This window comes from Salvelinus namaycush, chromosome 2, assembly GCF_016432855.1.
Source record: "Salvelinus namaycush isolate Seneca chromosome 2, SaNama_1.0, whole genome shotgun sequence".
In the NCBI taxonomy this organism is placed as follows: Eukaryota; Metazoa; Chordata; class Actinopteri; order Salmoniformes; family Salmonidae; genus Salvelinus; species Salvelinus namaycush.
The window spans coordinates 35925132-35997220 of record NC_052308.1 but is presented as its reverse complement, the minus strand read 5'-3'; the positions used below and the strand labels follow the sequence as shown (position 1 = coordinate 35997220).

The window sequence follows — 72089 nt, the reverse complement described above, 5'->3', positions numbered from 1 at the left end:
CGAACATGTTGTTCCACTGGCTCTGTTGGTTGTAGTTTGGTTCTTACATCACCAGAGGGGTCTGGATTTGATTTCCACATACAGTGCATTCGGAAAGTATTCAGACCCCGTGACTTTTTCCACATTTTGTTATGTTAGAGCCTTATTCTAAAATGGATTCAATTGTTTTGTTTCCTCATCAATCTACACACAATACCCCATAATGAACATTTTGTGGGGTATTTTGTGTAGATTGATGAGGAAAAAAAGAATTGAATCCATTTTAGAATAAGGCTTTAACGTAAGAAAATGTGGAAAAAGTTAAGGGGTCGGAGTACTTTCCGAATGCACTGTATACTGAATGAACTGTAAGTCACTCTGGATAACATTTACAGTATCTGTCCACAAAGGTCAACATTCCCTTTACCGCTAGATACCACCATGTGCACTCTGCCAAAATGACCAGATGCCAAGTGTATACTACATAAGTGTATATGACTGTATATTGTCATACGCTGTATTCCTAATGAAAGTAGAGATGGTGTACAGAATAGTCCCTAGGTTATATGTCCACTGGTCTCTGATGATGTCTAGCCTCTGTCGGCCCTGAATGGGGACTACACACATATGTCCATCCACTCACTGTACCCATCAGATTGTGGGCAGCATGACTGGACCTTTTAATTGTAATACATGTCTCTGTGTGAGCTTTTATATAGCCTCCCCTTCTTTTCTCCTCATGCCCCCATTTTCCACTCTGGCTGCCAACATTAAAATCCAGATGGCTGGAGTGTGGTCTGAGATCAGATGTCCAGGGGAGTATTGGCTGAACACGGTTTCCAATTTCCCTGGGCTGTGATTGGCAAAGGATAGACTGCCGATCATGGGTGCTGTGCCAATGTGAACACATTTTGCGCACCTCTCCCCTTGACAGCCCAATTTCAAAAAGCACCACAGTGGTAATAGCAAGTCTTGATAACAGCAACATATTGCTTGCTTTGATTTGTATTTATTCCTGGGGTCCAGGAAGAGTAGCTGTTATACATAACAATATATTCACAGATTTCACAACACTACTCTACCACATATCTACAGTACAAAATCCATGTGTACGTGTGTGTGTATAGTGCGCATGTTATCGTGTGTGTATGCATGTGTCTGTGCCTATGTTTGTGTTGCTTCACCGTCCCCTCTGTTCCATACGGTGTATTTTTATCTGTTTTTATATCAAATTTTACTGCTTGCATCAGTTACTTGATGTGAAATAGAGTTCCATGTAGTCATAGCTCTATGTAGTACTGTGCGCCTCCCATAGTCTGGACTTGGGGACTGTGAAGAGACATCTTGTGGCATGTCTTGTGGGGTATGCATGGGTGTCCGTGCTGTGCGTCAGCAGTTCAAGCAGACAGCTCGGTGCTCACATGATCACATCTTGCCCTACTGTATGTCTGATCTTGATTTATCTGCTTTGTAGCCTCTTTTATCCAGCCAGGGGGTTGATACACAGTGGTAGTGGATGGAGTGAGTAATCTCCATTGTCCATATATTGAAATATACACTGCTCCAAAAAATAAAGGGAACACTAAAATAACACATCCTAGATCTGAATGAAGGAAATATTCGTATTAAATACTTTTTTCTTTACATAGTTGAATGTGCTGACAACAAAATCACACAAAAATTATCAATGGAAATCAAATTTATCAACCCATGGAGGTCTGGATTTGGAGTCACACCCAAAATTAAAGTGGAAAACCACACTACAGGCTGATCCAACTTTGATGTAATGTCCTTAAAACAAGTCAAAATGAGGCTCAGTAGTGTGTGGGGCCTCCACGTGCCTGTATGACCTCCCTACAACGCCTGGGCATGCTCCTGAGGTGGCGGATGGTCTCCTGAGGGATCTCCTCCCAGACCTGGACTAAAGCATCCGCCAACTCCTGGACAGTCTGTGGTGCAACGTGGCGTTGGTGGATTGAGCGAGACATGATGTCCCAGATGTGCTCAATTGGATTCAGGTCTGGGGAACGGGCGGGCCAGTCCATAGCATCAATGCCTTCCTCTTGCAGGAACTGTTGACACACTCCAGCCACATGAGGTCTAGCATTGTCTTGCATTAGGAGGAACCCAGAGCCAACCGCACCAGCATATGGTCTCACAAGGGGTCTGAGGATCTCATCTCGGTACCTAATGGCAGTCAGGCTACCTCTGGCGAGCACATGGAGGGCTGTGCGGCCCCCCAAAGAAATGCCACCCCACACCATGACTGACCCACCGCCAAACCGGTCATGCTGGAGGATGTTGCAGGCAGCAGAACGTTCTACACAGCGTCTCCAGACTCTGTCACGTCTGTCACATGTGCTCAGTGTGAACCTGCTTTCATCTGTGAAGAGCACAGGGCGCCAGTGGCGAATTTGCCAATCTTGGTGTTCTCTGGCAAATGCCAAACGTCCTGCACGGTGTTGGGCTGTAAGCACAACCCCCACATGTGGACGTCGGGCCCTCATACCACCCTCATGGAGTCTGTTTCTGACCGTTTGAGCAGACACATGCACATTTGTGGCCTGCTGGAGGTCATTTTGCAGGGCTCTGGCAGTGCTCCTCCTGCTCCTCCTTGCACAAAGGCGGAGGTAGTGGTCCTGCTGCTGGGTTGTTGCCCTCCTACGGCTTCCTCCACGTCTCCTGATGTACTGGCCTGTCTCCTGGTACTGCCTCCATGCTCTGGACACTACGCTGACAGACACAGCAAACCTTCTTGCCACAGCTTGCATTGATGTGCCATCCTGGATGAGCTGCACTACCTGAGCCACTTGTGTGGGTTGTAGACTCCGTCTCATGCTACCACTAGAGTGAAAGCACCGCCAGCATTCAAAAGTGACCAAAACATCAGCCAGGAAGCATAGGAACTGAGAAGTGGTCTGTGGTCACCACCTGCAGAACCACTCCTTTATTGGGGGTGTCTTGCTAATTGGCTATAATTTCCACCTGTTGTCTATTCCATTTGCACAACAGCATGTGAAATGTATTGTCAATCAGTGTTGCTTCCTAAGTGGACAGTTTGATTTCACAGAAGTGTGATTGACTTGGAGTTACATTGTGTTTAAGTGTTCCCTTTATTTTTTTGAGCAGTGTATGTACAAAAATATATGGACATATAACAAAATTGCCTGTTTTCATATATTTCGACATATATGTTTATATATTTAAAAATATGCTGTGGGAATACATTTTGACAGCATGCTGTGATAGCTAGTAAAATATATTCCAAAATATATTTCATAAATATATGTTGCCATGTATTTTAATGAATGGAAAATGTATATTTTTACCTTACATACTGTAGCTAGGCTACATTAAAATCCAATGCATAAAACTACACATTTCAGCACTAAATCACAATAGCATAATGTGGTATACTTAAAAAAGTTATGAATGAATGACTCGTGACTGACAACTAAAAGAGTGCTTTCAATAATCTTTATTTCTTGCTCAAATAACCATTGGTGAATTGTGGCATGGGAGTCACTGTAAAGTCGCATCTGAAACACAAATATAATGTACAAATTATCTCTGTGCACTTAACATCTGTATGTGAAAATAATGTATTGTATTACAACCGATTCCTTCACCTCGTGCCCATTTTCAGACACACAAGTTGACAGTGACCCTTTGGATAAAGCAGAGACAGAGTCAGTGAAAATATTCCACAGAAGATGAAGAATAAATTAGGGGTTAATGTTCATGAACATCAAAGCAAAATGATACAAAATACTACTTAAATTGGCTGGGGTCTGTCCATTGGCAGCTGAGGATCCAGACTAGAAGGATCCACTGCAGGAGAGAAAAATATGATTAGTTTTTGCTAGAAATAATCTATCTAGCTAGACAGTTCTGAGACACCCAACCCTCACTAAAACTAGCTAAATTAGCTAGCTAGCAAGCAACGCATTGCTTGGTTAGCCTAGAAAATTAAACAATAGCTTTGGCAATTAAATGATATCTAATACAAACATGACATTAACTCTACTCAACTTTCATTTTCAAAACAATTCTTACCTTGGTCAGTCACACTGCACTTCTGTGGCAAGCTAAAGAAGGAGCTAGCTAGCCCGACAAACTCTTGCTTGCAGTTGAATAAATCACTTCTTCCTATGTCACCCACCAGGTTAAAAGTATTTTAATTCAATGTTAAGAATGTATAATCAAATAAAATGGCATTATCCAAGAGATATTTTTGGGGATGACAGCTGCTCGTCTCTTTCTGAAGAAAATTCTAAATTGCAATGGCTGCTCTGTCAGTTGAATGCAGGGCTCGGGAACATTACAACTTTTGACTGACAGCCCGGAAAAATATATGTTATAGATTCAAGTGTCTTTTCGAAATAAACACCTAATTTATTTGTACTGTTTCATAAGTGGCAGGTAGGCCATACCTCAATAACTGTAGAATGAATTTTTAACTACAACTCAATGATCCATCTTTTGCATGTAAAACACAAATTTCAGAACCTAATGTTAAGGTACCAGAGGTCAATAGAGACTCAACATTATCATCCGGGAAGGTTGTGAGGTGTGTGTGTGTATTGTATGCATATATTTTACAAATATAAGTACATGTATTTTTTTTCATATATATTTGATATAGAGATTTTCCCAATCTATTTAATTATATTATTTTCCCATATGGGATACTACAGAAAAGCTCTGCCATACTATGTACAGTAATACATTGTGTGGTTTATACAGCCCAATAACAAAGAAACTCAAAGGGGAACAACCAAAATTCATATTGTAAGGTGTTAGTATCAGCTACTTTGAGTATATCATATAATATGCCTAGACAACACTATGGAAAAGAAGACGCCCACACAGTTATGACGTCATGTGCCCCTGTGTGGCACAGAGCATGAAAGTTCCCTTTCTATCAATCTTATCTAGAAACTAAGCAAGTGGTTTTACTGAAAGGAAGGAACTGATCCCGGTAATGATGTCATGAAAATCAAACCAATGGTGTACAACTTCGGCTGCAGAACAGCCTCTAGACTAGAGAAAGAGTTTTATCCACAGGAGGCTGCTGAGGAGAGGACGGCTCATAATAATGGTTGAAATGTGTTTGATGTGTTCGTTACCATTCCATTTATTGCTGAGCCCGTCCTCAGCAATTAAGGTACCACCGGGCTGCCTGTGGTTTTAACATTATCTTAAGCAGTGAAACCACGTATTTCTTTGGAGATACCAGATAACTCATAATCTGGTGTTAATTTTTACTACACACATCATCATAAAAGTATGTCTGTGAAATAATATCATGACATTTAAGAAAAATGGCAACAAATGTTGTATTTTGAAATTGTATTTTAATATTAAACTTTTTCTTCCTCAATATATATATGTACCACATTACGAAAACTCACAAATATAAAGTATTTATGTTATAAGTATACACACGTGTCACAAACAAACATAGAAAAAGAAGCAGGAAACATTTTTATAAATCTATATACTGTGTTAGAACGCTGAAGTGCTCTTAGCTGCTCGTGGTTTTGTCACATTTCACCATGTAATGACTTAAGAAATCACTTGAAGTTCATTTCAAGAACAAAATAAAAACAACATATAATAAAACTGCACACACTCCTCCTGAAGGAGCGTGTGTAAGGCAACATTTGCAGTAGCAGAGGTTTATATATACACACAGTTAAGGATAGAAAGCTATGGGGTCACATGTTTGAGTGGATCCATGTTACAGCTAAACTGTGAAACTATACTATGCTATAATCGTTCACATTCATAAAAATAAATTTATTTATGATTTTTATCCCTGGACTATTCTTAGGCTATTCCAAATCATGGGGTTTCTAACCTCTGTTTTCAAGTATCTCTTGGTATGCACATTTTCATTTCAGCCAATCGTACTTCACCAAGTCTGTTTGAATGTTATAGATTTACAGACTTTATAGCAGTGAGATGGTTGGAATGAAAACCTAAATACACAGGAGTTCGTCACTATTTAATGATTTGAAACTTTTTTTAAAGGCACTTTTCAAACATTGTAATTCTGCTGGCATGTTTCTCTTTTTAAGGACTCATGGCTATAACATTAGAGTTAAGGAAAATAACTGTTTTGTTTCAGTAATATGATTTTCCTGCCATTAAAACCCACATGAAATGTTGGTGTGGTTTGAGTAAAAATGATGGCACCTTTTTAGAAACATTAAGGCTTTGGGGTTGATGAGCTGTAAATGTCACAACAATAGCCAGCTATCACCGCAGGCAGACAGATGGAAAGCTTCCCTTTGGTCCAATACCTTGTAAAGGTGTGGTATCAGGACTACAAATGGCTATTATAACAGTTTTAGTGAAAATATTCACTTTTGAAATGTAAGACCTAACAGTTGTCGTTAAGAAAGGCTTGTGAACTGGAGACCCCAGTGTTTGACTCTGTTTGTCTCTCGACGCGTCAACTTTGAACAGCTATTAAATTAAATCTATTGGGATGTGAAGACTCCATAGGATTTTTGAGAACTTGGGTTTAAGTGGGTGTTCAGGTGTGAACATATGCAGTTTATTTCCCTCAGAGCTGTACATACACACCAACTGTCTCCCAATATTTTGCAACCTACAAAGAAACAAACGTAAACATTTTGCATAGCGATAAAGCCACTCCACAAACTCACACTTACAAAAGAGACCAAAAACTTGAAATGTCCACTCGTGTCTGTGTCTTCTTCTCTCTTGTTGGATGATGTCCATGAGAATTCCACAGATTGGAAAATAGACATCCAATTCTGCCACCCACAGGTCTTTGTTTTTAAAACTAAATGTGAGAAAAATACAGGCAGAATCAGACACTTGTCATTAAGTCAGTGCACTGGAAAGGGGCAAGGCCACGCCACTTCAGTGGAGGGGGGGTGCCTCCTATCCATATTCATCACTCAGAAGTCCCAAATGTAATGGACTCGGACAACGGCCCCCTATTCACCTCCTCAGTTTATCGTATTTTTGTCCCCTCACATCATCACTTAATCACTCCTCTTCATCTTTTTATCTGTCCTTTCAGAAAGGTAAGGTATCCATGAAGATTTTGTCTACGATGGGCGGTGGGGGAACCAGGTCCTCCAGCTTCAGGTAGAAGATGCGCTGCAGGCCCTGGGTGCAGAGGGTGCGCAGCTCAGGGAGCTTCCCCAGTAGTCGGGACAGGAAGTTGGGCTGGGGCCTCCCCGCATCGGAGCCACTGCTGGTCACATGGTCCCTCAGACAGGTGATGAGGCAGTTCTGGAACTCCTCCACCCGTTTGGGCTCTTTAAGGCCATGGCGATCTGAGGAGAAACCAAAAGGAGAAACATCTTGATGAGAAACGTGAATGGGCATTTCACTGTACCATTTACAACTGCTGTATCCTGTGCACGTGAGCAATAAACTCTGATTCGTTTGATTTTGATTTGGCTATAGCCTATATCACATGCATATGTTATGCTTGTTTCAGTGTTAGAACTACAGTGCCTTCAGAAAAGATTAATAACCCTTGACTTAGTCCACATTTTGTTGTGTTACAGCCTGTATTCAAAATGTATGGAATGTATTTTATTTCTCCCCCATCTACACACAATACCCCATAATGACGAAGAGAAAACATCTTTATTGAAAATGAAATACAGAAATATCTCATTTACATATATATTCACACCCCTGAGTCAATACTTTGTAGAAGCACCTTTGGCAGAGATTACAGCTGTGAGTCTTTCTGGGTAAGTCTCTAAGAGCCTTCCACACCTGGAGTGCGCAACATTTGCTCATGTTCTTTTCAAAATTCTTCAAGGCTGGTTGCTGATCATTGCTAGACAACAATATTTAGGTCTTCCCATAGATTTTCAAGTAGATTTAAGACAAAACTGTAACTCTGCCGCTCAGGAACATTCACTGTCTTTTTGGTAAGCAACTCCAGTGTGAATTTGGCCTTGTGTTTTAGGTTATTGTCCTGCTGAAAGATGAATTCATCTCCCAGTGTCTGGTGGAAAGCAGACTGAACCAGGATTTTTGCCTGTGCTTAGCTCTATTCTATTTATTTTTTATCCTGAAATACTCCAGAGTCCTTAACGATTATAAGCATACACAACATGACACAGCCACCACGATGCTTGAAAATATGGAGAGTGGTACTCAGCAATGTGTTGTTTTGGAATTGTCCCAAACATAACACTTTGTATTCAGGACAAAAAGTTAATTGCTTTGCTACATTTGTTTTGCAGTATTACTTTAGTGCCTTGTTGCAATCAGGATGTATGTTTTGGAATATAATTGTATTTATGTACAGGCTTCCTTCTTTTCACTGTCAGTTAGGTTAGTATTGTGGAGTTACTACAATGTTGTTGATCCATTCTCAGTTTTCTCCTATCACAGCCATTAAACTGTAACGGTTTTAAAGTCACAATTGGCCTCATGGTGAAATCCCTGAGCGGTGGGCCTCCCAAGTGGCGCAGGGGTCTAAGGCACTGCATTGCAGTGCTAGAGGCGTCACTACAGACCCGGGTTCGATCCTGGGCTGTATCACAACCGGCCATGATCGGGAATTCCATAGGGCGGCACACAATTGGCCAAGCGTCGTCCAGGTTAGGGGAGGGTTTGGCTGGGGGGGATTTAATTGGCTCATTGCGCTCTAGCGACTCCTTGTGGCAGGCCGGGCGCCTGCAGGCTGAACTCCGGTCGTCAGTTGAACGGTGTTTCCTCCAACACATTGGTGCGATTGGCTTCCGGGTTAAGCGGGCGGCTGTTAAGAACAACGGTTTGGCGGGTCATGTTTCGGAGGACGCATGACTCGACTTTCGCCTCCCGAGACTGTTGGGGATTTTCAGAGAAATAGGGGGTAAAATACAAAAAAACTATATATATCCCTGAGCAGTTTCCTTCCTCTTCGGCAATTGAGTTAGGAAGGACACCTGTATGTTTGTAGTGACTGGGTGTATTGACACACCATCCAAAGTGTAATTAATAACTTCACCCTGCTCAAACGGATAATCAATGTCTGTATTATAATTTTTTGGACTCATTTATCCATTTTACCCAATAGGTGCCCTTCTTTGGAGGCATTGGAAAACCTCCCTGGTCTTTGCGGTTGAATCTGTGTTTGAAATTCACTGCTCGACTGAGGGACCTTACAGATAATTGTATGTGTGGAGTAGAGAGATGAGGTAGTAAAACATCATGTTAAACACTATTATTGCACACAGAGTGAATCCATGCAACTTATTATGTGACTTGTTACGCAAATGTTTACTCCTGAACTTATTTAGGTTTGCCATAACAAAGGGGTTGAATACTTATTGACTTAAAACTTCTTACGGATCAAATCCCGTTAACAGGATAGATTTGACAACATCTGGTGAAATTGCAGAGTGCCAAATTCAAACCACAGAAATATAAATATTCAACATTCACGAAAATACAAGTGTAATTCATCAAAATAAAGCTTAAAACTTCTTGTTAATCCAGCCGCTGTCAGATTTCAAAAGGGCTTTAAGGCGAAAGCACACCATGCGATTATCTGAGGACAGCGCCCCGCGTACAAAAACATGAAAACCATTTTTCAACCAGGCAGGTGCGACACAGAAGTAAGAAATAGCAATATAATAAATGCCTTACCTTTGAAGATCTTCATCTTTTTGCAATCCCAAATGTCTCAGTGACACAATGAATGGTCGTTTTGTTCGATAAATTCCTTCTTTATATCCCCAAAATGTCAATTTATTTGGCACGTTTGATTCAGAAATACACCGGTTCCAACTCGCACAACATGACTACAAAGTATCTAATAAGTTACCTGTAAACTTGGTCCAAACATTTCAAACAACGTTTCTAATCCAACATAAAATGTAAATAATCAATCAAATTTAAGACGGAATAAACTGTTTCCAATACCGGAGAAAAACAACGAGGAGCGCGCTCCTGTTCACACGCACCAAAAGACTAGAGTCCGCCTGAGTGACACATAGAAAGAATAAGACTACTTCTTCATTTTTCAAAAGAAAAACATGGAACAATTTCTAAAGACTGTTGACATCTAGTGGAAGCCATAGGAACTGCAATCTGGGCCCTAATAAATCAGGTTTCCCATAGAAAAGCATTGGAAAACACAATGACCTCAAAAAAATGTTTCCATGGATGGATTGTGCTCGGGGTTTCGCCTGCCAAATCAGTTCTGTTATACTCACAGACATTATTGTAACAGGTTTAGAAACTTTAGAGTGTTTTCTATCCAATACTATATATGCATATGCATATCCTATCCTTCTGGGCCTGAGTAACAGGCAGTTTACTTTGGGCATGCTTTTCATCCGGACGTGAAAATACTGCCCCCTAGCCCAAAGAGGTTATTAAGACATTTCAGCCTTTAATTTTTCATTAATTTGTAAAAACTTCTAAAAACATTATTCCACTTTGACCTTATGTGTAGGCCAGTGACACACAATCTAAATTCAATCTATTTTATGTCAAGGGGTGTGAATACTTTCTGAAGGCACTGTACACTTGGTTATTCCTTTCAGCTCCTAGTGCAGCAAATAAGTGGCTCACTAAAACTGTATAGTGAAAGTGTGTGTGTGTGTCTCACCTGTGATGATGACGAGTGCTGCAAGGCAGGCGAATGAGGACACGTCCAAGTTCATGCGGTGGAGGCTCTGGGAGAAGTCCATGATGGAGTCGATCCAGTCGCCAAAGCCTCGCACACACTGCATACGGTGAAGTACCACGCCGTTGCAGAAGACCAGCTTGTCTTTCTCAGGACTCGACCTAGACACAGAACAGTCTTAACATATATTGTAGAAACATTGGACACACATTTGTGTTTTTTACGGAGTAAATGTGTGCATCCCAAATGGCACTATTCCCTATTTACTGCAATACTTTTGACCAGGGCCCATAGGGAATAAGGTGCCATTTGGGATGCAGACAATAGTTACAGTGGTAATTATACCTGTATGCTAGCCGGAGGATAAAGAGTTCCACGAAAGCAGATTCCAGGAGCAGCTCCTGGTCTTCCGGGCAGAAGGCGGTGAATTCTGGGATGGTCTCGGCCCATTTCCGAATCACATCCATGGTGCCTGTCAGCAGGTCGTAGAACTGCTGGATGTCATTGGCATCCTCTTTCTCTGATAGGCTGGCCACTGTCTCCTGGTACTGAGGAGTGGATAGAGGAAAGAAAGGGATGACTCACTGCCTCTGATGTCCTCTTCACAACATGTAGTGTGAAATGGGATCGAGATCACTGCCATCAAAGAAGCTTAATTACATAACTATATTATAGCGAGAAGCTTAACTTTAACAACAGCAACTGGCTAAATTCTGAGAGAGATTCAGACAACCAATAATATGATGTTCCATGAGTCACGTCTGGAGGTCTTACCTTGGAGTAGTCCAGCTTTCCGATGGCGGGGTTGGAGTCTATGTGAGCCCTGACAAGAGAGGCGATGATGTTGACGGGTGGGGTGGTGGACACTGACTCTAGCACTGTCTTGGATTTAGAGGGCAGACGACCCCTGCGACCTTTCAGGTTGTCTGTGCGGACGACTGTAAGTGAGAGAAAAAAATAATTACTCTCACTGACTGTACCTGTCCGAGATTCTCATGTGACTGTCACCGCAAGCCTCCGTTTCACTGAATAACGGCTATATCCATTTCAGTTGATCTTTTTATATGACTGGGCACAGTAAACTTGCCTAGTTAAATAAAATAAAAAAGCTTCAGTTTCACATGGCTTTCATTCTTAGCTTGGGTTTCACATGATTGTCATTGCAACTTAGTTTTCACGTCACATATACTAGACACTGAAGGCTTTAAGGGAGTGTGACATGGCATTTACCTTCCTTCACCATTCCCACCCCCAGGCACTTCTGGAAACGGCAGAATTGGCAGCGGTTCCTTCGCCGCTTGTCTACTGGACAGTCTTTGTTGGCTAGGCACACATATTTAGCATTCTTCTGTACAGTTCGCTGCAAGAACAAAAAACAAAGAACAGTGTGATTATTTTCCTGCGCATTTGTCAAAGTTCCCCTTTCTCTTTTATAATCAGTTTCTTACTAGTGAACACTTCTACTGAAACTGGAGCCAAGTTAATATATGAATATTAAAGATGTTATTATGTGTAAATTAATCATAAAAATCATGAAATAATAATAATAATATAACTACTGTGAAGCGTCCTACCTTAAAGAAGCCCTTGCAGCCCTCACAGGTGCGGACCCCGTAGTGCTGACAGGAGGCGTTGTCCCCACACACCGCACAGCGACCCTCGTTGGCCCCGGGGCTGCCGGTCTTAGGGGACAACATGGGCCTCTCCATGAGCCCGGGGCTGTCCATGGACCCCTGGTCTAGGGACAAGGGGGCATAATGGAGCTGGGAGGCATGCCTCTGGGAGGGCTGAAAGAAAGGGTCCTCCTCACCCTGCTGGGGGCCCTGGTGCTGCCCCAGGGGGGAGTGCTGCTCTGTGGTGGGGATGAAGGTGAAGAAGGAGGGTTGCTGAGCCAGGCTTGACTTATCGGCCACCCAGCACCCAGGGTCTGGGGAGTAGGGGCTGAAGGGTGAGTCCCAGACTGGGCCAGGCTGGCTCTGGAAGCCCGGGTTGGGTGGGGAGGGGGCGGCTGATGCGGGGCTGCCATAGTAATCGGAGCCGCAGGAGGACAGCGTCTCGTCGAGGTAGCTGAGGGCGAAGGAGCCCGGGTAGCAGCTGTATACCTGGATGTCGTCCAGTTTAAAGGCTGAGTGCTGAGCCTGAGGGCTGGAGGCGCTGCCGGCTGAGTAGCCGGAGGGGGCGGTGGAGGCGGAGGTGGTGATCTGGCAGGAGTAGGTGTCAAACTCGCCCACATAGCCGCTGCCCACCAGGGTGTTGATGCTGGGGAGGGAGGAGGCGGTGAGCTGGTCCCGCTCGGCACCAATGTCCATGGTCAGCTTAGCACTGAGTTCAGGGTTCAGGAACTCAGAGCTGTAGTAGTTGTTGTCGTAGGGCACAGTTCCATACTGAGTTTGAACACAGGGCATCGCTAGAAAAAAAATTGAAAACAGTATTTAATAAAAATATTCCAAAGACATTCACTTAGGAAAATAATTGAAATGGTGCCAGTAATGTTGAGTAATGTAGGCCAACCTGCCGTACGCTCCAAGCTCACCATCACCCCAGTCAAACCAGGTGCAATAACCATAAACAAGTCAACAACACTGAAGAAACTTAACCGTTCTTAGGAATCCCTTTTTAACACCTCTCCAACAGTGCATCTTGACATCATCCCATCCCATACAGAAACACTTCCATCCCCCCTTCTCACACTGACACAGCTTTAGGCCTGTTGGTACCCCTTTGGTGATTCTGAGAAAGCCTGGAAAACCAGTTGTCCGGATGATGGGGAGATAGTCTTGCTGGAGGATATTGCGTTACTGGCTTTTAATGCTACGATTATGAACAGGGCAACCCTCCTCCCCAAGGACTGACAGTACTAAGGAGTCCAGGGGATTGGGTTTCAGGGTGGGCTAAATGCCAGCTGAAGAGGGGAAGGTGACAGGGCCGGCAGGGCTGGGGGGGCTGGGGGGGGGGTGCTAGGGTGTATTTAGCAGCTGGACATGTGTGTGTGTTTCATGTCTACCTCAGAACTGTCAATATCAGATCAATTTTGGATCTGGTGGACTTTTCTCCATGAGGTGTTATCTCACGGAATCTCTATAGCCCTATTCTGCCCCTAAGCAGTGACTGTTTTTATCTCTTAGCATGTGCTTTGGTGAGAACTATACACCTGTTGCACACAAACTAAAGTAAGAAACATCGTTGACCTGTGAAAAGGGTGCCAACATCAAAAGGTCACAAGTTAACTTCTGAACTCTGTGTGGAACATGCATGCAAAGGATATGTGTGCATCATCTGATAAGCTGAAGACAAGAGGATATAACAATGAGACATCTGATACTGCCACCGCCTCTTGAACACAGTAAAACGACTGGCCATATCTCCACCTGTCTGCCTTTCATAATAGTAGCCTAAATGTGTAGCAATGTGACGCATAAGCCTATTTATTTAAAATAATACAGATGGATTAAGTTTCAAATAACCGACCATGAAGAGCAAATCATACAAAACTAGAAATATCCAACCACTCACATGCTCAACTATTTCCTTTCAATATTTCAAGCCTCGAAATGATGTAATCATAAAGGCTACACAGCAAACAATACTTGGGCTATTTCAAGACCATCAATACACCCCTATTGGCCCCATAGAAAAGGACCTATAAAATAGCCCTATAACAGGGAGTGTGCGGCTGGTCACAACACTGACCAACACATACGCAAGTCACAAGTGTGACAGCGCTCAATGTTGAATGCAGTCAAGTCTACAACGATATACACGACATCTAGCATTTGGTCTGAAATGTTATTTACTTATTATTTGATTGACAGTTTCAGCAGCTGTAGCCTACTCGAATGGGAACGTAGCATCTATACATTGAATTGGCTGTATGCCATTAGAAAATTTTAATTACCAAGAAAACAAAAATAAGCAATTGCAAGTAGGCTAAAATGCAACAAATCATTACATTAAGCAAGCGTTTTAGTGGGATAAAGTTTTCAAAGAATAAAAAGGCATCCCTGCCAATCGGATCCATAAAAAACAGTGAAGCGCACTAAGCATGCATGCAAAATATAAGAAATAACGTTTACTAACCTGCTGTATAAATCCTCAATTCCTTAGCCAACGTCTCATTTATTCCGAGTGATGGATAAATATCAAGTGTGTTACAACCTCTGTTTACAATTCTGAAAGGGAATGAAATCTTCAGACTTGAGGTACAGCGCAATATATACAGTCACTTGTATTTTGCCGTTACGTCAGGTAGTCCCGGCTCTAGGCGTGTCTTTTCCCATAAAAGGCAAACGGGGCGGTGACTTTTCCGGGTCAGGAGCCAATGGCATCGTTCTCACACAGACGTCCTCATCACTCTGACGCACGCTCGGGATTCCATTGACGCAAGCGCCTGCGGAGTTGTCTGATCTAAATTTAGACCTTTTTACATACGTGGTGCTATTACCGCCTGGTATAGGCTAAAAATACACGTCTGATGATGACATTGTATTGCTAAAAAGGAATTTAAAATTGATAACTGACAAATGAGTGCCAGAAATAATAATAATTATAGGTTTGTCATCTCAAGGAAGTCCTTGTAAAGCCTAAATGCTGGGTCGTTTTGTTTAAGTCTATTTACACTATAGGCTATTCAAATTGTACACGATGTAGCCTATATATATATAGGCTAGTATGTCTAGTCTAACAAATAATTTGCAAACAGGAACATACATATAAGGAGTTTATAAACACAATTGCTCAGTTAGGCCTAACCCAATGGCTATAAGGTCTAGCAGTAGGCCTATCTTCTAAGTACAATGTAACAACAATGAGTAATTACAATACTTGTTAAACTGTACATACATGAATAATTACACAGTAATAATTGCACTGTAATGTAAAGGGTAACCCTAATTAATGACATAAGACATTAATGACGTTACATATTGTAATATTTAAAGCCTTTTTATGAATGATTTGGCCTATATAATTACCATAGCCTATAGCCTAACAGTCTACAAAGCCTGTGTCCCAAATCTCAACCCTTTTCCCCAACGTGCACTTGTGCACTCCCCTGCATAGATTTAAAAGCATAGGATTGGTGTAACAGTTCACACCAATGGGGAGTGCACAAGTGCATACTTCAGGGAAAAGGGTGCAGAGTAGGTGCAGCTTGAGAAACGGTAGTATGCGTGGGTGTGTTGGTGTGTGGAGGGTGTGTGTGCCAAGAAAAAAGCTGAGCCCTGCTTGAAGCGCAACAAGCGGAAAAAATCTGCTCGTGGCTACGTCAAGGTATTATGCCAACAAGATCAGACAGGTCTATCCCTATAGCCCTAAAAAAAAGTATGATGACAGTTAAAGGTGTTGGCATCTTCTCTAAAGGTAAATTCTCGGAATTCAGGAACTGAATACCCAGCTCAATTCCTGGAGGGCCGAGCACCTGCGGGTTTTTGCTCCTCCCTTGTACTTGATTGATCAATTAAGGCAATTGATTAGTGAGAAACTTCCCTGGTCTAGTTCTTAATTGACACAAATTGATAGAAAATAAGAGTACCACTTGGGAGGGGTAGGTACAGATCTAGGACCAGCTCCCCATTGGGACCAGCTCCCCCCCCAATTCTAACCCTAACCATTAGTGGGGGAAAAGCAGAAGTGTTCCCTGATCTTTCTCATGTGGGTTATATTGCTAAGTATTCTATCTTACTACACAGTAAAAAGTGGGATGATGCTGTTGTTCATCTGAAGTGCTTTTACTGATTGGAATGATTTGAAAATTACGTGTTGGTTCGTTCAATTAAAAAAAAAAAGGGTTGTATTTACAAGAAATATTAGATTGCATTTATATAAATATGTAGATTTACATGGAATTTATGTAATTGCTTGTAACCCAGTTTAAGTAATTTGGATAATTAGTTCCAAAGTGAAATATCAACTTGGAGCAAGATTTTTTTTTAATGTTGTACTTAAGGAAATATAATATTTTAATTCAACTTAATATTTAGATTTCAGGTACACTACATAACCAAACGTATGTGGACACCTTGTCGAACATCTCATTCCAAAGCCATGGGCATTAATATTGTGTTGGTCCCCCCTTTGCTACTATAACAGCCTCCACTATTCGGGGAAGGCTTTCCACTAGATGTTGGAACTTGCTTCCATTCAGCCAAAAGAGCATTAGTGAGGTTGGGCACTGATGTTGGGCGATTAAACCTGGCTCGCAGTCAGCTTTCCAATTCACCCAAAGATGTTTGATGGGGTTGAGGTCAGGGCTCTGTGCAGGCCAGTCAATTTCTTCCACACCGATCTCAATAAAACATTTCTGTATGGACCTTACACCGGAACTGGAATTCCTCAACTGAAGCTAGCTAGCTAGCTAACTACCAGCTATCAGTCAGCTAACCACTGCTAGCGGTAATCAGCTAACCTTTAGCTCGGAAAGCTCTCGCCAGTTCGTACAACGCGTTTCAAACCAGAGCATACCGGACCTATTTTTCTCCCCATATCCCAGGATTCCTACCGCAAACCCTGAACCTTTTCATCTGGATCATTGCGGCTAGCTAACCGCAACCCAGGTTGACTACTCCTGGCTAACGTTTCCGTCCCAGAGCAAGCACCAATTAGCCTAGAGCTAGCCCATGCTATGCCCATCTCCCGGCGAGGGCTCCTGGGCTACTCCTGAAGCCCACTCCTCGGCTACAATATCCGGACCCCTTCTACTGCCGGTACGGGGCACGGAACCCCGCCGATCCTTCACGACTGGAATACCGACATAATCTGCCCGAGGATTCCAACAGGCCCCTCAGGCGCGACGTCCCCTGAAGGCCCATTCTGCTAAACGCGGCCTGCTAGCTATCTAGAGCATATTGGACTGTTAGCTGATCCATCGGCCAGTTTCTTGGACCACTATACCCATTTTGCCAATTGGACTTGGACCCCTCTGCTACTTGGAACCCTACTAATTCCACGACTGGTCTATCGACGTCACCGCACGAGGAGGCAAAAACAGACTTTCCCCCATTGCAACGTCCCTCTAAGGCACTTCTGCTAGCTTGCTAGCCCCGGCCTGCTAACTGTCTGAATTGCCGTGTCCCCAGCCAACCCAACCACTCACTGGACCCATACAATTCACTTGGTTGCGCATGCCTCTCCCTAATATCTATATGCCTTGTCCATTACTGTCCGGGTTAGTGATTACTGTCTTGTTTCACTGTAGAGCCTCTAGCCCTGCTCAATATGCCTTAACCAGCCATGTTGTTCCACCTCCCACATATGCGATGACATCACCTGGTTTAAACGTATAAACGTATATCTCTCTCATCATTACTCAATGCCTAGGTTTACCTCCAATGTACTCTCTTCCTACCATACCTTTGTCTGTACATTATGCCTTGAATCTATGCTATCGTTCCCAGAAACCTGCTTCTTTAACTCTCTGTTCCGAACGTGCTAGATGGCCAGTTCTTATAGCCTTTAGCTGTACCCTTATCCTACTTCTCCTCTGTTCCTCTGGTGATGTAGAGGTTAATCCAGGACCTGCAGTGCCTAGCTCCACTCCTACTCCCCGGGTGCTCTCATTTGTTGACTTCTGTAACCGTAAAAGCCTTGGTTTCATGCATGTTAACATTAGAAGCCTACTCCCTAAGTTTGCTTTATTCACTGCTTTAGCACATTCTGCCAACCTGGATGTCTTAGCCGTGTCTGAATCCTGGCTTAGGAAAACCACCAAAAAGCCTGAAATTTCCATCCCTAACTATAACATTTTCCGCCAAGATAGAACTGCCAAAGGGGGTGGCGTTGCAATCTACTGCAGAGATAGCCTGCAGAGTTCTGTCTTACTATCCAGGTCTGTACTAAAACAATTCGAGCTTCTACTTCTAAAAATTCCCCTTTCCAGAAACAAGTCTCTCACCGTTGCCGCTTGCTATAGACCACCCTCTACCCCCAACTGTGCCCTGGGCACCATGTGTGAATTGATTGCCCCCCATCTATCTTCAGAGCTCGTGCTGGTAGGTGACCTAAACTGGGACATGCTTAACACCCCGGCCATCCTACAATCTAAGCTTGATGCCCTCAATCTCACACAAATTATCAATGAACCTACCCTCATAGATATCATCCTAACTAACTCGCCCTCCAAATACACCTCTGCTGCTTTCAACCAAGATCTCAGCGATCACTGCCTCATTGCCTGCATCCGTAATGGGTCTGCAGTCAAACGACCACCCCTCATCACTGTCAAACGCTCCCTAAAACACTTTAGCGAACAGACCTTTCTAATCGACCTGGCCGGGGTATCCTGGAATGACATTGACCTCATCCCGTCAGTAGAGGATGCCTGGTTATTCTTTAAAAGTGCCTTCCTCACCATCTTAAATAAGCATGCTCCATTCAAAAAATGTAGAACCAGGAATAGATATAGCCCTTGGTTCACTCCAGACCTGTCTGCCCTTGACCAGCACAAAAACATCCTGTGGTATTCTGCATTAGCATCAAATAGCCCCCGTGATATGCAACTTTTCAGGGAAGTTAGGAACCAATATACACAGGCAGTTAGGAAAGCTAAGGCTAGCTTTTTCAAACAGAAATTTGCATCCTGTAGTACAAACTCAAAAAAGTTCTGGGACACTGTAAAGTCCATGGAGAATAAGAGCACCTGCTGGGAGCTGCCCTCTGCACTGAGGCTAGGAAACACTGTCACTACCGATAAATCCACAATAATTTAGAATTTCAATAAGCATTTTTCTACCGCTGGCCATGCTTTCCACCTGGCTACCCCTACCCCGGTCAACAGCCCTGCGCTCCCCACAGCAACTCACCCTAACCTCCCCCACTTCTCCTTCACCCAAATCCAGATAGCTGATGTTCTGAAAGAGATGCAAAATCTGGACACCTACAAATCAGCCGGGCTAGACAATCTGGACCCTCGCTTTCTAAAATGATCTGCCGAAATTGTTGCAACCCCTATTACTAGCCTGTTCAACCTCTCTTTCGTATCATCTGAGATTCCCATAGATTGGAAAGCTGCTGCGGTCATCCCCTTCTTCAAAGGGGGAGACACTCTAGACCAAAACTGCTACAGACCTATATCTATTCTACCCTGCCTTTCTAAGGTCTTTGAAAGCCAAGTTAACAAACAGATTACCGTCCATTTCGAATCCCACCATACCTTCTCCGCTATGCAATCTGGTTTCACAGCTGGTCATGGGTGCAACTCAGCCACGCTCAAGGTCCTAAACGATATCATAACCGCCATCGATAAGAGACATTACTGTGCAGCCGTATTCATCGACCTGGCTAAGGCTTTCGACTCTGTCAATCACAACATTCTAATTGGCAGACTCAACAGCCTTGGTTTCTCAAATGATTGCCTCGCTTGGTTCACCAACTACTTCTCCGATAGAGTTTAGTGTGTCAAATCGGAGGGCCTGTTGTCCGGACCTCTGGCAGTCTCTATGGTGGTGCCACAGGGTTTAATTCTTGGGACGACTCTCCTCTCTGTATACATCAATGATGTTGCTCTCGCTGCTGGTGATTCTTTGATCCATCTCTACACAGACGACACCATTCTGTATACGTCTGGCCCTTCTTTGGACACTCTGTTAACCTCTCTGGTACAAGTGGGCCACCTCGACAACAACCAGTGAAATTGCAGGGCGCCAAATTCAAAACAACAGAAATCCCCAAATTAAAATTCCTCAAACATACAAATATTAACCAACATTTTAAAGATAAACTTCTTGTAAATCCAACCACAGTGTCCGATTTCAAAAAGGCTTTACTGCGAAAGCACACCATGCGATTATGTTAGGTCAGCACCTAGTCACAGAAAACCATACAGCCATTTTTCCTGCCAAAGAGAGGAGTCACAAAAAGCAGAAATAGAGATAAAATGAATCACTAACCTTTGATGATCTTCATCAGATGGCACTCATAGGACTTCATGTTACACAATACATGTATGTTTTGTTCGATAAAGATCATATTTATATCCAACAATCTCAGGTCAGAAATGCATTGTCTCAAACAAACATCCGGTGAAAGTGCAGAGAGCCACATCAAATTACAGAAATACTCATCATAAACATTGATAAACGATACAAGTGTTAAACATATGAATAAAGATAAACTTCTCCTTAATGCAACCGCTGTGTCAGATTTCAAAAAGGATTTACGGAGAAAGCACACTTTGCGATTATGTTAGGTCAGCACCTAGCCACAGAAACCCATACAGCCATTTTACAGCCAAGGAGAGTGTCACAAATGTCAGAAATAGCATTAAAATTAATCACTTACCTTTGATGATCTTCATCTGGTGGCACTCCCAGGTCTTTATGTTAGACAATAAATGTTTGTTTTGTTCAATAATGTCCCTCTTTATGACCAAAAACCTCCTTTTTGTTCGGGCGTTTTGTGCAGTAATCCGAATGCTTAAGGCGCGTGCACTAAGTCCAGACGAAAAGTCAAAAAAAGTACAATAAAAGTTAGTAGAAACATGCCAAACGATGTTTAAAATCATCCTCCGGTTGTTTTTGTCATAAATAATCAATAATATTTCAACCGGACAAAAGCTTCGTCAATAGGAAAGGAGAAACAAGAAAGGCGCATGGCTGATGAATGGAAATTTCCACTGGCCACTGATTGAAAGTGCTGTATCTCCCTCATTTTTCAGAGTAAAAGCCTGAAACAATGTCTAAAGACTGGCCACGTGTAGAGGAAGCCACAGAGCTCGTGAACTGGGTCCTAAGTCTTTGTATGGTCGACAGGCTTTCAATGGAAAAACAGCCTTTCAAAATAATAGTACTTCCTGTTTGGATTTTCCTCGGGTTTTCGCCTGCCATATCAGGTCTGTTATACTCACAGACATTATTTTAACAGTTTTGGAAACTTCAGAGTGTTTTCTATCCAAATCTACTAATTATATGCATATCCTATCTTCTAGGCCTGAGTAGCAGGCAGTTTAATTTGGGCACGCTTTTCATCCAAAATTCCGAATGCTGCCCCCTACCCTAGTGAAGTTAACTAACCTCCAGATGATCTTCAATGCCATACAACTCTCCTTCCGTGGCCTCCAACTGCTCTTAAATGCAAGTAAAACTAAATGCATGCTCTTCAACGGTTCGCTGCCCGCACCTGCCCACCCGTCCAGCATCACTACTCTGGACGGTTCTGACTTAGAATATGTGGACAACTACAAATACCTAGGTGTCTGGTTAGACTGTAAACTCTCCTTCCAGACTCACATTAAACATCTCCAATCCAAAAATAAATCTAGAATCGGCTTCTTATTTCGCGACAAAGCATCCTTCACTCATGCTGCCAAACATACCCTCGTAAAACTGACCATCCTACCGATCCTCGACTTCGGCGATGTCATTTACAAAATAGCCTCCAACACTCTACTCAACAAATTGGATGCAGTCTATCACAGTGCCATCCGTTTTGTCACCAAAGCCCCATATACTACCCACCACTGCGACCTGTATGCTCTCGTTGGCTGGCCCTCGCTTCATACTCGTCGCCAAACCCACTGGCTCCAGGTCATCTACAAGTCTCTGCTAGGTAAAGCCCTGCCTTATCTCAGCTCATTGGCCACCATAGCAGCACCCACCTGTAGCACGCGCTCCAGCAGGTATATCTCACTGGTCACCCCCAAAGCCAATTCTTCCTTTGGCCGCCTCTCCTTCCAGTTCTCTGCTGCCAATGACTTCCTTCCAGTTCTCTGCTGCCAATGACTGGAACGAACTGCAAACATCTCTGAAGCTGGAGACTCTTACCTCCCTCACTAGCTTTAAGCACCAGCTGTCAGAGCAGCTCACAGATCACTGCACCTGTACATAGCTCATCTGTAAATAGCCCATCCAATCTACCTCATCCCCATACTGTATTTATTTATTTATCTTGCTCCTTTGCACCCCAGTATCTCTACTTGCACGTTCATCTTCTGCACACCCTACCATTCCAGTGTTTAATTGCTATATTGTAATTACTTCGCCACTATAGCCTATTTATTGCCTTACCTCTCTTATCCTACCTCATTTGCACATGATGTTTATAGATTTTTCTACTGTATTATTGATTGTATGTTTGTTTATTCCATGTGTAACTCTGTGTTGTCGTATGTGTCGAACTGCTTTGCCTTATCTTGGCCAGGTCGCAGTTGCAAATGAGAACTTGTTCTCAACTAGCCTACCTGGTTAAATAAAAGTGAAATATATATATATTTTTTTTACTGTTGCCACAAATTTGGAAGCACAGAATCGTCTAGAATGTCATTGTATGCTGTAGCGTTAAGATTTCCATTCACTGGAACTAAGGGGCCTAGTCCAAACCATGAAAAACAGCCCCAGACCATTATACCTCCTCCACCAAACTTTACAGTTGGCACTATGCATTCGGGGAGGTAGCATTCTCCTGGCATCTGCAAAACCCAGATTTGTGAAGCGTCGATTCATCACTCCAGAGAACGCATTTCCACTGCTCCAGAGTCCAATGCCCCGTGAGCTTTATACCACTCCAGCCGAAGCTTGACATTGCGCATGGTGATCTTAGGCTTGTGTGCGGCTGCTTGGCCATGGAAACCCATTCATGAAGCTCCCAACTAACAGTTATTGTGCTGATGTTGCTTCCAGAGGCAGTTTGGAACACGGTAGTGAAAGCTGCAACCAAGGACAGACGATTTTTACGCGCTGTGTGCTTCAACACTCGGCTGTTCTGTGAGCTTGTGTGGCCTACCACTTCGCGGCTGAGCCGTTGTTGCTCCTAGATGTTTACACTTCACAATAACAGCACTTACAGTTTATCGGGGCAGTCCTAGCAGGGCAGAAAATTGCCGAACTGACTTGTTGGAAAGGTGGCATCCTGTGACGGTGTCACGTTGAAAGTCACTGAGCTCTTCAGTAAGGCAATTCTACTCCCAATGTTTGTCTATGGAGTGGGGTGGCAGGTAGCCTAGTGGTTAGAGCATTGGGCCAGTAACTGAAAGGTTGCTAGATCAAATCCCCAAGCTGACAAGGTAAAAATCAGTCGTTCTGCCCCAGAACAAGGCAGTTAACCCACTGTCATTGTAAATAAGAATTTGTTCTTAACTGACTTGCCTAGTTAAATAATAATAATTTTTAAAAAATATGGAGATTTCATGGCAGTGTGCTCGATTTTATACACCTGTCAGCAACGGGTGTGGCTGAAATAGCTGAATCCACCAATTTGAAGGGGTGTCCACATACTTCTGTGTATGTATTGTTATTGATCTACTTGCTTGTAACCCAATTCAAGTAATTTGGTTATAATGTTCCAAAGTGAAAACTCAACTTGGAGCAAGAAAATTGTTTGTATTTACAGGAAATATTCGTTTGTATTTGTTATTCATTAGATTTAACCAAAGAGGGAAATTAGGTTGAGTGTTGAAATAAATAGGTTGCACCAACTGGAAATACAGGTTTGGTAATAATCAAATAAAACAGTTGGCATTGAATCCTGTGTTTGGTTTCAACAAATGTAGTATTTGAAACCACTTGGTTGATACAAAGACATTTTTTACAGTGTATGAAGACGTTAATGTTGCTAAGAATATCCGAGAACAACCGTAACTTATACAAGAGGCCCAGTTTTACTAGTGTAGTCTTGCTGAAAGTGTCTGCACTCTGCTCTCTTTCCAGTCCCAGGGCAGGCAGGCCAGGGGACACTTCAATGCAATGAAAGACATGATTCAAATCTCTAAATTCCTCCCTTGACTTTGACTCCCTCCCAATCCCAGCATACAGTATGTACAGTAAAACACGCTATACTGTAGGGTCAATATTGACCCAACTGGTGCACCATAGCCGGGAAACCTGGGGAGAGAAACTGTTGTTTTCACCAACCACCTGGGTAGAGAGTGGGAGGGGTGGAAAGCCCCAGCAGTAGTCTAACCTAACTAACGTCTCAGTGTAATAGAGGCTATCGACATGGTGGAAAGATATATGATATCCTATAGTGAGTACCCTTCCAGTCTCTCAGGGTACAATATAGCTTCATATTCTATACTTAGAGCTTGGTGTTAGACATCAGATCTAGACCCAATGTCCCTGTAGATTTGACTACAGAAAAAACTGACATTTAAGCTGCAAATCAGTGATAACAAAACACACCCTGTGTGTGGCTGGTTAAACTGTCTATACTGCTCCCCTGTAGTAGAATAGAAATATAATTTCCCATCTCAGGACATTGACGTGAATGGGAATGCCCAATCTAGTAATTCTACTTCTATGGTTGAATATAGCAGATGGAGCTCATCTGGTCCAGGAAGGTGCGTCCCATTAATATCTCTTTTCTCCTGAAGTGTGCAATAGGGTGACCACATGTCCCGGATTGTGCGGGAGAGACCCGCATTTTGTCCCTTTGTCCCGCAACCAAACAATCATGTCTGGCATTTTATCAACACATTCAAATACCACTAATATTTAAAAAAAGTTGATTTGTCCCGTATTTCAGTCAGACATTCCAACCTGTATATTTTGCAGCAGAGAGGAAGAGGCGAAGCTAGAGGTTTCACTCGACAATATGGGCTTATTTTGCACCTAAACCTTTTGGCCTGCCTTCACGCCTTTGGGACAAGGATTGCCATAGTTAGGGCGGAGACATCATGGGAGGCTGCTGAGAGGAGGACAGCTCATAATAATGGCTGGAACGGAGCAAATGGAATGGCATCAAACACATGGAAACCATGATGCCATTCCACTATTTGGCTCCAGCCATTACCACGAGACCGTCCTCTCCAATTAAGGTACCACCAACCTCCTGTGTCAGATACAGATCTCTGTTAGCAGTCACGTTGCGCTTTTGACAAGATATAGGTCTATATCATAAGGTTGCGTTACTGGTGATGTTAAACAATTATCCAATCATTGTTGAGATCTGATATTCTACACAGCGCAGCGCGAGACGTAGACCAACGTAATATCTTCAACCAATCACATTTGTCAAATCCTTTCAGTCTAAATTCCAGCTAAATTTGGAGAACATTTAACTACTTACAAAAAGCATGCTTCTTTCGAAGAGTTACAAAAGTAAGTAAATAGCCGTATTAGACAAAATATATACGTGATTAGACTGAAAAGATATGTGATTTCTTCAAATGTGTGAGGCTCTCCATGCTCATTAAACATATGTCTGCTACTTCACTCAATTTGTTTTTTAAAGTCTCCCCTCTTAACTGTTTTACATTCACTGAGACCAAAAATAAATGTTTCCTTGGCCAAGTATTCTGAGATTTTCATAAAACAGACACACATTTGTTATCTCAAATTTTGTGCTAGGAAAAGGAGTATAGGCTCACTTCAATTAGCTCCTTCGGTGCAGTGGGAGTTTTTTGGGGGGGGGGGATTCTGCCCAATATTCACTGTCCCGGAAAATCATCCATTTGTCCCACATTTGGGTATTTTAAATGTGGTCACCCTAGTGTGCACTCATTCAGTACTTCCCATAAATCTAAATGCATTGAATTGTGGAGGCCTGGGAGTGTGGGAGTTTCCACCATGTTTTTTACACCACAAATGTACTTTGAAATCAGTGAAGGGAAGTGAACAAGCGCACACTGCGAGTAAGGAGAGATCATTGGGACGTACACAGTGTCTGCTGATCATTACACATGACATGACAGGTACACACACGGACTTTTCCCAAAGTAGATAAGAAAAACATGCACCATGTAGTAACAGGTCAGATTACACTTTCAAGTGTAAAACTGAGCAACGACCGAACCCCAACACGCCCTTTTTGCAGCCCCTCGGGCTCAGACACTTCAGCTCCCACCATCCGTCCACAGTGCCCAGCTGCCATCTTACATTTGTCAGCAGGCATAAGAGCCCTGAGCACAAGCACACACACCACGTACGTAGTTACGTCCTCACTACCAGCTTGGAATTAAGCTCATCCGGGAGGAAGGGACTCGTGATCCTAGATTGTTTGCATTTGGCTGTGGGGTGAAATGGAGCAGTGGCTGACAACTCTCAGGCTACAGCAGCTGCTGCCTCTATAGTCACGGCGTCTCCCTCACACCCACGCAAACACACACACATCTCCCTTCACCGAAGCTCTGTACAGTCATATCACAGCTAAGCTTCGAAGATTCAGCAGGCCTCCCACATGACATACTTTGAAGAAACTGATTAGTGATTACACTGTCACTCAGTAACAACACTAATTTTGCCCTTGCTTCTTGCTGGACATTTTCTTATTTTTGTAACTGTTTATGAGTGTCACGTTCTGACCTTAGTTCCTTTTTTATGTCTTTGTGTTAGGTTGGTCAGGGCGTGAGTTGGGGTGGGTAGTCTATGTTCTCTTTTCTATGTTGTTGTATTTCTGTGTGTTTGGCCTGGTATGGTTCTCAATCAGAGGCAGCTGTCTGTCATTGTCTCTGATTGAGAATCATACTTAGGTAGCCTGTTTTCCCCATTTTGGTTGTGGGTGTTTATTTTCTGTGTAGTGTCTGTTCACCTTGCAGAACTGTTTCGCTTTCTCCTCGTTGTTATTTTGTGTAGTGTTCAGTTTTTAATTAAATTATGACGAACACTTACCACGCTGCATTTTGGTCCTCTTCTCCTTCACCAGACGAGAATCGTTACAATGAGGCTCCAAATTGTTCCCACAGACAGAACTAGAATAATTTCACCTGTAAATATGGTACCTTGGGCTGGGAGATGGGGATGCTAAGCTACAGGACTGTTTTGCTAGCACAGACTGGAATATGTTCCGGGATTCTTCCGATGGCATTGAGGAGTACACCACATCAGTCACTGGCTTCATCAATAAGTGCATCAATGACGTCATCCCCACAGTGACTGTACGTACATACCACAACCAGAAGCCATGGATTACAGGCGACATCCGCACTGAGCTAAAGGGTAGAGCTGCCGCTTTCAAGGAGCGGGACTCTAACCCGGAAGCTTATAAGAAATCCCGCTATGCCCTCCGACGAACCATCAAACAGGCAAAGCGTCAATACAGGACTAAGATCGAATCGTACTACACCAGCTCTGACGCACGTCAGATGTGGCAGGACTTGCAAACTATTACGGACTACAAAGGGAAGCACAGCCAAGAGCTGTCCAGTGACACGAGCCTACCAGACGAGCTAAATAACTTCTATGCTCGCTTCGAGGCAAGTAACACTGAAACATGCATGAGAGCATCAGCTGTTCCGGGCGACTGTGTGATCACGCTCTCCGCAGCCGATGTGAGTAAGACCTTTAAACAGGTCAACATTCACAAGGCCGCAGAGCCAGACGGATTACCAGGACGTGTATTGCGAGCATGCGCTGACCAACTGGCAAGTGTCTTCACTGACATTTTCAACCTTTACCTGTCCGAGTCTGTAATACCAACATGTTTCAAGCAGACCACCATAGTCCCTGTGCCCAAGAACGCTAAGATAACCTGCCTAAATGACTACCGACCCGTAGCACTCACGTCTGTAGCGATTAAATGCTTTGAAAGGCTGGTCGTGGAACACATCAACACCAATATCCCAGAAACCCTAGACCCACTCCAATTTACATACCGCCCCAACAGATCCACAGATGATGCAATCTCTATTGCACTCCACACTGCCCTTTCACACCTGGACAAAAGGAACACCTATGTGAGAACGCTATTCATTGACTACAGCTCAGCGTTCAACACCATAGTGCCCTCAAAGCTCATGACTAAGCTAAGGACCCTGGGACTGAACACCTCCCTCTGCAACTGGATCCTGAACTTCCTGATGGGCCGCCCCCAGGTGGTAAAGGTAGGTAACAACACATTCGCCACGCTGATCCTCTACACGGGGGCCCCCCAGGAGTGTGTGCTCAGTCCCCTCCTGTTCACTCATGACTGCAGGGCCAGGCACGACTCCAACACCATCATTAAGTTTGCCGATGACACAACAGTGGTACAAACTAACATGGTCCAAGCACACCAAGACAGTCATGAAGAGGGCATGACAAAACCTATTCCCCCTCAGGAGACTGAAAATATTTGGCATGGGTCCTCAGACCCTCAAAAGGTTTTACAGCTGCACCATCGAGAGCATCGACCGCAAGGCACTACAGAGGGTAGTGCGTACGGCCCAGTACATCACCGTGGGGCAATCTTTCTGCCATCCAGGACCTCTATACCAGGCGGTGTCAGAGGAAGGCCCTAACAATTGTCAAAGACTCCAGCCACCCTAGTCATAGATTGTTCTCTCTGCTACCACACGGCAAGCGGTACCGTAGCGCAAAGTCTAGGTCCAAGAGGCTTCTAAACAGCTTCTACCCCCAAGCCATAAGACTCCTAAACATCTAATCAAATGGCTACCCAGACTATTTGCATTGCCGCCTTCTACGCTGCTGCTACTCTCTGTTATTATCTATGCATAGTCACTTTAATAACTCTACCTACATGTACATATTACCTCAATTACCCTGCTTTTGTTATTTACTGCTGCTCTTTAATTATTTGTTATTCTTATCTCTTACTTTTTTTTAGGTATTTTCTTAAAATTGCATTGTTGGTTAAGGGCTTGTAAGTAAGCATTTCACCTGTTGTATTCGGCGCATGTGACAAATAAAATTTGATTTGATCTTCGGTATACCACCCCTAAGTTGTCACAACACAACTGATTGGCTCAAACGCATTAAAAAGGAAAGAAATTCCACAAATGTACTTTTAACAAGGCACACTTGTTAATTAAAATGCATTCTAGGTGACTACCTCATGAAGCTGGTTGAGAGAATGCCAAGCGTGTGCAAAGCTGTCATCAAGGCAAAGGGTGGCTACTTTGAAGAATCTCAAATATAAAATATATTTGTTTAACACTTTTTGGGTTACTACATGATTCCATATGTGTTATTTCATAGTTTTGATGTCTCCACTATTACTCTACAATGTAGAAAATATTAAAAATAAAGAAAAACCCTTGAATGATTACGTGTGTCCAAATTGTTGACTGGTACTGTATGTGTATATATATATATATTAAATCATTTTAAAATGTAAGTGGACAGGATTGGACAATTACAAGTCCTGGTTATTATTTGAAACAGACATGATGCCACGAGTTAATTTGCACGTGCACCATTGCTAAAGAACTTGTGTTGCGAATTCATGCAAATATTTTGCATTAACATAGGCTATTTATTCAACCATAACTTTGTATAAAAATAAACTTTAGAAATAACTTTCATTAACCTGCTTAGGTTTCTTCGCCGTGTTGTTGTAACTATCTTCTTAGATGGTAGTTTCGCTTCACTCCCACCAATCTCAAAGCGTAACCCTGCTCGTCGTCAGTTTACTCCGGCCGGTCCGCTTGTTCAGGTTCATCTGTACTCTCTGTGTGTGTTTTACATGTTTACATGTTCTTTTCTATATTGGAGTCATTAAAAAACACTCAAGTAGAACAACAAAACAGCAAAGTCTTTAAGACAAATTGGGCTTTTCTTCACCGATTTTCTTAGTGCAAATTGATGCTCGTGTTCTAGCTAGATTAATTTCCCTTTTGTTCCATTAACTCTTTAGTATTCAATAGAATGGGAAATGCTGGTCTCGCGAAGAACAACGAGGGCCAGTCTCTCCGATGACGTAAATCAAGGGTACCCATTGACGTAGGTGGAATCCCTGCATGTGATGTAGATCAGATCTGTCGATCTCCGGGACAGCCAAGCGAAGAAAAAATTAAGCAAGTTTCTAAAAATAGTTTGCGGAAGTATGTTGTGTCTGATGTCTGTAATCAGATAGGGCAACATCCTCGCTTTCAAGTTTTATGTCACTTTCTTTTGCCTATACGTTCTCATCGTGTCTCATACTGTAGGCTTAAACATAACCAGCCAAATAAAAATATGTAAATAAATAGATATCCTGAATGTTTAGCTGTTTAGTCGTGCTTTTTAGTGTTATGTTAGAGTGTCCATTCCTTTACTAGATTTGTGTGCATTGGGTATATGTTGTGTAATTGTTAGATATTACTCTTTAGATATTACTGCACTGTCATAGATAGAAGCAAAACTATTTTATACACTCGCAATAACATCTGCTAAACACGTGTACGTGACCAATTTGATTTGATTTTGCTACAAATACTTTTTTTCCTATTAAATAGTTGATTTATTTTGGCAATGTAACTGACTGGTGAGGAAAAACATTTTTGTAGGCCTAGACTATGGAGTTAATGTTTTAATCCAATTTGAACAACTCCATTATTTGAGTTTGAATCATAACTGTAATTTTCAAGGCTACTAGCTTGAATATTTTCCTTCCTTGAAGATACCTTGAAGACTTTCCTTAATCAATGAATAATTCGTTTTTCTAATACATTTACCTTGTTTCCCCTGACCTAAACCAAAGTTACATTAAACTAAATGAACACGTGCATTTATTAACAGACATACAAATACATGATTAAATAGATGAATCAATAGGTTAAAGGTAGCCAAGTGCATCTTGACCTTGGTTACCTACGGTGCCGTCTAGTAAGAACATATAACTGTCTAATAACTTGCATCAGCAGTCCAGCATCCCATAGTGAAACATGATAAGGACAGTGGTGACCGAATCCTTCCAATGGCATGGAGGAATTCTAGTATGCTCTCCAGTATCTTCTCCAATATTCCTCCACACAGTTGCCAAAAGCAGGAGTGGCAAGAGGGGGGAAAGGGGTAGTTGGGGGAAAGAGGGAAGAATTTAACAATCGATCAAACAGTAAGTAAAATATCTAATATCTATTGATTTAGATGTGGTACCTGAAATGAATAAACCTATTGACACATGTCGATAGGTTCTCTTGACAGCAGTTGAGGAAAAGGCAAAGCTCAAAATGTGCTGAGTGGATGTTTTGCCCCTCCCTCATCATAAAGTGTATTGGGTTTATTTTGATATGGGCGCATGGTTAACAACTGGTGCTCAACATCATGGCTGTATATCACTCTAATCAATCAACAAGTGGGGGAGTCACACACAAGAACCCAACATAGTGCAGTGTGTGATTTATGAGTGTACTTGCCTAGAACTCAGTGCCTTTTGGGCACTGTATCAAATAACTCACCAGTAATGTCTGATAGCCACACACTATTCACACACTTTTATGTGATATTTTCATTAAAGCGGCCTAAATGTATTGTGATAAAAGTAAAAAAATGTGATACCTTTTCTGCATAGTGTTCCAAATGCACAAGTACCATGCCTCATGCTATAACTAATTTGTCTTTGAGTGTTTGATGTCTTGCACCATGAAACGTACCCAGCAGCTGCTTGGAGCAGGCACTACCAGAGACGGTCTGTGTCTGGCCAACGGCACCAAGGGTCCATAACAGTGTGGCTGTGAATAAGCATGGGAGACGAGGGACTCAAGTTACAGGGGCATTTCCCCTGTCTCTAGACACAACTATGGGCAGAGAGAGAGAGAGGAGTGAGAGAAAGTCAGAGTGGGGGAGAGACGGGAAGGGAGTCAAGCAAGGGTGGGCAGATAGAGAAAATGGGGAAAGAGGGGGTGTGGGGAGCAGAAAGAGAGAGGATGGGGAGGGTCAGGTTCTGATTGCGAACTTCTCAATGTATCGTCGTCCCCCCTGGCCCGTTCCATTCCCTAGACTATATCAGGTTAGCATGCGGTGTTAAGAGCTTCACTTATTTCAGTAAGTCAGGCAGATGGATGCATTTGGATAAATAATTCAATTTAGTCAAAACCCATGAACTATTATTCCTTGATTAAAGCAAGTAATCTGTATTTCAATCTATTAAGAATTCACAAATGTACTTCACACAATAACAAACTCATACAGTGTATCAAAAATTGAAGCTGACCAGATGGGTAAAATCAGCTTTGATCCAACTGAATAGTATCCATTGAACTGTTTTCCCCTTTGACTGACAGGGAATTTGTACATTTCTTGCTGTGTTTTTAAACTGGATGCTTCCCTCAGTTTTAGAGTTATTATCATGCACTGCAAGATGTCAATGAGAGATGGCTGTTCCAAATATCTTTGCTTGAACTTGACATGTTCTGCAGTATTTGTCTCGTCTTTGAAGGATGAGCACTTTGAAGTGAAGCCTGTAGCAAGCCATTGCACCAAGAGAGAATCTCACAAGTTGTCATAGAAATATTTCTTCCCAAGATTACGCGGCATGATAATCCCAAATTCCCAACACAAATCATGCTCCGTCAGTACTATTGTAAAAATGCAGTGAGAGTTTGAGGAGTCAAGGGGCCCCAAGTGAGCGGACCACCTTCATACAGATCACATTACTCGTCACATACTTCTCTTTTTGGTGGAGTATACCATGTACTCTATGGTACACATGTAGACACACATAGGTACCATACGCTACATATGGAGAGCATCCCAGTTTCATGTGACCTTTAGAAGGGTGGGGTGTGTATTTCTAGATTAACGGCCCAGGCTTCTTCAGGGGTATCAGACTCCAGTCCTAAGGGTTCTCGTTTCAGCATCCCTCCTTAATGACTCAATTAACACTAATTTGCTCATTAAGACTAAACAATGTTGTTACTAAACAGTGTAATGCAAAGAAGCAAATCTCCAATTGGCGAGGCTATTTTAGGTGACATGGGTAATATAACTGTACTATTTCGGCCTATTTTGTCCTTTCACGAGCAGTGCTACTTTGGAACACATCTCCTAGCTACACTGAACAAAAATAAAAATGCAACAATTTCAAAGATTATACTGAGTTACAGTTCATATAAGGAAATCAGTCAATTGAAATAAATTCATTAGGCCCTAATCTATTTCACATGACTGGGAATACATTATTTTAGTACCTTAAAGAAAAAAGGTAGGGGCATTGATCTGAACACTAATCTGATGTGACCACCACATTGCACAGATAAAATTCACAACCATGAAAATCTTTCAAACATACAGTGCATTAGGAAAGTATTCAGATCCCTTGACTTTTTACAGCCTTATTCGAAAATGGATTCGTTTTTTCCCCTCAACAACCTACACACAATACCCCATAATAACAAAGCAAAAATATTTTACGATTTTTTTTCAAATGTATTAAAAATAAAAACTATCACATTTACATAAGTATTCAGACCCTTTCCTCAATACTTTGTTCAAGCACCTTTGGCAGCAATTACAGCATTGAGTAGCCTTTGGTATGATGCTACAAACACCTGTATTTGGGGAGTTTCTCCCATTCTTCTCTGCATACCCTCTCAAGCTCTGTCAGGTTGGATGGGGAGCGTCACTGCACAGCTATTTTCAGGTCTCTCCAGAGATGTTAGATCGGGTTCAAGTCCGGGCTCTGGCTGGGTCACTCAAGGACATTCAGAGACTTGTCCCGAAGCCACTCCTGTTTTGTCTTGGCTGTGTGCTTAGGGTCGTTGTCCTGTTGGAAGGTGAACCTTCGCCCCCAGTCTGAGCGCTCTGGAGCAGGTTTTCATCAAGGATCTCTCTCTACTTTGCTCCGTTCATCTTTCCCTGACCAAGGCCCTTCTCCCCTGATTGCGCAGTTTGGCCGGGCGGCCAGCTCTAGGACGTCTTGCTGGTTACAAACTTCTTCCATTTAAGAATGATGGAGGCCACTGTGTTCTTGGGGACCTTCAATGCTGCAACAAAGAAATGTGTAATCTTCCCTAGATCTGTGCCTCGACATAATACTGTCTCGGAGGTCTACGGACAATTCCTTCGACCTCATGGCTTGGTTTTTGCTCTGACATGCACTGTCAACTGTGGGACCTTTTATAGACAGGTGTGTGCCTTTCCAAATCATGTCCAATAAATTGAATTTACCACAGGTGGACTCCAATCAAGTTGTAGAAACATCTGAAGGATGATCAATGGAAACAGGATGCACTTGAGCTCAATTTTGAGTCTCATAGCATAGGGTCTGAAAACCTATGTAAATAAGGTATCTGTTTTTTATTTTTAATAACATTTGCAAAAATGTCAAAGCTTTGTCATTATGGGGTATTGTGTGTAGATTGATGAGGAAAATGTTTTATTAAATACATTTTAGAAAAAGGCTGTAACGTAACAAAATGTGGAAAAAGTCAAGGGGTCTGAATACTTTCCTGAATGCACTTTATGTCTCTGAAGCAAAGGAAAACATTTCTGGTTTGCACCATGTGCCTCCTTCGCATAGAGTTGATCAGGCTACTGATTGTGGCCTATGGAATGTTGTCCCACTCCTCCTTAATGGCTGTGCAAAGTTGCTGGATATTGGCAGGAACTGGAACACTCTATCTTACATGTCGATCCGGAGCATTCCAAACGTGCTCAATGAGTAACATGTCTGATGAGTATACAGGCCATGGAAGAACTTGGACATTTTTAGCTTCCAGGAATTGTGTACAGATCTTTGCGACATGTGTCCGTGCATTATCATGAGGTGATGGCGGTGGATGAATGGCACGACAACGGGCCTCAGGATCTCGTCACGGTATCGCTGTGCATTCAAATTTTCATTGATAAAATGCAATTGTGTTCATTGTCCATAGCTTATGCCTGCCCATACCATAACTCCACCACCACCATGGGAAGCTGTTCACATCTGCAATACGCTTGCCCACACAACACCATACACGTTGTCTGTCATCTGCTCGGTACAGTTAACACCGGGATTCATCCGCGAAGAGCAAATTTCTCCAGCGTGCCAGTGCCCATCGAAGGTGAGCATTTGCCCACTGAAGTCGGTTACAACGCCAAACTGCAGTCAGGTCAAGACTCTGGTGAGGATGACGAGCACCCAGATGAACTTCCCTGAGACGGTTTTTGACAGTTTGTGCAGACTTTCTTCGGTTGTGCAAACCTACAGTTCCATCAGCTGTCTGAGTGGCTGGTCTCAGACGATCCCACAGGTGAAGAAGTCGGATGTGGAGGTCCTGGGCTGGAGCGGTTACACGTAGTCTGCGGTTTGAGGGCGGTTGGACGTATTGCCAAATTCTCTAAAACGATGTTGGAAGCGGCTTATGTTAGAGAAATTAACATTCAATTATCTGGCAACAGCTCTGGTGGCCATTCCTGCAGTCAGCATGCCAATAGCACGCTCCCTCAAAACTCGAGACATCTGTGGCATTGTGTTGTGTGACAAAACTGCACATTTTAGAGTGGCCTTTTTATTGTTCCCAGCATAAGGTGTGCCTGTGCAATGATCATCAGCTTCTTGATATGCTACACCTGTCAGGTGGATGGATTACCTTGGCAAAGGAAAAATGCTCAGTAACAGGGATGTAAACAAATGTGTGCACCAAATTTGAGAGAAATAAGCTTTTTGTGTGTATGGAAAACGCCTGATCTTTTATTTCAGTTCATGAAACATGGAACCAACACTTTACATGTTGTGTTTATATTTTTGTTCACTGTAGTTCTAGTGTTGCAGTCATTTTAGGGAAACTCCTGAAGACGATGGCTTCGTCCCAAATGGCACCCTACTTTGGCCTACTTTGGACCTGTCTCTGAGCTCCGTTGGGAGTCCCACTGTCACGCCCTGACCATAGTAAGCTGTTTTTCTCTGTGTTGGTTGGGGCGTGATAGTGACTAGGGTGGGTCATCTAGGTGTTTGTATGTCTATGTTGGCCTGATATGGTTCCCAATCAGAGACAGCTGTTTATCGTTGTCTCTGATTGGGGATCATATTTAGGTAGCCATTTTCCCCATTGTTAGTTGTGGGATCTTGTCTACAGTAAGTTGCCTTTGTGCACTCCAGTAGCTTCACGTTTCGTTTGTTCTTTATTGTTTTGTGAGTTTCTCTTTATTAAAATTATGTGGAACTCTATGCACGCTGCGCCTTGGTCTCATCATTACAACGAACGTGACACCCACAGCCATTAACACCAATGGCCAACAAACACAAACCTGTTAAGTATGACACAGCACCACTATGACAGCTGCCCAACTGCCATTGACACCCTTTATAAAAGTACATTCTGTCACGTAGAGCGATATCCTTCTGGTAACTGACCTTGAGAAAGGCAGTGTCACGTGTGATCCCTCTCCGGCCTCTAGGTCACCAGGCTGCTCGTTATGGCGCACACCTGTCACCATCTTTACGCGCACCTGCGTGTCATCAGACTCACCTGGACTCCATCACCTCCCTGCCCTATATATGTCACTCCCTTTGGTTCCTTTCTCAGGCGTTATTGTTTCTGTTCCAGTGTTTAGTCTGTGTGTTGTTCGTGGTTCTTGTTTTGTTTTATGTTGCATTTATTTATTAAAACACTCACTTCCTAAACTTGCTTCCCGACTCTCAGCTCACATCATTACAGAATAATGCCTCACCTAAGGGAAGCATCAGGGGGTGTTTTTATTTATTTTTTTGTCAGGTGGAATGACGTCGGGTCCAGGAGCCGCTACGGGCTTTCATGCCTTAGCCGGGCTCGTCGGGCTTCCTCTCTGGCCTCTAGGTCACCAGGCTGCTCGTTATAGCGCAACCTGTCACCATCGTTAGGCGCACCTGCGCGTCATCAGAGTCACCTGGACTCTATCACCTCTCTGATAACCTTCCCTATATATGTCACTCCCTTTTGGTTCCTTCCCCAGGTGTTATTGTTTCTGTTCCAGTGTTTAGTCTGTGCGTTGTTTGTGTTTCTTGTTTTGTTTTATGTTGCATTTATTTATTAAAACACTCACTCCCTGAACTTGCTTCTTGACTCTCAGCACACATCGTTACAGGCAGAGATAAGAAATTGCTGTCTTTTTTTAAAGATCTCTTACCATGATAGATACATGAATACACATACTGTAGGCTAAACATTTATTTCTTTAAAGAGAAAAGCCAGGTCTCTTTTTTTCTTGAGGACAGCATCTCAGTAGTTGTGGTTTGGAAGCTGTCTCACTAAGCAGAGAGATTAGGTTAGTGTTCATGAGGAAGTGCTGCTTGTGACAAAGTGTTAAAGGCCCAATGCAGCTGTTTTTTAAAATCTCAATATCAAATCATTTCTGGGTAACAATTAAGTACCTTACTGTGAATGTTTTCAATCAAAATGCTTAAAAAGAAACAAAAATAGCTTCTTAGCAAGAGCAATTTCTCAAGCAAGAATTTTGCTATGACTTAGGGAGTGGTTTGAGTGGGGAGGGGAAAACAGAAAACTAGCTGTTATTGGCAGAGGTTTGGAACTCTTTCTTATTGTTCTTTTAATGCATTTACCTGATGTCACCAGGCAGGCCAACACTGCATCCCATCAAAACCACCTGAAATTTCAGTCTGTCTTTTCGAACAGCTCTTACATAAAGGGCATTATCATAATTTTCACAATTTCGCAGTATTATTCCAACCTCATAGTGTGGAAATATATGTAAAACACAGAAAAATCTAATTTGACTGCACTGGGCCTTTAAGTGAGGTCGGGCAACGCGAACGATACCCTCAGCTGTCTGAGCTGTATCCTCTACAAGAAACTTGCTGAGTAGGCGAAACATACTTAGATTTGACAATGAACGGCATTATATAGCGACACAGACTATTGGCCTATCACGTTAATCAATATGGATACAAAAACATTTGTGTGAAAATGCTATAGAACGCAGAAAAACAAACAGGAAATCTATTACTGTGCTGAGACATAATAATAAGGCTTAAAAGTAATCAAACTCATGGAATACTATGGAATTATACATAACTAATACAAACAGATACAAAATGTAATAGCAATGTAATATAAAGCTAACATTAAGGGACTTACTCAAATCAACACAAGCCTGGGATAGTTCTGAGTTTTTTGTTATGGAAATGAGTAGAGTATCAATGTGAATCAATGGCTACTAGTGTTTCAGGAAGAAATTCAGACATGAAGAATGTTTTTACGAAAATGTTGGTTCCTTTATGGCAGTGGTCCTTCAGCAGTCAGTGGACCTCTGCTTCTGGGTGAAGTTTCCCCTAGGTACAGATCTAGGATAAGCATCCACTCACCCAATCCAAACCTTAACCATTAGTTGGGAAAATGAAAAACTGATCCAAGATCAGTGTCAAAGCGCAACTTCACCCTACACCCGGACCTATTCAGTCTCAGTGCTGCAGCCCACCTTTCCTCTACTTGAGGTGGAAGAAGCCTGATGATTTGGCAGGAGCAGCCATCAGCATGTTGGCTTGGTTCTTGTGTGTGATGTGGATCTGAACACAGGGTTGAAAATTCAGGAGGTTTTACAGTCATCACAGTCTACAACAGTGTTTCCCTTATCCCCATACCCTCTTGTGGTAGGCAAACATTTTTGTCCTATCCCTGCACGGATACACCTGATTGAAGTAATTCAACTATTATTGAAAGTCGGGACAATCCTTATCCGGCAGGGAAACTTTTTTTTTTTATAGCATTATTTGAGATTAATTTTAATTTAAGGGAATTTTATAAGGGAAATACTTGTTTTTGGAATTTTTTTAATATTTGCAATATTATTAATTTCCATGTCTGCTCTACGAACGGAAATGCCCTTGTCCGGAGCAAAGGATCCCAATTTCAAACTCTCAAAAAATGTGTTTAAAATTGTATAAACTGGTTATAATTCATATTAACTGAAAAAGGATCTTATGTCGTTTCTTGCAATAGCCCTCTGAAACTTTAAATAATATTGATCTCAAAACTGTGACTCCTAAAAATGTTTGGTCCCCCCAAAAATTGGTAAACTGTCAGATTTGTCTAAAACCCTAAATGATTCAAGAATGAGCACGGTCAGCTCCACAATAAGGACCATTTCTTCATGTCCTCATTACATGTAGTGCAACAAGACCGCTCATGGTCTGTAAAGTTGTCTACTTTTAATACATTTAAAACAAGCAATATTGAAATCACCATGGTCACAACAATAAACTGTCAACTCCATCTCCTTGATAGGATATACATTTTGGTTCAGATTTTTATTTGAGGGTTTATAGTCATAAAGCAACGGAGGAAAAACAAAGGGATAATGTTAGCTTTATAAAATATTGTTTTATGTTCTTTCTCTAGAAAAACATGCCAAAATGCTAATGAAATTAGCCCTGGAGTATTATATAGTGGTATAAAACGAAACAAAATTAAGTTTGGAGAGTTGTACAAACATTTGAATAATCTGTTAGAATTAAACAAATCAAGACCTTCAAACACTTGTTGAACTATGTACAAATTAAATGCCTTTTATAGCGTCAGACGGAGTTGACATAAATCCATTTAGTTGCATTTTATGGATATTTTTTGAATTAGGATGTTGTTCCTTTACATGGTGTGATTGGTGATACTTTGGTCTATCAAAAATATATACAGTTGAAGTCGGAAGTTTACATACACCTTAGCCAAATACATTTAAACTCAGTTTTTCACAATTCCTGACATTTAATCCTAGTAAAAATTCCCTGTCTTAGGTCAGTTAGGATCACCACTTTATTTTAAGAATGTGAAATGTCAGAATAATAGTAGAGAGAATTCTTTATTTCAGCATTTATTTATTTAATCACATTCCCAGTGGGTCAGAAGTTTACATACACTCAATTAGTATTTGGTAGCATTGCCTTTAAATTGTTTAACTTGGGTCAAACGCTTTGGGTAGCCTTCCACAAGCTTCCCACAATAAGTTGGGTATATTTTGGCCCATTCCTCCTGACAGAGCTGGTGTAACTGAGTCAGGTTTGTAGGCCTCCTTGCTCGCACAAGCTTTTTCAGTTCTGCCCACACATGTTCTATTGGATTGAGGTCAGGGCTTTGTGATGGCCACTCCAATACCTTGACTTTGTTGTCCTTAAGCCATTTTGCCACAACTTTGGAAGTATGCTTCGGGTCAACATCCATTTGGAAGACCCATTTGCGACCAAGCTTTAACTTCCTGACTGATGTCTTGAAATGTTGCTTCAATATATCCACATCATTTCCCTTCTCATGATGCCATCTATTTTGTGAAGTGCACCAGTCCTTCCTGCAGCAAAGCACCCCCATAACATGATGCTGCCACCCCCGTACTTCACGGTTGGGATTGTGTTCTTCGGCTTGCAAGCCTCCCTCTTTTTCCTCCAAACATAACGATGGTCATTATGGCCAAACAGTTCTATTTTTTGTTTCATCAGACCAGAGGACATTTCTCCAATTAGTACGATCTTTGTCCCCATGTGTAGTTACAAACCGTAGTCTGGCTTTTTTATGGCGGTTTGGGAGCAGTGGCTTCTTCCTTGCTGAGCGGCCTTTCAGGTTATGTCGATATAGGACTTGGTTTACTGTGGAAATAGATACTTTTGTACCTGTTTCCTCCAGCATCTTCACAAGGTCCTTTGCTGTTGTTCTGGGATTGATTTGCACTTTACGCACCAAATATGTTCATCTCTAGGAGACAGAACGCATCTCATTCCTGAGTGGTATGACGGTTGCGTGGTCCCATGGTGTTTATACTAGCGTACTATTGTTTGTACAGATGAATGTGGTACCTTCAGGCGTTTGGAAATTGCTCACAAGGATGAATCAGACTTGTGGAGGTCTACAATCTTTTTTCTGCGGTCTTGGCTGATTTCTTTTGATTTTACCATGATGTCAAGCAAAGAGGCACTGAGTTTGAAGGTAGGCTTTGAAATACATCCACAGGTACACCACCAATTGACTCAAATTATGTCAATTAGCCTATCAGAAGCTTCTAAAGCCATGACATAATTTTCTGGAATTTTCCAAGCTGTTTAAAGGCACAGTCATCTTAGTGTATGTACACTTCTGACCCACTGGAAGTGTGATACAGTTAATTATAAGTGAAATAATCTGTCTGTAAACAATTGTTGGAAAAATTACTTGTGTCATGCACAAAGTAGATGTCCTTATCGACTAGCCAAAACTATAGTTTGTTAACAAGAAATGTGTGGAGTGGTTGAAAAACGAGTTAATGACTCCAACCTAAGTGTACGTAAACTTCAGACTTCAATTGTATATATTTCACATTTGTGTTAATATTAAGACAAATATTTGTGAATATTTGAGATTGGTCCGTCTTTCAAGAATCGCTGAATTAATGAATCAAAAAGACCTTGATTAGTTGTCTGGTGTGTCAGTGTAGGGCTAGAAAAAAAATGTGTCTGGTCTGGTAAGGGTTGGGAAACGCTGATCTCCAGTACATCACATTGTATTTCTGAAACAAAATTGAGTCAAGAGACTTGGCCCACTGCTAAAACTAACAAGCCAACATAAGGACATCAACAATGTTTATTTTAGAATAAATGTTTCTCCAGTTGTCACAATTTCTAATTCAATTGGTCATAGAGATCCCACGGCCAAACTCACTTAAGGGGTATATTAATAACACTTACAGTGCAGGGAGGCTGCATCCAGGGCTCACCATCAATCTGCATAGGCAAGGCTTTATGTGTCCTGAGAAAGGCAATGAGAGAGAGATATGTTTTAATACCAAAAGTTAAAAAGGCATAACACCTGAAGAATTGTGTATAGAGCCTGTATTAAGTCTACCTGATAGTGATCTGTGATGTTTGAGCCAGTCTGTGTCCAGCCCTCTTCAGCCCAGAATAGATCTGACCCATCTCAATCGCCCCCTCCAACCCCACCACCTCAATCCGCTTGTCACTTAGGTCTGTGGGGGGAAAAGAAAACATGAAAATATTGTCAATAGCTCATTAAGCATACATTCATTCTCATACATAGTGACTTAACTACTGTAATACAAATTATATCATAATAATTTGGTGGGTGCTTATATTGCTCCTATGTCTTGCATGTACAAGTGTGTATTAATATGTATGTGGAGAGTGGGGTCATGGCCAGAGTCTGCCATTATCAACGGCGACCCCGGAGCAAATAGGGTTAAGTGCCTTGCTCAAGGGCTGATCAACAGATTTTTCACCTTGTCAAGTATTCGAAATCGCAACCTTTTTGTTAGTGGCCCAATGCTCTAACCACTAGGCTACCTGCCGCCCTCCAAAAATAAGACCATATGGTCTGTGTGAGGGGAAAAGTGACAATATTACATACAATGCTACAGTAAACATTCATATCACTAGGCAACAAAATAAACCTCCAACAATGTATGAGATAAGCATGCCCTAAAGTACCTTGTGAGCTCATTTTCAGAACGTCGTGGTCAGTGACGACCTCAGGCGGTTCCTCTTCTGACACATTGTCTCTGTCTGCCTTCTTAGCCTCACCCCACAGGTTGGAGCCGCCGTGCATGCTGGGTATGTTGATGACTGCAAGGCCCTCCAGAGAGTGACCGCTCAGGTCCAGCGGTGTCCCACAGCACTGAGAGATAGACGGGCAGACAGGTAAAGAGGGTAAACGGGTAAAGAGACAAAATTAATTATTGCTAAGACTATCTACAGTGCCGGGGAAAAGCATTTGCCCCCTTTCTGATTTTCTCTATTTTTGCATATTTTGATACAGAATGTTATCAGATATTCAACCAAAACCTAATATTAAAAGGCACCTGAGTTCACCTATAACTACAAAAATGTATACTTATTTTATTTAACTAAGAAAATTATGCAACACCCAATTTCCATGTGAAAAAGTAATTGCCCCCTTACACTCATGGCTGCATTCCATACACTTAAAAGACACACGCTATCCCCTCAGCCCTCAAATGAAGTGGACACTTCTGATGACGTATCATGATGTCTGACGAGTATACACTTGCTGGGCGAGGGAGGAAGGAATGATTTTTAAATGGACCGCGTTTGCTCGGAAATTCGTCACTCGTTCATCCCGCGATGATTGTGTTTTCAGCCACAGGTAGCTTGTGGGTGATTTATATGCGCTACAGTCAACTATGATTGCATGTCTACTTATATTAACTATATAATTATTAATATACGCCTACTGTATGATAGCTAGCAAATTAAATAGCTAACTAACGTTAGCCTGCCTAGCTACTTCTGAAGAAGGAAAAACATTTATTTATATAATTTCCAAAAGCTAACTAAACATTTATGAGACGTATTTGTGCATTAGTAGCACAATTTCGAACTTATTTACAAATATGGCCGCGGGGATTACCCCAAGAGCATAGGGCTCAGGGTTTAGGGCCAAGGGCTGTCTACTTTGAGTTTGAAATGCAGCCAATAACTGGCTGTGCCACCTTTAGCTGCAATGACAGCAACCAAATGCTTCCTGTAGTTGTTGATCAGTCTCTCACGCCGCTGTGGAGGTATTTTGGCCAACTCTTGCATGCAGAACTGGTTTAACTCAGCAACATTTGTGGGTTTTCAAGCATGAACTCCTCGTTTCAAGTCCTGCCACAAAATCTCAATTGGGATTAGGTCTGGACTTTGACCAGACCATTCCAAAACTTCAAATTTGTTGCTTTTTAGCCATTTTCATGTAGACTTGATTGTGTGTTTTGGATCATTGTTTTGCTACATGACCCAGCTGCGCTTCAGCTTCAGCTCACAGACGGATGGCCTGACATTCTCCTGTAGAATTCTCTGATACAGAGCAGAATTAATGGTTCTGTCTATTAAGGCAAGTCTTCCAGGTCCTCAAACCATCACACTACCACCACCATGCTTGACTGATGGTATGAGGCTCTTACTGTGGAATGCAGTGTTTGGTAGGTGAGGTGAACGAATTATCTCTGCATGTGTGGTTCCCACCGTGAAGCATGGAGGAGGAGGTGTGGGGGTGCTTTGCTGGTGCAACTGTCGGGTGATTTATTTAGAATTCAAGGCAGACTTGACCAGCATGCCTACCACAGCATTCTGCAGCAATACGCCATCCCATCTGGTTTGCGTTTAGTGGGACTAGCATTTGTTTTTCAACGGGACAATGACCCAAAACACACCTCCAGGCTGTGTAAGGGCTATTTCACCAAGGAGAGTGATGGAGTGCTGCATCAGATGACCTGGCCTCCACAATCACCCAACCTCAACCCAATTGAGATGGTTTGGGATGAGTTGGACCGAAGAGTGAAGGAAAAGCAGCCAACAAGTGTTTAGACTGTTGGAAAAGCATTCCTCATGAAGCTGGTTGAGGTCCAAAAGACTTCTTAACAGCTTCTACCACCAAGCCATAAGACTCCTGAACAGCTAATCAAATGGCTACCCAGACTATTTGCATTGCCCCCCTCTTTTATGTTGCTGCTACTCTGTTTATTATCTATGCATAGTCACTTTAACTCTACCTACATGTACATATTACCTCAATTACCTCGACTAACCAGTGCCCCCGCACATTGACTCGGTACCGGTACCCACTGTATATAGCCTTGCTATTGTTATTTTACTGCTGATCTTTAATTATTTGTTACTTTTATTTTTTATTTATCTATTTTATCCTCAACACTTATTTTTCTTAAAATTGCATTGTTGGTGAAGGGATTGTAAGTAAGCATTTCACTGTATTCGGCGCATGTTACAAATAAAAATTGATTTGAGATAATGCCCGAGTGTGCAAAGCTGTCATCAAGGCAAAGGGTGGTTACTTTGAAGAATCTTGTTTAATACTTTTTTGGTTACTACATGATTCAAATGACGGGTCAAGCAAGTCTCTTCTTCTTATTGGTGTCCTTTAGTAGTGGTTTCTTTGCAGAAATTCGACCATGAAGGCCTGATTCACGCAGTCTCCTCTGAAAAGTTGATGTTGAGATGTGTCTGTTACTTGAACTCTGAAGCATTTATTTGGGCTGCAATTTCTGAGGTGCAGTTAACTCTAATGAACTTATCCTCTGCAGCAGAGGTAACTCTGGGTCTTCCTTTCCTGTGGCGGTCCTCATGGGAGCCAGTTTCATCATAGTGCTTGATGGTTTTTGCGACTGCACCTGAAGAAACGTTCAAAGTTCTTAAAATGTTCCTGTTTGACTGACCTTCATGTCTTAAAGTAATGATGGACTGTCATTTCTCTTTGCTCTTTGCTTATCTTCTGTATACCATCCCTACTTTGTCACAACACAACTGATTGGCTCAAACGCATTAAGAAGGAAAGAAATCACACAAATTAACTTTTAACAAGGCAGACCTGTTCATTGAAATGCATTCCAGGTGACTACCTCATGAAGCTGGTTGAGAGAATGCCAAGAGTGTGCAAAGCTGTCATCAAGGCAAAGGTGGCTACTTTGAAGAATCTCAAATCTAAATTTATTTTGATTTGTTTAACACTTTACTACATGATTCCATATGTGTTATTTCATAGTTTTGATGTCTTCACTATTATTCTACAATGTAGAAAATAGTAAAAATAAAGAAAAACCCTGGAATGATTAGGTGTGTCCAAACTTTTGACTGGTATTGTATATATTTGTTTTAGCTATTTATTTTGCCTGTGTTTCAGCCTAGCTTAGTGCTTTCTATGGTGGTGGGGCAGCCAGCGGGAAATACAGAGCGTAGGGGTTAGTAATGTTCTCTAGTTGCGCCGTGATTGGCTCAGTGTTCTGTCACTCATGGGGACACTATATCGCCGCAAAATCTACAGGGAGAGCTCGAAAATTAAAGTCCCTTGGGTGCTGCCATAGATTTACATTAGACGTACCTATCCAAGAAGGCTCAAGGTCATTGGCCACAGATAAAATGACGTCAAATAACGTTATATCTACCGTAGCTTTGATTGGACTGATCATGTCAACATCATACTTTCAAAATCTTAGCTAGACAAGCAGTCATCATCATTAATCAAGTCGACAGTCTACTGGCAAATCCTTTTCAATACTCTTCATATGAAGATAAATTATAGATAAAACACATCTGTGCTCATCGGCCATAAACATTACACAACAAGTTGTAAATCGCAAATTCAGGAATCAGTGTCTAACTGCAAGCGTTGCAAAGCAATCAATAGCCTGCTATTCAGTGGAGAGGGTGTGTGGTCCAAGTCTGGGTTTAAGGGTCTCTTTTCCAAGCTTAAAAAGGATAAAAATTCACAATCAACACCATGGGCCAGAAAAGGTTGAATACATAGGCCATGTTGTCAATCCAGCATGACTTCTGATGCGTTCAAGACAACTGGAAACTCTGAAAAAAATTAGTGCCGACTGGGAAAATACGGTTTGAATGGTCATCCAACTCAGAATTCCAAGTCGGGAACCCGGGCCTCTTGCTAGAGCTCCGACCTGAAGATCACTGACGTCATGATTCAACCTCCCAGTTGTCTTCAAAGCACCATAAATCCAGAGAATGCCAGACATTGATGACAAAGTTTGATGACAAAATTTACCCATAAGAAGGATTGCCACGCCACCTTCCTGTTCAAGTGAGCACAGCACAACAAGGTGAGTCCAAAAATGTCTTGTATGCTGCTGCATAAATGTTGTAATATGCCAGGGAGATATGTATACTGTAGCTAAGAAAGTAATACTAAGTGTATGTTGTGTAGTAAGATGTTAGTAGCTCATGTGCATCACCCCAATAAGATGGTCTATTTACCCCTCTTAATTTTGCCTGCTGTTCTAACTTGGTGGTCCACATGTAGCCTATAGCCTGTTTTAGAGAAATGTAATCATTGAATATTGTAAGAGCTTTCATTGTCTGCTTATATTCCCCCTTTATTTATCCTTCGATTCGGACTTGGTATACAGAGACAATACTGTAAGAACGGCCCATGTGCTGAATTCTGTCGCTGTACATTTCAAAAGTGCTGAACAAATAGTTATATTGACTACGTCCGTTCTAGCTCGCTCATTAATGTCTTAATCGAAATGACGGATTGCCTCTTATGCGCTCATTGTTCCCTTATGCCATAGTTTGTACATCTCAATTGTCAGTAGAAACCACATTTTTTTAAGCAAGTCAGCCATTTCAGCTATGTTTTTTAAAAAGGCAGTAAATGAGGCTGAATGAACTGTTTCGCTGCCAGACAAGGCTCCGCTGATAGCCAGGTGTAGTGGTGGTAAGGATTCACCCCATGGTGCTGAAAGAAAGCTCTGCTGTTGGGATGGCTTTATGTAGGCCCTAACAGTTTGTGGGTAACCTTTGTCGCCATTATAGTGGAATTAATGTATTGTTTAGCTTTTAGGCATGCATCATAAAAAAATATGTTGAATTTGCCCCACCAAGATTTACATGATAAAGTCGCAAGTGGACATGGGTCCCATTATGCCTGGCGAAAACCAAACACTGCATTCCATAGTAAGAACCTTATACCAACAATCAAGCATGGTGGTGGTAGTGTGATGGTTTGGGGATGCTTTGCTGCCTCGGGACCGGGAAGACTTGCATTAATGGAAGGAACCATGAATTCTCCTCTGTATCAGAGAATTCTACAGGAGAATGTCAGGCCATCCGTTTGTGAGCTAAAGTGCAGTTGGGTCATGTAACAAGACAATGATCCAAAACACACAATAGAGTCTACATGAAAATATCTAAAAAGAAACAAATTTAAAATTAAAGGTGGCTCAACCAGTTATTGAGTGTAAGGGGGCAATTACTTTTTCACACAAGGGCATTGGGTTTTACATAACTTTGTTTATGAAATATGAATGGTGTTATTTGTTCACTCAGGTTCCCTTTATCTAATATTAGGTTTTGGTTGAAGATCTGCTAACATTCAGTACAAAAAATATGCAAAAGTAGAGAAAATTAGAAAGGGGGCAAATATTTTTTCACAACACTGTGCACTTAAACTATGGTAAGATCCATTTAACCACAAACTAAAATAACTAGGATTCAAGACTCTTCAGTGTTCACCTCAATGCTGAGACACTCCTTTAGCTTCTTGCAGGAGGCAGAGATGGTCTCAGAGGTGGCAAACTCAAAATACCACAGTTTGTTCTTCATCCTTGCAGAGAAAACAAAAAGCACATTGTTTTGGGTCAGTGCTCAGAGATAAAAAAAATCACACCCAGCCATAACAGATTTTTCACTCTTCGCACTCAACACTCTTTGTTTGATCCTTGACCTTTCAGTCACTCTCACCTGCTGTTGAACTTCTGAGGGTGCTTCTCCCTCATGGAGTGAAAACGGTGAGCAATGGAGGCATCCTGTCAATTAACACATTGTAGCATTTACATGTGTTCAATAAATCTTTATCACCACAAAAGGGCAATTTGTAACAATAAGAAAACAAGAGCACAATGACAAGAAAAATCACAGTCACATCAGTGCCTTCGGAAAGTATTCAGACAGACCCTTTGACTTTTTACACATTTTGTTATGTTACAGCCTTATTCTAAAATGGATTAAATAAAAATCTCAGCAATCTACACAAAATATCCCAAAATGACAAAGCGAAAACATATATATATATATATTTTTTTACAAATGTATAAAAAATTCAAAACAGATACCTTATTTAAACTTATGTTGAAGTCAGAAGTTTACATACACCTTAGCCAAATACATTTAAATTCAGTTTTTCACAATTCCTGACATTCAATCCGAGTAAAAATTCCCTGTCTTAGGTCAGTTAGGATCACTACTTTATTTTAAGAATGTGAAATGTCAGAATAATAGAAGAGAGAATGATTTATATCAGCTTTTAATTCTTTCATCACATTCCCAGTGGGTCAGAAGTTTACATACACTCAATTAGTATTTGGTAGCATTGCCTTTAAATTGTTTAACTTGGGTCAAATGTTTTGGTTAGCCTTCCACAAGCTTCCCACAATTAGTTGGGTGAATTTTGACCCATTCCTCCTGACAGAGCTGGTGTAATTGAGTCAGGTTTGTAGGCCTCCTTGCTCGCACACACTTTTTCAGTTCTGCCCACAAATTTTCTATGGGATTGAGGTCAGGGCTTTGTGATGGCCACTCCAATACCTTGACTTTGTTGTCCTTAAGACATTTTGCCACAACTTTAGAAGTATGTTTGGGGTCATTGTCCATTTGGAAGACCCATTTGCGACCAAGCTTTAACTTCCTGCCTGATGTCTTGAGATGTTGCTTCAATATATCCACATAATTTTCCTCCCTCATGATGCCATCTATTTTGTGAAGTGCACCAGTCCCTCTTGCAGCAAAGCACCCCCACAACATGATGCTGCCACCCCTGTGCTTCACGGTTGGGATGGTGTTCTTCGGCTTGCAAGCCTTCCCCGTTTTCCTCCAAACATAACAATGGTCATTATGGCCAAACAATTCTATTTTTGTTTCATCAGACCAGAGGACATTTCTCCAAAAAGTACGATCTTTGTCCCTATGTGCAGTTGCAAACCGTAGTCTGGATTTTTTATGGCGGTTTTGGAGCAGTGGCTTCTTCCTTGCTGAGCGGCCTTTCAGGTTATGTCGATATAGGACTCGTTTTACTGTGGATATAGATACTTTTGTACCTGTTTCCTCCAGCATCTTCACAAGGTCCTTTGCTGTTGTTCTGGGATTGATTTGCACTTTTCGCACCAAAGTATGTTCATCTCTAGGAGACAGAACGCGTCTCATTCCTGAGTGGTATGACAGCTGATTTCTTTAGATTTTCCCATGATGTCAAGCGAATAGGCACTGAGCTTGAAGGTAGGCCTTGAAATACATCCACAGGCACACCTCCAATTGACTCAAATTATGTCAATTAGCCTATCAGATGGTCCTAAAGGCATGACATCATTTTCAGAAAATTTCCAAGCTGTTTAAAGGCATAGTCAACTTAGTGTATGTAAACTTCTGACCCACTGGAATTGTGATACAGTGAATTATAAGTGAAATAATCTATCTGTAAATAATTGTTGGAAAAATGACTTGTGTCATGCACAAAGTAAATGTCCTAACCGACTTGCCAAAACTATAGTTTGTTAACAAGAACTTTGTGGTTGAAAAACGAATTTTAATGACTCCAACCTAAGTGTATGTAAACTTCAGACTTTAAACTTCAACTTCAACTGTATTCAGACCCTTTGCTATGAGACTTGAAATTGTGCTCTGGTGCATCCTGTTTCCATTCATCATCCTTGAGATGTTTCTACAACTTGATTGGAGTCCACCTGTGGTAAATTCAATGGATTGGACATGATTTGGAAAGGCACACACCTGTCTATATAAGGTCCCACAGTTGACAGTATATGTCAGAGCAAAAAACAAGCAATGTTGAAGGAATTGTCCGTAGAGCTCCGAGACAGGATTTTGTCGAGGCACAGATCTGGGGAAGGGTACCAAAAAGTGTCTGCAGCATTGAAGGTCCCCAAGAACACAGTGGCCTCCATCATTCTCAAATTGAATAAGTTTGGAACCACCAAGACTCTTCCTAGAGCAGGCCGCCCGATGGTCTGATGGTCACTCTGACAAGAGCTCTAGAGTTCTTCTGTGGAGATGGGAGAACCTTCCAGAAGGACAACCATCTCTGCAGCACTCCATCAATCAGGCCTTCATGGTAGAGTGGACAGACGGAAGCCACTCCTCAGTCAAAGGCACATGACAGCCTGCTTGGAGTTTGCCAAAAGGCACCTAAAGACTCTCAGACCATGAAAAACATGATTCTCTGATCTGTTGAAACCAAGATTCAACTCTTTGGCCTGAATGCCAAGTGTCTCGTCTGGAGGAAACCTGGCACCATCCCTACGGTGAAGCATGGTGGTGGCAGCATCATGCTGTGGGGATGTTTTTCAGCAGGTGCTGGGAGACTAGTCAGGATCGAGGCAAAGATCAACGGAGCAAACTACAGAGAGATCCTTGATGAAAACCTGCTCCAGAGCGCTCAGGACCTCAGACTGGGGCAAAGGTTCACCTTCCAACAGGACAACGACCATAAGCACACAGCTAAGACAACGCAGTAGTGGCTTCGGGACAAGTCTCTGAATGTCCTTGTGTGGCCCAGCCAGAGCCCGGACTTGAACCCGTTCGAACATCTCTGGAGAGACCTGAAAATAGCTGTGCAGCGACACTCCCCATCTAACCTGACAGAGCTTGAGAGGGTCTGCAGAGAAGAATGGGAGAAACCCCCCAAATACAGGTGTGTCAAGCTTGTAGCGTTATACCCAAGAAGAATCGAGGGTGTAATCGCTGCCAACGTTGCTTCAACAAAGTACTGAGTAAAGGGTCTGAATACTTATGTAATTAATGTGATATTTCAGTTCATTTTTAATAAATCAGCAAAAATATCTAAAAAACTGTTTTTGCTTTGTCATTATGGGGTATTGTGTGTAGATTGAGGGGGGGGAAACAATTTAATTGATTTTAGAATAAGGCTATAACCTAACAAAATGTGGAAAAAGTCAAGGGGTCTGAATACTTTCCGAAGGCACTGAAGCTACATCACTCACAGATGTCACTGTGATTGTGATTTGTCTTACCAGTCTGCTCATGTCTTCTTATTGCTGCAAACAAACTACCAAAACTGACAGGCAGGATAAGGCAGTTAAGAGAGACATACAGGTGATTGACTGTTGGAGTCTGTACATTATCCAATCAGCAGGCTCTATGACCCCAAGGTCGTCACTCACCACGCCAATAGAGAAGTAGTTATTGATGATCTCGTTGGGCACAGGGTCTCCTATCTCCTGGGGGTCCTGTGAAATCACCTGCACACTCCAGCGGTCCATAGGAACCAACGAGCTCTCCTCGACCTCCTTCAGAATCTCTCTGAGATCTGTGCCCTCGTAACCTGCAGGGGTTTCCATGGACACAGAGGGTTTACACAAGAGAAACACATGATTAGCGTTTATTTTGGGGTACCTTCCTTTTAACCAAAGCCATGGGATGCATTCTAAATAGCAAAGTATTCCCTATGGGCCCTGGTCAAAAGTAGTGCACTACATAGAGAATAGGGTGCAATTTAGGACACCCCCCATTATGTTAAACACAGCCCTTACCTCCTCCCCAGTGGAGGCAGCGAGCAAGGTCGTTCCCTGTGCCAAGTGGCAGGACCGCCACTGGGGGACGCACCGGCAGGTCAGCTTTGTCTGAGAACACACAGAGGCAGCCATTGTTCAGCTTTAGAGAACCCCAGAGACCTTGACTACTGTTCATGAACCTCTGAGGGGACAGGAAGCAACCCACACCTATAGCATCTAGAATCCAGCCGACTGTGCCGTCTCCACCACACACCAGGATCCTGTAGTCATGAAGGTTCCGAAAGAAGTGCAGTCTGATATGGATACACATACACATTAAATCAATCAAAACTATTTATAAAGCCCCTTTTTTACATCAGCAGTTGTCACAAAGTACTTTTAGTGACCTTTCCCAAACCACATAGAGAAAAAGCATACTATAATTAAGCAATAAGGCCCAAGGGGGTGTGGTATATGGCCAATATACCACGACTAAGGGCTGTTCTTCCTTATTGCCTTATTGCTATTATAAACTGGTTACCAAAGTAATTAGAGCAGTAAAAATACATGTTTTGTCATACATGTGGTATACGGTCGGATATACCATGGCTGTCAGCCAATCAGCATTCAGGGCTCGACCCACCAAGTTTATAATACCAATGAATATAATATCCCATAAAAAAGGATTAAGAAACCATATACCCACTGTCATAAGGGAAACATAATGCTGTCATAACAATAACATAACAGTCCACAAACAGTCCACTTTCCCACCTCCCACCCCTGATCAACCTGTACGTGTAGTTACCCTGGTCCAGGGCCTCCATTGGAGAGGTTGTAGACCTGCCGTGGGTTCAGTAGATACTGAAACTTCCTCAGCACTCTGAAAAATACATGACATTCACTCACAGGAGTACATTAGTGCAGGCTAGGAAATGTTTTATGATGTCTGTCCTGATCTGCCCTTACCTCTCCCCCTGCTTCCCTCCACTCTTTGGGTTCACAAACACCAGGAGAGGGTGGGTGTCTGGAATAGGAGCAATCTGCAGAGAGAGATGGGGAGGAGATAAGATTAACGTGTGCATGCACTGGTGTGCATGCCATGCAGCAGCCAGCACAATACAATTGCAGTCAATAAGAGTGACAGAAGCAGGTCCATAGCAAATAAAAATGCATTACTGGCTTTCACACATTTGTGTTAAAGCACATGCTAATGGATAGGACAGGGCTGCCAACTCTCTTCCTGGAGATCTACTGTCCTGAAGGTTTTCAGTCCAACCCTAATTTAGCGTATCTGATTCAGCTAGTTAAGGTCTTGTTAAGCAGCTAATAAGTAGAATCAGGTGTGTTAAATTAGGGTTGGACTGAAAACCCACAGGACAGTAGATCTCCGGGAAGAGGGTTGGGCAGCCCTGAGACAGGGCCAGTAGTGTGTGTGAAGTAGATGGTACGGTGTCCCTGTCAGTGGAACTAAGAGGACCCTACCTGCAGAATGTGCCCGTCTGGGGTGATGTCATCCAGGTTAGTGTCCTCCATGGAACTACTCCTTCCTTCTTCATCCTTCTTCAGAAACAGAGAGGGTTAGGAGCATAGCAAGGGATATACACATTTGACACATACTGTAGGATTATTGGGTGACAAAAAAATCTGCCAACATTTTTTGCTTTTAGCTGAAGCATAGCCTGAATGGCTATAAACAGTGTGACTTCATTTGCAACTCTTATGGAATGGAGTCATGGGCTTGTCGTGGGTTCAATGGCTGACCTTGGAGGATGAGTATATGGCCCACGGTGGCAGAATGTGGTCTCTTAGCGACCCGCAGTCGCACGATGATGACCCGAAGTTGACACAGTCGTCATGGCGCTAAAACAAGACATTCATTGCAAAGACTAGTGGCAGCATATGTGTACACATACAGCCAAGAATGTAAACGCACACACACTTACCATCTGTTGGCACCACACGCAATGCTTCCCTGCCAGGGTCTTGATCTTCTTGTTGCAGAAGTGACACTTACTGGAGTCACAGTCAGCACTGACCCAGCCGTGAGCTGGAATCTGGAGCAGACAGACAGAGGGACAACATCCACAAACACATATGAACACTATAGCCACCAGGGCAAGATTTTGCTGACTGCATACACACTCTTGAAAAGGACATGACTATGATCAGGTGTGCAGATGAATCAAAATGAGGGTCTAAGGTCTAAAATCATGATCATATTCAGGTCTAAAATCATGATTCTGGAATGAAATGTGAAACAGAACTCTATTAAGGCTCACCCCAATCTGTTTTTTGGATTTAACAAAGGTGCAGGCACATGGACCAGGGTTCTTGTTGGCACAGTGACCATGGACAGTGTACTTGCACACTGAGGGGGAGAGAAGAACAAGGCCACTGTTAAGCATTTCTCTTTGAAAATGTTATCGTGTTTTTTTGTTATCGTGTTTCCCTACTAGGCTTAGGTTTGAGTAGCATATGGTACAGATCTGTGTAGCAATCAGGGAACCAAATGGGAATAAAGAACTACAGCAGTGGTCACTAACCCTGGTCCAGATGAGCTATAGGATGTGCAAGCTTTTATTCTAACCCAGCACTAACACACCGGAATCAACTACTCATACAGACCTTGGTTAGTTGAATCACGTGTGTCAGTTGTTGGGCTGGGACAAAAGCATGTATGCCCTAAGGCCTGTACACTGTAGCTCTCAAGGACCACACTTCAGTCAGTGACAACAGAACTACAGTCTCTACTCAGACACTCAGAACTTCAGTCTAAGTATATCTATGAATATGAGACAGAGGTTGCCCCCTTGTGACGGTATAGAGCTATTACAGGTGCAGCAGAGGCCCTGTTTCCTGAGGCCCAGCAGCATGCTCTGACACACGTTGCAGTACACAGGCTTGTTGAAGTGCTTCATCCTCCAGATGTGCTGCCCATCCCTCTCTGCCATCTGAGAGAGGAGCGAGAGAGAGAGAGGGGGGAAAGAGAGAGAGAGAGAGAGAGAGAGAGAGAGAACTGAGAGAACTGAGAGAAAAGAGAGAGAGAACAGAGAGAGAGAGAGAGCGAGAGAGAGAGAGAGAGAGAGAGAGAGAGAGAGAGAGGGGAAGGAGAGAGAGAGAGCGAGAGAAAGAAAAAAGAGGGGCAGGGCCTTTGTTAACAACTAATGTAAACAGCAGAGTAGTCTCTCTTGCATTGTAGACTCATGGAAAGGGAGACACCGTGGCTGTGCCTCTGAAGCGACTAACAGCATGGTAAAGTAAACAGCACGCCAATCCAAACAAGTATAATTTGTATGTGTGCAGACTTATTTCTGATACAGTATTGCCAACAAAGTCTGAGGGCCGTAAATATATAGATTTTTGGATAAGACAGGGACAAGATAAGACATAACTTTGGGGTGACATTTAAAAGTATCATCTAAACAAAATTGAATAAAGCTTTATTGAGATGTACAGTAGTTGAACCATACAGCTCATAGCAAATGTTCTAGACATAAGGAGTCTATTGTCACGTGCTGAATCATGTATACTGATTGAGTTAACCAGATGAGTCAGAGTCTGGCTTGCCTTGAGTCCCAGCAGCACCAACAGGGGCACGTTGTTCATCCCTCCCTGGATCCACTCCTGCAGGGTCACCGCTCCACTGCTGTCAGCATCCATCGCCGTCATCATGTCCTTCAGCACCTTAGGGACCAATCGGAGTAGTTAGACTCCCACTGATCCTGGTTCCTGACCAATCACAATACAAGTCTCTCTGCGCTGCTGCCAGGTGTTAGCCCTATAGAACCAAAGTCTATAACCAGAACATCAACCCTCAAACCAAATGACATTTTATCTAATTTTGGACTCACTTATCTTAATTCATTGGAAGCTTAATTTCCATGTATGGACATCACTTCAGATTTAATTTTGTAGATTAAATAGAATTTCACTTGCAGAACAAACTCTAACCTGACAAATATTAAGTATGCAATCTCTTATCTGATAATCTCTGTAATCTCTTTTTTGATAATTAGAATTGATGGAATGTCAAGTGTAAGCAACATGCAGTGTTGTACCTAAATACTGTTAACATTAGTCTCTCATCGCTAATCACTACAACTCTCTAACCAGAAACTTGCACAAGGACTGTAACTGGGTTCTGGGTGGGGGCGTTGGGCCCAATTCAATCAAGACCACTAACTAGATTACTGGGGTGAGACAAAACAATTTGAGAGAGTGTGTATTTAGATTAATGTGGTCTAATTCTTTCCATGAAAATAATGTTTGCCCCGTCAACCAAAAAGAAAGGCATAATAATTCCAACATCAACACTGTTGTTTACCCTTCGCTGAACCCTGAGGGGTATACTACAAAGCAGGATCAATAAGCTATAGCCAGCAATCATTATAAACAACCAGAAGTAACTGTTGATTTTCTGATTCATTAAGAAAGCTAAACTAAGATATGTGTTTTTTGGTTGTTGAGTCAATTAGACCATGCCCATTTCAAGATTATCTTAAAAAAAAATGATTTCGGAATATTTAGTCAAGTTAGCTGGCCACCTCCTTGATCCTGCTTTGTAGTATACCCCTCTGGTGAACGTTTTGCTTGAATATAAGACCCAGTGAGTATTCCCATAAGGATAGTTGACAGGCATTTAAGTGGATGTCTTACCGGTCTGAGTTCTGTCACGTCCCAACCCAGGTAATCTGCCGCACGCATCATCTGGGTGATGATCCGATCCACTTCCTTATTGAGAGTAAAACCACAGTTTGTTCTTTCACAACTCCTACTGTTCACTACATCACCTTGATTTAAAATGAGAGTAGAATGTATTCATAATACAGAAAGTACATTTCAGTCACTTACTGAGCTGTCCAGGAGTCCGTTGCCATCTTTGTCATAAAGTTTGAAAGTAACTGAAAGCACAACAGGTGATGAAATGAGTAAATCAATAACAAATCCTTTTTGTTTTCACTCACTCCTTATCTCTCCTCACTGGTCAATTGAAAACAGCTAAAAGATCAACCCATCATGGAATACAAACTATCACACAGAATTCCATTGGTGAAAAGACAGTACTCACATTCCAGTTTGTCTCGCGGCTGTCCCTCCTCCAACACAGAGAAGTAACAAGACACATCTTTGAGGTACACTCCACCTGAGAGACAAAACCAGGAGTTTATTCAGATGTTTAGCAATTGGAACTTATATAAAGTGCATTCAGAACCCTTGACTTTTTCCACATTTTGTTACGTTACAGCCTTTTTCTAAAATAGATTACACATAATACCCCATAATGACAAAGCGAAAACAGGTTTAGATTTTTTTGCAAATGTATAAAAAATTCAAACAGATACTTTATTTACATAAGTATTCCGACCCTTTGCTATGAGACTCGAAATTGAGCTCCGTTGCATCCTGTTTCCATTGATCATCCTTGAGATGTTTCTACAACTTGATTGGAGTCCACCTGTGGTAAATTCAATTGATTGAACATGATTTGGAAAGGCACACACCTGTCTATATAAGGTCCCACAGGTGACAGTGCATGTCAGAGCAAAAATCAAGCCACGAGGTCGTAGGAATTGTCCATAGAGCTCCGAGACAGAATTGTTTCGAGGCACAGATCTGGGGAAGGGTACCAAAAAATGTCCCTAAGAACACAGTGGCCTCCATCATTCTTAAATGGAGGAAGTTTGGAACCACCAAGATTCTTCCTAGAGCAGGCTGTTCGGGCCAAACTGAGCAATCAGGGGAGAAGGGCCTTGTTCAGGGAGGTGACCAATAACCTGATGGTCACTGACAGAACACCAGAGTTCCTCTGTGAAGATGGGAGGACCTCCAGAAGGACAACCATCTCTGCAGCACTCCACCAATTAGGCCTTTATGGTAGAGTGGCCAGAAGGAAGCCACTCTTCAGTAAAAGGCAAATGACAGCCCGCTTGGAGTTTGCCAAAAGGCACCTAAAGACTCTCAGACGATGAGAAAAGAGATTCTCTGGTCTGATGAAACCAAGATGGAACTCTATGGCCTGAATGCCAAGCGACCCTAATCACACAGCCAACCCTAATCACACGCAGGAGTGGCTTCAGGACAAGTGTCTGAATGTCCATGAGTGGCCCAGCCAGAACTGGGACTTGAACCCGGTTAAACATCTCTGGAGAGACCTGAAAATAGCTGTGCAGCGACTCTCCCCATCCTGACAGAGCTTGAGAGGATCTGCAGAGAAGAATTAGAGAAACTCCCCAAATACAGGTGTGCCGAACTTGTAGCGTCACACCCAAGAATACTCAAGGCTGTAATCGCTGCCAAAGATGCTTAAAAAAAGTACTGAGTAAAGGATCTGAATACTTATGTAGATGTAATATTTCTGTTTTTTTTTTTTTTTTACTTTCTAGAAACCTGTTTTTGTTTTGTCATTATGGGCTATTGTGTGTAGATTAATGTAAATGTATTAAAAATGTGGAATGTGGAAAAAGTCAAGGGGTCTGAATACTTTCCGAACGTACTGTATCATATCAACTTAGACCCATAATCAAGCAGAGAGCCAAATACAGTATGCATCAAAGTATAACATATCGTAAACTCATGAATGTTCACATCAATGCGGTCACTTTTTAAGAGCAATTGATGGATATTGAAGGTATAAGTAAGACATATCATATACATTATATTATACTGTATGTCATTCACAGTAATAATACAAAAGAGTTGGGATGGTGGGGCTCACCCCCTTTGGGTGGAGGGCTCCTCATATAAACGTCTCGCTCTGCATTCTGGAAGTAGTGGAAAAGGCGTTGGCAGAAATCAGCAGGGAAGTCATCCGCCTCCAGGTAGGTCTTGAGGAACAAAGAGAAGCCAACTGCATCGATTCGCTGAGATTCCAAACAGAACAGTACATCAGAGACAACAAGGGTTGTGTTGTGTAATCTCAAGTCAACATAGGGTGCTGGCAGAAGGATGGGCCATGGTTGGAAAGTACCCTCTTGAAGCTCACCTCTCCAAATCTGTACTGGACCAACCGCCCGCCTGCATGGAACTCTTTCATCACATCTTTCACTCTCAGACTGCCATCTGCATAGAGGACAATACTGAAAGTCAACACAGGGGATACAAGCATATAAAGAGAAGCCAGATATGGGACAGGCAGAAAAGCCTAAAAGATAAAATACATGTACATTTTGGCAACAATCCCTTTGAAAATCAATTTACAACAGGGTCAAAAATTCAGTACGTAAACCACCAGCAGAAGATGTAATATAAATCAAACAAATACACAGGACGTCTGACAGGCAAAATACATGCCCCTCAAAGATCTAAAAACCTCTGCCTTTTGGGTTCCATTCTAGTGCAGCTCTTCGAGGTTTTAGGCTGGGTAACTCTAAAGCACTTTGTGACAACTGCTGATGTAAAAAGAGCTTTATAAAATACATTTGATTGACATTTTATTGACTATATGAAACTCCAGTGAGGCAAGGGAGCAGTACCCTTTCATGCAGTCTCCCTGTTCACCCTCTTGGAACATTACCCCGAGATTTAGTTGAGTAGTATGAGAACATCCATAAAAACACTGGTTCAAGGTGCATGCTGGATTAGAGAGGATAATTTAGGACAAAAAGTACATCCACACTGTCTGGTATAATGCTCCCCAAGTATTCCTTTTTTTATACAGTACCAGTGAAAAGTTTGGTCATCAAGGCAAAGGGTGGCTATTTGAAGAATCTCAAATATAAAATATATTTGGATTTGCTTAACACTTTTTTGGTTACTACATGAGTCCATATGTGTAATTTCATAGTTTTGATGTCTTCACTATTGTTCTACAATGTAGAACATAGTAAAAAATAAAGAGAAACCCTTGAATGAGTAGGTGTTCAAAAACTTTGGACCGGTAGTGTATGTGTTATGGCTTTTCAACCTCAGCTCTTAATCCACAATATGGCAATTTATCTAATAGAACTCAAAGGGTTTTCTTTAATGGAAGCTTCTCTAATGTCAATCATGTAAAGTTTGGTGTACCGCAGGGCAGCTCTCTGGGCCCTCTACGCTTTTCTATTTTTACCAATGACCTGCAACTGGCATTAAATAAAGCATGTGTGTCCATGTATGCTGATGATTCAACCATATAGGCATCAGCAACCACAGTCACTGAAACCCTTAACAAAGAGTTGGTCTGTTTTGGAATGGGTGGCCAGTAATAAACTGGTCCTGAACATCTCTAAAACTAAGAGCATTGTATTTGGTACAAATCACTGCCTAAGTTCTAGACCTCAGCTGAATCTGGTAATGTATGGTGTGGCTGTTGAACAAGTTGAGGAGACTTACTTGGCGTTACCTTAGATTGTAAACTGTCATGGTCAAAACATATCGATTCAATGGTTGTAAAGATGGGGAGAGCTCTGTCCGTAATAAAGAGATGCTCTGCTTTTTTGACACCTCACTCCAAAAAGCAAGTCCTGCAGGCTCTAGTTTTGTCTAATCTTGATTATTGTTCAGTCGTGTTGTCCAGTGCTGCAAGGAAAGACCTAGTTAAGCTGCAGCTGGCCCAGAACAGAGCGGCATGTTTTGCTCTTATTGTAATCAGAAGGTTGATATAAATACTATGCATGCAAGTCTCTCTTGGCTAAGAGTTGAGGAGAGACTGGCTGCATCACTTATTTTTATAAGAAACAATGTGTTGAAAATCCCAAATTGTTTGCATAGTCAATTTACACACAGCTCTGACATACACACTTATCCCACAAGACATGCCACCATGGGTCTATTCACAGTCCCCAAATCCAGAACAAATTCAAGAAAGTGTACAGTATTATATAGAGCCATTATTGCATGGAACTCCGTTCCATCTCATATTGCTCAAATAAAAAAAACTGAAAGTAACACCTCACGGCAGAACGCCTCTCCCTTATTTGACATAGATAGTTTGTGTGTATGCATTGATATGTAGGCTACGTGTGCCTTTTAACAAAAAATGTATGTAGTTCTGTCCTTGAGCTGTTCTTGTATATTGTTCTGTATTATGTCATGTTTCATGTTTTGTGTGGATCCCAGGAATAGTAGCTGCTTCTTTTGCAACAGCTAATGGGGATTAGTGTCACAATCGTCTTCTGGTGATATAGATACATCTTCTCTTTTTAATGAAGAAGAAACAAACACGAACACTAATACAAAACAACAAACGACCGTGAAGCTACAAAACGAAAGTGCAGACACAAGCTACTAACGTTAGACATAGACAATTACCCACAACCTGTCTAATGCCTATGGCTGCCTTAAATATGGCTCCCAATCAGAGACAACGATAGACAGCTGTCTCTGATTGAGAACCACTCAGGCAACCATAGACATACCTAGACACCTACACTGAACACAACCCCATAAACTCTACCAAAACCCCCTAGACACTACAAACACCCTCGACTAGACAAAAACACACAAACATCCCCCATGTCACACCCTGACCTAACTAAAATAATAAAGAAAACAAAGATAACTAAGGCCAGGGCGTGACATTAGTGATGCACCGATATGACACTTTTGGCCGATACCGATATCCGCTATTTTCCTTGCCCCCAAAAAAGATACCGATAAACGATATTTAACATTTTAGCGGCCTTTTAAGCATTCTAGTACAAAATAGTTAACACACACACATGGACGCAGCGGTCTAAGGCACTGCATCTCAGTGCACTACAGTCCCTGGTTCGAATCCAGACCGGATCATATCCAGCCGTGATTGGGAGTCCCATAGGGCGGCGCACAATTGGCCCAGGGTTGTCCGGGACGTCATTGTAAATAATAATTTGTTCTTAACTGACTTGCCTAGTTAAATAAAAGGTTACACACACACACACCACACTGACCAAAATGTTATTTTGCTGGCATTTACGTCCCCATTACCAGTAAAACATAATCAAAACCTATTTATTTCACTTACTTGCTGTGCTGTTTCGTTATTTTGTTCAGTCATTTCATTCTCAACCAGGATTTCTATGGAACGCCATTTGGGTCTTTGCGTGTCAAAAAATATGCATAACACTATTTGACGTGTCAAATAACACGACATAATCTGTTTCAGAAGCTGTATAGCTAGGTGTCATCATCTAAAATTACCCTAATTTATAAGACAGTTCTTATTTTATTAATGGTGGTCAGACCCATCTATGTGAAAATAGCCACAATAAGGATTAGCCACAATAGTGGACTTTTCAATTAGCCTTCAAAATAAAAGTATGGCACAATTCTACTATTTGTATTAATTTGTATCACTGTCAATTACATACTTTTATTTTGAAGGCAAACTGCAAATTCCACTATTGTGCCTAATTCTTATTGTGGCTAGCTTCATAACACATAACCCGGTCCGGTCGAGCCTCACTAGCCAGATGAAGCTAGCTGAATCTTATAATGTTAGCTATGAGCAACAGGGTTAAGTAGTTGGCTAGCTATTTATTTTCATGAACTGAAGTTCAATTTCAATAGCCGAACAACAAGTGGCAACCTAGCTAATACTTACTCACAAGGATTCCTAAATCATTGCTAAGAATAATGAAAATGACTGCAGTTTCTACTGGTCATTGTTTTCAGGCTGGTTGTATTGATGCCAGCTAGGTACCAAGCTAAAGCTAGCTACCCCAGAAGTTGCGGTCGAACAAATGATGCTTTATTACCAATGCGGTTTTGTAAACACATCGTTTGTGGCCGGTGTTTGCAGACTTTTTTGTACAGCTTTGACAGTGCTACTGTATCTTTTTTGACACGCAAAGACCTAAACAGTGTTCCATAGTATGTATGTCGTGAAGCAAATAGCAGTGACGCTATTACTGTGTAACTCCGGTAGGGCAACATCTGAAAAATAGCACACTTGTTAGTGTGTACTGGTGCTCGACCAGTCGACGAAAGCCACGACAGAGAACAATTGAATGTCAAGGGCAATAAATACCATTATTTTGGCCTTTGAGTTGTCTCGCTGAAATGTTCTTACTCTTCAAAATGACTGCTCGACTTGTTGACTGCTCAATCCACACAGCAGACATTCTGTGGGCTAGGTTAGGAATGCTGTGTTGCACGTGTAGCGCAAAATTTTACATGGCGTTATTACATCATGTACCTATGTTATATAGGTATGCATGGTAGTTTTGACATCGGTTTTTAACATCGGCGTTAAACTAGACATCGGCCGATACCGATGTTGGCATTTTTAGCTAATATCGGCCAATTCCGATATGTTCACCGATATATTGTGCATCCCTAATGGGGATCCTAATAAAATACCAAATGTTGGAGCATAACTAACGAAATTACAGTTAACAAAAATGTACCCTTAATCCAGTATAAACTAACGTATATAATGTCTTATTCAAAAGACAAATTTCACAAATTCTATAGCACAACAGCAGAATCATGTCTTAAGTGTAAAACTAACAATGACTCAATAATCCATGCTTTCTGGGAATGCTATAAAGTCCAAAAGTTATGGGCGGAGCTAGAAAGTTGGCTGTCAGAAATATTACAATGTAAATGTACTTTTAGTCCGTCTGTCTGCATATTTCAAGACATGGCATATGGGGGTGTAGTGAGATACACAGTGGGTTGGACGATTTTCTTCTCAACACTCATCAACACAATGAAAAATCTACTGATTTATTATTGAAATAGCATGGGCAACCGAGGGGAAAAAACAAAGGCCATATGGCAAACAATAGTGCAGGCACTGGGGCGGGGGGGGGGGGGGGGGGGGAGCATGAGGGTCTGGGCAGATGAGATATAGTCGTTGTTTGTGTGCCTCCGTAAGATGTTGTTTGTATGTGTATGTTTGTATCTGGTGTGAAAGAATTAGGTATACTGTAGCAGTCAAAAGTTCAAGGATTTTTTATTTATTTTTACTATTTTCTACATTGTAGAATAATAGTGAAGACATCAAAACGATGAAATAATATTCCACCTCCTGGTAGTGGTTCCCAAGTATTCAATAGGATAACATTTTTACCCAACTAGGTCTTCGTCAGGTTCATTAGACCTAGAGCCACAGACTGTTGAAGTTAATTCTAGAAGTATGGTATTAGCATTGTATCTGACCCACCTTTCCTTTTAATTAAAAATGGCACTCACATTCCATGTACTGCTGCAGCTGGATGAAGTCCACAGGGCTCAAATCCCTCCCGTCTGGATTTGTAGCTGTGTCTTTAGCTAGGTTTGGAGCCGCCATGGTCACAAGTTTCTCCCACACTGGCCAGAGAGACTGAGGTAGAGAGACAGGAGAGTGACTGAGAAGGAGAAAAAATATGAATCCTACACAACAACAAAAAATATATATATAAAAATGAGAGAAAATAAATTTGTCCACTTTGAGTCCAGAAGCAGTAAATTAGCAAGTCGGCGAAGAAGGGGAGATAGTTGAGACATTCACTATCTATGAATAGTGAACGTGACATCCCATGGAACAGGTTTGTTGCACCCCCTCCCCCATTTTGCCCTCAGAACAGCCTCAATTTGTCGGAGCATGGACTCTACAAGGTGTCGAAAGCGTTCGAAAAAATCCTTGAACTTTTGACTGCTACAGTATACCTAATTCTTTCACACCAGATACAAACATACACATACAAACAACATCTTACGGAGGCACACAAACAACGACTATATCTCATAAATTAGCAAGTCGGCGAAGAAGGGGAGATAGTTGAGACATTCACTATCTATGAATAGTGAACGTGACATCCCATGGAACAGGTTTGTTGCACCCCCTCCCCCATTTTGCCCTCAGAACAGCCTCAATTTGTCGGAGCATGGACTCTACAAGGTGTCGAAAGCGTTCGACGGGGATGCTGACCCATGTTGACTCTAATGCTTCTCACAGTTGTGTCAAGTTGGCTGGTGGACCATTCTTGAAACACACGGGAAACTGTTGAATGTGAAAATCCCAGCAGCGTTACAGTTCTTGACACAAACCTGGCACCTGGCACCTACCACCATACCCCCTTCAAAGGCACTTAAATATTTTGTCTTGTCCATTCACCCTCTGAATGGCACACATACACAATCCATGTCTCAAAGCTTAAAAAATCCTTCTTTAACCTGTCTCCTCCCCTTCATCTACACCAGGCCTGGGCAAAGGCCGGCCCAGGGGCCGTATGCGGCCCGCGATCTGATTCAATACGGCCCGTGGAATCATGCTCAGATCACATAAAGAATTTGCGACAGTAGTTTTGAAAAAAGTATTTGTTATTCAAATTAAAAGCCCTATGAATAGTCGCCTTTGTGTAATCATTTAACTCCCACTGCTTGTGGGACATTTATTTTGAAGGCACGTATAACAACTGCACGAGGACAGACAGTGACTGACAGGCTGACATACACGTCACAGTTACAAATAGTAGGTAGCTAGAAATTTAGCAAAAATTTGTTTTTCAAAGATTTCAAAGAAAAGTAGACAATGAACTTGTCCCGACACTTCCAAACGAAGCATAAGAGAAATATAAGAATATGTCTTCTGAGCAGAGGGCAAGTGCATCGAAAGAGTTGCTTTCTCAGTTGAAAAAGCAGCAAGGACTTTTCACAAAACTGCATTCAGCAAATAATGGAATCGCGAGAGCTAGCTATGTACTGTCCCACAAAATTGCTAAACATACAGTTGAAGTCGGAAGTTTACATACACTTAGGTTGGAGTCATTAAAACTCGTTTTTCAACCACTCCACACATTTCTTGATAACAAACTATAGTTTTGGCAAGTCGGTTAGGACATCTACTTTGTGCATGACACAGGTAATTTTTCCAACAATTGTTTACAGACGGATTATTTCACTTATAATTCACTGTATCACAATTCCAGTGGGTCAGAAGTTTACATACACGAAGTTGACTGTGCCTTTAAACAGCTTGGAAAATTCCAGAAAATGATGTCATGGCTTTAGAAGCTTCTGATAGGCTAATTGACATCATTTGAGTCAATTGGAGAACAAAGACCTCTGGACCTCTGGTTCAATCTGGTTCATCCTTGGGAGTAATTTCCAAACGACTGAAAGTACCACTTTCATCTGTACAAACAATAGTACCCAAGTATAAACACCATGGGACCACGCAGCCATCATACCGCTCAGGAAGGAGATGCAATCTGTCTCCTAGACATGAGCGTACTTTAGTGCGAAAAGTGCAAATCAATCCCAGAACAACAGCAAAGGACCTTGTGGAGATGCTGGAGGAAACAGGTACAAAGGTATCTATATCCAACGTAAACCGAGTCCTTTATCGACATAATCTGAAAGGCCGCTCAGCAAGGAAGAAGCCACTGCTCCCAAACTGCCATAAAAAAAGCCAGACTACAGTTTGCAACTGCACATGGGAACAAAGATCATACTTTTTGGAGAAATGTCCTCTGGTCTGATGAAACAAAAATAGAATTGTTTGGCCATAATGAAAATCGTTATGTTTGGAGGGAAAAGGGGGAGGCTTGCAAGCCAAAGATCACCATCCCAACCGTGAAGCACAGGGGTGGCAGCATCATGTTGTGGGGGTGCTTTGCTGCAGGAGGGACTGGTGCACTTCACAAAATAGATGCCATCATGAGGTAGGAAAATTATGTGGATATATTAAAGCAACATCTCCAGACATCAGGCAGGAAGTTAAAGCTTGGTCGCAAATGGGTCTTCCAAATGGACGTTGACCCCAAACATACTTCCAAAGTTGTGGCAAAATGGCTTAAGGACAACAAAGTCAAGGTATTGGAGTGGCCATCACAAAGCCCTGACCTCAATCCTATAGAAAATTTGTAGGTAGACCTGAAAAAGCGTGTGCGAGCAAGGAGGCCTACAAACCTGACTCAGTTACACCAGCTCTGTCAGGAGGAATGGCCCAAAATTCACCCAACTTATTGTGAGAAGCTTGTGGAAGGCTACCCAAAACGTTTGACCCAAGTTAAACAATTGCAAGGCAATGCAACCAAATACTAATTGAGTGTATGCAAACTTCTGACCCACTGGGAATGTGATGAAAGAATTAAAAGCTGAAATAAATCATTCTCTATACTATTATTCTGACATTTCACATTTTTAAAATAAAGTGGTGATCCTAACTGACTTAAGACAGGGAATTTTTACAAGGATTACATGTCAGGAATTGTGAAAAACTGAGTTTAAATGTATTTGGCTAAGGTGTATGTAAACTTCCGACTTCAACTGTAGCAAGCCATTGGCTGAGGACAAATTCATTAAAGAATGTTTAATTGACTCTGCAGCAATACTTTGCCCCGACAAGAAAGAGCTGTTTGAAAATGTTTCCCTGTCAAGACGAACAGTGACACGGCGTATTGAGCACATCTAGAGAATATGGAACAACAGTTGAAAAACAAGGTAAAGGATTTCACCTGTTTCTCATTGGTCCTGGATGAGATCAGTGATGCACGTGACACGGCGAACTCGTTGATATTCTTACGAGGCATAACCCCAGACTTGGAAATTACAGAGGAGCTTGCTTCAGTGCAGTCACCGAAGAGCGCAACCACAGGGAAATATTTATTGGAGGAGGTTAATAAGTGTGTGGCAAAACTGGGACTTAGTTTTGAAAAGTTATCCAGTGTGACCACTGATTGGTGCCCAAACTTTACAGGAAAAAACGTTGGCCTTTTGAAAAGGATACAAGATCAAGTAGCTGAGCTGAACCCAGATCAGAAAATTATTTTATTCATTATTCATCAGGAGATGCTCTGTAAATGTGTTCTGAAAATGAGATATGTTGTGGATACAGTCACTAAAGTGGTAAACTTCATAAGCGCAAAATCTTTAAACCACAGGCAGTTTGTCTCACTGTTGGAAGAGACAGAGTCGGGTCATGCAGATCTCCCCTACCACACAAACGTGAGATGGCTGAGTTTGGGGATTGTGCTTAAAAGGGTGTGGGACCTGAAATCGGAGATTGCTGAGTTTTTGCAAATGAAAGGGAAAATATGTGGATTTCCCTCAACTGCAACATAAAGAATGGTTGGCTGGTTTTGCCTTTACTGTGGGCATCATGGCCCTCATGAATGATCTGAATTCCAAACTACAAGGGAAGGGCCTTTTTGCACATCAGATGTACAGCCTTGTCAAAGCCTTCAAGGGAAAATTACTCCTGACCCGCCAAGTAGAAGCCAACCATCTCATCCATCTTCCGACACTACTAGTCTGTTCCCTATCAGATGACGAGCGGGAGAAGTATACATCACTGCTGCGTGCTTTGAAAGGTGAGTTTTCTCATCGTTTTGAGGATTTCAAAGTGTTGGAAAATGACATGCTGTTGGTTCCTCTCCTTTCACCTTCAATGTGGATAACACTTCCACTGACTTGCAACTTGAGCTTATCGATCTCCAGTCTGATGCAGTGATTGGAGAACTATTCAAAATGTCACTGACGAGGTTCTATGCATCTCTTGATGAACAAAACTTTCCAAAGATTAGGAGTCATGCTCAGAAGATGTTTGTACTATTTGGGTCAACCTATGTATGTGAACAGACATTTTCAGTGATGGAATATAACAAGTCAAGGCACAGATCATCTCTTACTGACTCTCACCTCTCAGCAATCCTGCGCATAGCGACGCAAGAAACTATACCAGACTTAACTGCTCTAGTCAATGCCCATCAGAGTCTTCACTCCTCACACTGATTGAGTAGTTTAAATGTAATGTTGAGCTCTCTCTCTTTCTTGTGCATACCCGTTAACAAGAGTTCTGTCCGTGGTGCTGAATGCAGTGTACTTTTCCCTCCATGTAGTTCATTGCATGTTTAATAATGAAAATACCTACCAAAAGGAGAACATGGATGTAGTTTATTTCTGTGCATGTTAAAAACGTTAAATAAGTAGCATATCTGGACGTGATTTCCAGTAGATATATCTGTCAACAGAGTCATACACATGATGTATAATCCTGTAATATGATTCTGGACCGCAATAGCAAAAATATATTCTAATGTGGCCCTCCATGGAAAATAATTGCCCAGGCCTGATCTACACTGATTTGAAGTGGATTTAACAAGTGACATCAATAAGGGGTCATAGCTTTCACCTGGTCAGTCTGTCATGGAAAGAGCAGATGTTATTAATGTTTTGTACACTCAGTGTAGTTCCTTACCAGTGTGTCATTTTCCTACAGTTCCTAAGCTCTAAATTCCTAATGCCTATCACATTTGTTATTTCCTCACACCCCATCTCAAGATAACGTCAAAACCATGTTCTAATCAAATGCATCCCTGAGGGACACTTTCTAGTTTCATACTCAGATGAAAAGAGACTGGCAACATGTGATGGCGAATCTCCAGCTGGCCCAGACAGTGGAATCATGCCTGTTTGGGGTAACTCTTCCAATTAAGGGAATCATTTGAGCATGACTCTCATCACCCAAGGAAAATGTCTTTATTCTACGTCAGTACTTTGTTCCAGTGGCCTGGAAACTTTAGTGGAAAATCAAATTACTTAAGAGAGAATCAACAACAGACATTAATGCATACTGCTGCTCATTTTCATAACTACATTTGATCAATGAGGATGTCACTAAGTCAATTGAAGTTTACACACAATGTGTTCAATGTGTTTTTTTTTACCATCAACAACAAAAGCCTAAAGTCACATTCCAGAGGTATCCTTTTTAGTATGAAAGTAATTGACAATAGAATACATTACATTACCCCAAAATGACAAAAAACTATGTTTCAGAGGCTTGAAGGTTTTGGGTTAATTGTCAAACATTGGGATTAAGGGTATATTGTTTAACTCCCTGATTTGATTTGATTCTATCTTGACAGGGTACATCCTGTAATGTCCTGTACTGGATTAACAGAGTAACGTCAGATTTAATTTTTTAGAAACCCAGGTTGAGAAAAACTACTGACATACAGTAGTGGGCTGCAGTATACCAACATCATGATTCTTGGCACCAGCTTTGATCTAGTATGAGGAGATGAAGTTGTGGCATCTCTAATGCATGGCTGACTCAAGGATCAAATACAATGAGTTATTCAATCAGTCACCTACACACTTTACCTACACACCTGAGTCTACAATTTTGACAAAGCAGGATCCCATGAGGAAATAGTGGGAAGGGTAGGGAAACTGGTCTAAAAGCAGAAGGTATGAAAAGCACAAGCATACATTTTCCTTAAAATTGCTTTTATATGGAACGTATATTTTGTTCTGTGTAAATCATTCCATATGTAGCCTACACAGATCCAACCAATATTTATACAAACTTGAGTTGAGAAATAATGACAATGGATGCATTGGAAGTCTTACAGGTCGAACATTAAATTACAGTGTAGACTAGGGTGGACTAAATCAGTTCCAAGTTGTTAGTCAAACAAGTCCAGGGCGCGGTGATAGGCTGGCATAGACTAAATATGTTGTTTGACCTTTTATGGAATAAAAAAAAAAAAACTATATATTTATATATATTTAAAAAAAACTCAGGTGCCAAAGCCTACACATTGCGTGGTCTCGACAAGTGGTCATTGCTCTTTCAGTAGGCTACACTCATTGTTTACAGGTGAAGACGAATCAATTGTAAGGGAATGTAATAACAGCTTACTTTGGTGAAGTGCGTCCTAATAGATGGCTCTGGTGACGAGGGACAAGTGGACCCAAAAGAAACCCGCTATCCACAGTAGAATTCGGTCGAATATGGATGGTTAGGACGGCTACGCGACTGCTATGGCTACAACTAAGTGAGCAGATGTTGTTCGTGTATTAGAGCATTATATAAATCCAAGGGATTAGTGGGCGGGGAAGGGCTTGCAGTTTGCGACAATTACACTAGCACCGCCTTGGTGACAATATTATAGGACAGTTCCTATTTAGATTTTGGAAAATGGAGTGTAATTTAAGGGGTAACGTAATCCATTGAGTCAGGAGGTGGGGGGCTTCTCGCGTTTGACAATGGATAATTGACAGAATATACTACTACAGATTAAAAATACAAGAGCCACGGAATTGTTATCGAGTGGGCAGTTGAGGAAGAATACAATGTATCGAATTTGTCAACTTTGTTACAATATGGGGACAATAAAAAAATCACAGTAGTGTGGCTGACACCTAAATCGAAAACACGGTTGTATTTATTACGCCGATTGTTCTTCTTCTTTAAAAGTTTTATGGCAGACTACATCTATTGGTGCATTGCCGCCACCTACGATACGGGGTATTAAGATACTACCAAATACAAAAAGAAATCAAAACAACCCCTCCTTCAGTCACATCCCTACACAGGCTCATGTGCCTTTGAGGGCGGGGCATTCATCGACAGGATTCATTGTAATGCCTTAGCAGAAGAGTTCCAAAAAACGCTCAGCTGCACTCACAATGATGCCTATTTTCTCCAATTTCCGCTGTGCAGTTGATAGCCAAAGTAATATACGCTACAAACCTCATATAACCCAAATACACGCGAGAAGGGAGATACGTTTCATCAAAAAAACAATAGAATGGATGTACGCCGATTTTGTTGCAAAACGTTTCTTAAATGGAAGCAGACGGAATGAAACGGGGAGGGAGCTAGCTAGATTTGTCCAATAGAAACTCTCGTTGAACGTTTTGCAACTGTTTGGACTAATGATTACACCCCAGTTCTCCTTGCGCTGTGAGTCACGTGGGTCGCGTCAGCCAGGCTACAATCACAGGGCAGATGGAACACTTGTTTTAAAACTATTCACTTAATTTTTTTCAGTTAACCAGGTACTGTGAAGATTTCAAATTGACATCGTGTGTTTTGTCAGATTGAAAAAGGCCATTTATTCTATGATTGTATTTGTACAAAGATGTTTTGGGACAGATCTTGAGCATTTATTTTTTAGATATTTTGGTGATAGGGTTAAGCTTTGCTTTTATTTAATAATCATGATTTAGATCAGAACAAAATATGCATAATTCATATCTTTCTGTACGGTAAATATATTATACATAAATGCAGGTGGGCTAAAGAAAAGCCAAGATTCTTAGTTTTTCAAATGGAATTGGGAAAAAAAACTAAATACCTGTGA

The 72089-nt window shown here is 41.9% G+C and overlaps 2 protein-coding genes across 2 annotated transcripts; both read right to left on the bottom strand.

Moving 5' to 3' along the window:
- Positions 1-5316: 5316 nt before the first annotated feature.
- Positions 5317-14795, bottom strand: LOC120062345 (nuclear receptor subfamily 4 group A member 1-like). Its single transcript, XM_039012247.1, has 7 exons — positions 14681-14795; positions 12178-13010; positions 11834-11963; positions 11378-11541; positions 10949-11151; positions 10586-10764; positions 5317-7298 (listed from the first exon to the last, which is right to left on the bottom strand). The coding sequence occupies exons 2-7, from the start codon at positions 13006-13008 to the stop codon at positions 7036-7038; spliced, it is 1770 nt and encodes a 589-aa protein (XP_038868175.1). The 5' UTR covers positions 13009-13010; positions 14681-14795; the 3' UTR covers positions 5317-7035.
- A 22823-nt stretch (positions 14796-37618) lies between these two features.
- LOC120025701 (diacylglycerol kinase alpha-like) lies at positions 37619-70767 on the bottom strand. Its single transcript, XM_038970276.1, has 24 exons — positions 70643-70767; positions 64204-64333; positions 59090-59166; positions 58823-58967; positions 57176-57250; positions 56959-57008; positions 56764-56838; positions 55675-55791; positions 54941-55058; positions 54387-54475; positions 54051-54161; positions 53869-53967; positions 53590-53667; positions 53074-53147; positions 52913-52987; positions 52333-52418; positions 52144-52233; positions 51775-51935; positions 48326-48390; positions 48098-48188; positions 42542-42728; positions 41943-42063; positions 41786-41846; positions 37619-38647 (listed from the first exon to the last, which is right to left on the bottom strand). Exons 2-24 carry the CDS (start codon positions 64298-64300, stop codon positions 38567-38569), a joined length of 2223 nt encoding a protein of 740 aa, XP_038826204.1. The 5' UTR covers positions 64301-64333; positions 70643-70767; the 3' UTR covers positions 37619-38566.
- Positions 70768-72089: the final 1322 nt, after the last annotated feature.

Coding starts and splice junctions, on each gene's coding strand:
- LOC120025701 (XM_038970276.1), bottom strand. CDS start 64,300: ATGGCGGCTCCAAACCTAGCTAAAGACACAGCTACAAATCCAGACGGG. Junction 55,792..56,763: donor ACGTGACAGAACTCAGACCG/GTAAGACATCCA, acceptor TTGGTCCCTAAG/GTGCTGAAGGACATGATGAC. Junction 53,668..53,868: donor CCATATACTCATCCTCCAAG/GTCAGCCATTGA, acceptor CTGTTTCTGAAG/AAGGATGAAGAAGGAAGGAG.
- LOC120062345 (XM_039012247.1), bottom strand. CDS start 13,008: ATGCCCTGTGTTCAAACTCAGTATGGAACTGTGCCCTACGACAACAAC. Junction 11,542..11,833: donor GGTGGGAATGGTGAAGGAAG/GTAAATGCCATG, acceptor TCTCACTTACAG/TCGTCCGCACAGACAACCTG. Junction 7,299..10,585: donor AGCACTCGTCATCATCACAG/GTGAGACACACA, acceptor GTTTCTCCTCAG/ATCGCCATGGCCTTAAAGAG.